Source organism: Ananas comosus, unplaced genomic scaffold (genome assembly GCF_001540865.1).
Source record: "Ananas comosus cultivar F153 unplaced genomic scaffold, ASM154086v1, whole genome shotgun sequence".
Taxonomy (NCBI): Eukaryota; Viridiplantae; Streptophyta; class Magnoliopsida; order Poales; family Bromeliaceae; genus Ananas; species Ananas comosus.
This window is the reverse complement of record NW_017893386.1, coordinates 1-70189: the sequence shown is the minus strand read 5'-3', so window position 1 is coordinate 70189 and position 70189 is coordinate 1. Positions and strand designations below refer to the sequence as shown.

At 37.2% G+C, this 70189-nt stretch overlaps 8 protein-coding genes across 13 annotated transcripts; 6 read left to right on the top strand and 2 right to left on the bottom strand.

Annotated features, from left to right (window-relative positions):
• Positions 1 to 5461: 5461 nt before the first annotated feature.
• Positions 5462 to 7500, top strand: LOC109705856 (UPF0481 protein At3g47200-like). Of its 2 annotated transcripts, XM_020226637.1 has the most exons (2): positions 5462 to 5897; positions 5961 to 7500. In XM_020226637.1, the coding sequence occupies exons 1-2, from the start codon at positions 5515 to 5517 to the stop codon at positions 7171 to 7173; spliced, it is 1596 nt and encodes a 531-aa protein (XP_020082226.1). In that variant the 5' UTR covers positions 5462 to 5514; the 3' UTR covers positions 7174 to 7500. The 2 variants fall into 2 exon arrangements, with proteins under 2 accessions (XP_020082226.1, XP_020082225.1); XM_020226636.1 differs by having other exon boundaries at positions 5464 to 7500.
• Positions 7501 to 20619: 13119 nt separating this feature from the next.
• Positions 20620 to 22581, top strand: LOC109705863 (UPF0481 protein At3g47200-like). The gene has a single exon (XM_020226647.1). It carries the CDS (start codon positions 20696 to 20698, stop codon positions 22280 to 22282), a length of 1587 nt encoding a protein of 528 aa, XP_020082236.1. The 5' UTR covers positions 20620 to 20695; the 3' UTR covers positions 22283 to 22581.
• A 9952-nt stretch (positions 22582 to 32533) lies between these two features.
• On the bottom strand, positions 32534 to 34719 carry LOC109705857 (tropinone reductase homolog At2g29290-like). The gene is made up of 5 exons (XM_020226639.1): positions 34581 to 34719; positions 34213 to 34420; positions 33186 to 33402; positions 32984 to 33090; positions 32534 to 32881 (listed from the first exon to the last, which is right to left on the bottom strand). The coding sequence occupies exons 1-5, from the start codon at positions 34661 to 34663 to the stop codon at positions 32705 to 32707; spliced, it is 792 nt and encodes a 263-aa protein (XP_020082228.1). The 5' UTR covers positions 34664 to 34719; the 3' UTR covers positions 32534 to 32704.
• Positions 34720 to 36904: 2185 nt separating this feature from the next.
• Positions 36905 to 39893, bottom strand: LOC109705858 (tropinone reductase homolog At1g07440-like). 3 transcript variants are annotated; one of them, XM_020226641.1, is made up of 5 exons: positions 39814 to 39893; positions 38833 to 39040; positions 37752 to 37968; positions 37543 to 37642; positions 36905 to 37315 (listed from the first exon to the last, which is right to left on the bottom strand). In XM_020226641.1, the coding sequence occupies exons 1-5, from the start codon at positions 39891 to 39893 to the stop codon at positions 37147 to 37149; spliced, it is 774 nt and encodes a 257-aa protein (XP_020082230.1). In that variant the 3' UTR covers positions 36905 to 37146. The 3 variants fall into 3 exon arrangements, with proteins under 3 accessions (XP_020082230.1, XP_020082229.1, XP_020082231.1); XM_020226640.1 differs by having other exon boundaries at positions 36905 to 37323; positions 37545 to 37642; XM_020226642.1 differs by having other exon boundaries at positions 36905 to 37319; positions 37550 to 37642.
• A 3467-nt stretch (positions 39894 to 43360) lies between these two features.
• Positions 43361 to 48308, top strand: LOC109705859 (D-xylose-proton symporter-like 3, chloroplastic). The gene is given in 16 exon segments (XM_020226643.1): positions 43361 to 43532; positions 43634 to 43743; positions 43841 to 43919; positions 44050 to 44109; positions 44219 to 44285; positions 44484 to 44608; positions 45444 to 45545; positions 45761 to 45934; positions 45936 to 46141; positions 46242 to 46290; positions 46417 to 46479; positions 46775 to 46855; positions 47026 to 47124; positions 47502 to 47588; positions 47590 to 47640; positions 47993 to 48308. Coding segments are annotated over 16 exon segments (1572 nt in total). The 5' UTR covers positions 43361 to 43448; the 3' UTR covers positions 48128 to 48308.
• A 2560-nt stretch (positions 48309 to 50868) lies between these two features.
• On the top strand, positions 50869 to 63264 carry LOC109705861 (pumilio homolog 2-like). Of its 3 annotated transcripts, none has more exons than XR_002214943.1 (11): positions 50869 to 51164; positions 51280 to 51625; positions 56288 to 57183; positions 57339 to 57480; positions 57560 to 57667; positions 58179 to 58391; positions 58767 to 58877; positions 60485 to 60679; positions 61612 to 61786; positions 62531 to 62618; positions 63063 to 63264. XR_002214943.1 is itself a non-coding variant. In XM_020226644.1 (10 exons), exons 2-10 carry the CDS (start codon positions 51332 to 51334, stop codon positions 62560 to 62562), a joined length of 2166 nt encoding a protein of 721 aa, XP_020082233.1. In that variant the 5' UTR covers positions 50869 to 51164; positions 51280 to 51331; the 3' UTR covers positions 62563 to 63024. The 3 variants fall into 3 exon arrangements, 1 of the variants encoding a protein (XP_020082233.1); XR_002214942.1 differs by having other exon boundaries at positions 63060 to 63264; XM_020226644.1 differs by lacking the exon at positions 63063 to 63264 and having other exon boundaries at positions 62531 to 63024.
• A 186-nt stretch (positions 63265 to 63450) lies between these two features.
• Positions 63451 to 67524, top strand: LOC109705862. The gene is made up of 6 exons (XM_020226645.1): positions 63451 to 63670; positions 64140 to 64282; positions 64954 to 65004; positions 65138 to 65359; positions 65741 to 65843; positions 66783 to 67524. The coding sequence occupies exons 1-6, from the start codon at positions 63585 to 63587 to the stop codon at positions 67309 to 67311; spliced, it is 1134 nt and encodes a 377-aa protein (XP_020082234.1). The 5' UTR covers positions 63451 to 63584; the 3' UTR covers positions 67312 to 67524.
• A 652-nt stretch (positions 67525 to 68176) lies between these two features.
• On the top strand, positions 68177 to 70184 carry LOC109705864 (the record flags this gene model as incomplete). Its single annotated transcript, XM_020226648.1, has 6 exons — positions 68177 to 68361; positions 68496 to 68565; positions 69145 to 69301; positions 69739 to 69771; positions 69897 to 69991; positions 70158 to 70184. Coding segments are annotated over exons 1-6 (567 nt in total), but the record flags the coding sequence as incomplete, so codon positions are not given.
• Between the last annotated feature and the right edge of the window lie 5 nt (positions 70185 to 70189).

Sequence of the window (70189 nt, the reverse complement as noted above, 5' to 3'; positions counted from 1 at the left end):
CTTCTAATTGGGTAATTTGCAGAGATTTCAATTTCACCAAGAACCAAACTGAAAGAAAAGGAAAGCCTTGGAGCTCCAAAGCCATGACCATGTTCTCTGATCTCATCAATAGTCTCGCGGTATTGGACTTGCCGTTGTCTAATCAAAAATACACTTGGTCCAACATGCAACAATGCCCCACCTTGGCCAAGCTCGATAGGTTTCTCATCTCGACGGAATGAGACCAATCTTTCCCCTTTAGCAAGGTCAAAGCTTTCCCCAAGGTCACTTCTGACCATAGCCCGATAGTGCTTACAACTGGACTGCCACCGGTCCCACGAAGGTTTCGTTTTGAAAAGGTCTGGCTCACTAGGGAGGACTTTACTTCCAATGTCCCTTTTTGATGGAACGAAACTGCCGGTCAGAATTCAGCCATCCTATCTATCTCGACTAAACTTCGACACTGCAGAGCCCGGATAAAAGAATGGTGCAAGACCCACTTCCACAGTATCACCAAAGTCAAAAATCAATTACAAGCAGAACTCCAAGCTATTGACCAACTAGAGGAAGTGCACGATCTGCCCAAGGAAACCTTGGAGAAGCAGGCAAAACTCAAGTCACACCTCCTACTAATTCTAGAGGAGGAAGAAATCCTATGAAAATCTAGGGCTAAACAGCACTGGCTCAAGGAAGGTGATGGAAACACAAAGTTCTTCCATTCTATTGCCAATGGTCGAAAACGCTCCAACACTATTGTTGCCATCGAGAATGATAACGGCCATCTGATAACCAACGACGAGCTTATAAGATCGCACTTCTACCAATCTTTTAAGCGAATGTTTAGGAACTAAGTAAACGGTCCTTCGTCTTTCGGTGACTGGAGTGGTCTTTACCACTCCAATAGACTACTTGATCCCGACTGCCTGACGGCACCATTTACTCTCGAGGAGGTCAAGACTGCCACCTTTCAACTAGGTAGCGATGAGGTGCCCGGGCCGGACGGCTTTCCACTGCTCTTCTTCCAAACCTTCTGGGATGTGGTCAAGGATGATATCTTCAAGGTCTTCTCTGAGCTCCACGATGGCACACTATTCACAAGCCCGACAGACTATTCCTTCGTGTGCCTCATCCCGAAAAGGAGGGCGCGCGCAAGGCTAAGGACTTTCGACCCATAAGCCTGATCAATGGAATTCAGAAAATTATCTCTAAGGTTTTGGCTAACAGACTAGCTCTTAAGCTACCGTCCATTATCTCCCCAACGCAATCGACCTTCCTCAAAGACAGACTGTTGACAGACTCTTTCGTCACTGCAAGTGAACTCATAAACTGGTGCTCTAAATATGGCAGGAAATGCACATGCATCAAGGTTGACTTCGAGAAAGCTTTCGACAACGTCAGATGGTCTTTCCTAAAATGCATATTGCAATGGCTAGGCTTTAGTGATAAATGGTGGGCGTGGATCGAGCAATGTATCTGCAATGCCAAAGTTGGCATTCTAGTGAACGATGTCCCGACCCCGTGGTTGAAAGCTAGGAAAGGGCTCCGGCAGGGAGACCCCCTCCCTCCGTACCTCTTCTTATTGGTGGCCAACTGTCTAGCCAGACTGACTGATACCGCAAGGGAAAACAACCTGCTACACGGCATTGGACCATCCGATGACTGCCAAACAGTGCTCTTACAATACGCTGACGACACAATCTTCTTCTGCGAACCTAGAAAACGTTTTATGCATAACCTACTGTTTCTCTGGAATATGTTCGAATGGGCCTTCGGCCTTAGGATCAATAAGGAGAAATCGGAACTGTACTACTTGGGCCCAACCCTCGTAAGGCTGCAAGACTCGCGAACATTTTAGGATGCCAAGTCGGACGGTTACCTTTCCGATATCTAGGCCTACCACTCCACAATAAACAACTTCGTAAAGAAGATTGGGCCGTGGTTATCAATCGGGTCGAGGCAAGAATCGAAGGCTGGAAAGCTAAACTTCTCTCATTAGGGGGAAGACTCACGCTCGTTAACTCGGTTCTCACCAACCTACCACTATTCTACTTTTCCATTTTTAAAGCGCCACAATGGGTGCTTAATCGGATAGAGGGCCTAAGAAAAGCCTTCTTCTGGAAGGGGTGCTCCAAGATCACCGGTGGCGCTTACCTCATCAACTGGAAATCTGTTTGCAAAAGCAAAAGAGAAGGTGGACTTAGAATCTTAGACTTAAAATTCATGAATCTGGCCCTCATAACTAAATGGTGGTGGCGTTTCTTTACCAGTTCAGACCTCCTTTGGTGTAATCTCATTAGGTCCCTCTACTACGTTAGGCGAAAGCCACTGCTTGAGGATAGAGCCTTTACCCCCTATTCGCAGTGGTGGAAGAGCGTGCTGTGTTGTCGAGATGTGTTTTCTTGCGGAGTAACCTATGAGCTCGGCGACGGAAGGAATATCAGGATGTGATCTGACATCTGGCTTGGAGAAACCCCTCTTCGTACCCTATTTTCGGTCATCTTCTCGAACATCAAGAATAAGGAAGTCTGGATCTCTCAATGCTGAAATCAAGACGGTTGGAGATGGCGCTTCATCTGTCGTGGTTCCATGGCCGCTCTCTCTACTGAAAGCCGCAGACAGCTATCGATGCTTAAAGACATGGTTCGAAGCAGTTGCCCAAGCGTCAGACCGGACTTGACCAAATGGCGATGGACCTCCAACCGACTTTTTACTGTCAAATTCCTTTACCAGTTCATCACGGACGCTGGCCTGCGTGTGCCGACGAATCAGTACATCTGGAACCTGAAAATACCCGTTAAAATTAAAGTCTTCATTTGACTGCTCCTACGAAAGAGATTACGCACTGCTGACAGATTGCTTATCCGAGGCATGCACGTTGACCAGAACTGTGCTTTCTGCGCAGTACTCACAGAAAGCTGCGACCACCTTTTCAACGACTGTGTTTACTTTCGGTATATTCTCCTAAGTGTGGGAGGGCCGGCCGCAACCGACATCAGCACAGGTGACGCTCGAAGTCTCTGGGCTACATCTACTGAAATCCCTGTTGACTCGTCGAGAAAACAACGCTTGATTCTCCTGGCAGCGACTTGGTGGGTAATCTGGACGGATAGAAACAACTCTGTTTTCAGAGGAAAGCCGCCCAACGTTACCCGGTCTCTTGATAGTGTCAAACTACTGATCAACAATTGGACTACTATGCTTTGATGCCCCTTCTATACTTCCTTCCTATGTTCCAATCCCTCTTGTTATCTTGACTTCTTCTCCTTCTTTATCTTTTCCGCTTTATTTTTAGCTTTTTGCTGCTTTTTCGGAAGCCTAAGCTGCTTCCAACTTATATACTCAGTTTATTTTACTTAATGAATGAAGCAGGTAGCGAGCTACCTATTTCTCAAAAAAAAAAAAGAAAAAAGAAAAAAAAAAGAAAATTCAGCCATTTCAATTAACTCCACTTCGACCAAAACAAATATACCCTTAATTCTGATAAAGTTGTAAGTTATAAGTCTTATTTAAAATCCATTTGTAGGTAGGAAATAAAAAATATTTTGTTTTATTTTTATAAGTTATGAAGTATAGTACAAAATGTATTAGTTTCAATAAGGGCATGTTTGGTTGCCCCTAAGTAAAACAATAAAAGTGATATTTTGGCGAAGTGGGATTAGTTCGGTTGTTTGGATTATAAAAGTAAACATTTAAGTAACTTTTGAAAAGTGAACCCGTGAAGTGGATTATAACTAAAATCTACTTTTTTGACTTCGGCAAAAAAAATTTTGAAGTCGTTGAAAGTAGGCCGCCTAATCCAGGTGACTTACGAACAGCATTCAAAAATATTTTTCCATACCATCTACAAAAAATAAAAAATAAAAAATAAAAAAACCACCGTATCTTAAAGTGCTACTACAGTACTATAATAAATTTATATAGCATATTAATTGCATATATGAGTTAATTAAAACTGATGCATTATTACTGTCAACGCATTACAATATACAAAAATAATATAACTGGAGAATTAAAAGACGCTCTAGTTGGATTGCCTTCCAATCCGTCCCAAAAAAAAAACAAATAAAGGTAAATAAAAAAAAAATTGAGGGACAAATTTTGGGTAGACGAAGCATTTATCCATAAAATAAATCAGCAGGGTCCCATTTCCTTTATCCTAATTACCCTTACTTCTTTTATAAAAAAAAAGCAAATTTGCCAAACGGACTTGTTGAGATGTCTTCCATGCGCCGAGGAGTCAGCTATCGTTTTCAGAATGTAACCATCCTATATTATTAGTTGTCCCATAACAAGGTTCTTATAGGGAGACATTTTTCTTTAATTTTTTTTCTAGACAAAAACTTATAAAATTTTTCTAACTTATAAAATATTTTGAATTGCCTATTTCATCTTTCAAAATTTTAATTTCGCTATTTAATATTGTTAATTTGTTTTGAGTCGATCAACAGCATTTTGATTCTAAAATATGAATACATCGTTAATTCTAACAGATTTAGATAATATATATACTTTATACAATTCTCATAATTATAAATTTATTAAAGTAAATAATGAGGTTAAAATTTTGAAGTTAAAATATTATTTGCTAATTTATATCAAACAGACTGATAGATTAGATAGTAAAATTAAAATTTTTAAAGATCAAATAACTGATTTAAAATGATATAAGCTTTGTATGTTTTTATCAAAATTTTTTTTTATGTGCCAATTACTTATGAGAACTACGATGGCACAATAACGATGTGGTGTTGACTACTACAAATAAGATGAGGAGATAATAGGTGATAGGATGGATATATAGATAAGTGAAATGTGCAAAACGCTCTCAAATCTAAAAATTTTTTAAAAAAATATCAAAATTGTTCTGATTTTTTCTCCACGGAACAAAAAATGGCTGATCACTCTACAACACACATTTATTAAAATAGTACAAATGTAGGTGAACTACCTCTCAAAATCACAATTATTAAAATAGTGCAAATTAATATAGGTATATTTAATTTTTATGCGTGATACAAGATATTCTTCAACTGATTTTAGTCATATCGGATTATTTCTATTATCAAATATTGCTATCACAGAAAAAGCAATCAAGAGCAAAGAAAAAAAATGTAAGTTGAGATGTGAAATCCCACGTCCAAATAGCGGCGGCTCCGGCTGAGTCAAAATGTATAAATCCGGATTTCCAGTCTCCAAGTAATTTTTGTCCGATCCAGCGGAAAAATTTTAGAATACACCGGATAAATTGGTTAAGTCGTGTCTCTAATAAATCAAATAAATTTTTTTTGAATTAATCCATCACATCGTGATTATAAAAAAAATATTTTTATTAAATTTTTTTTTAAAATAAAATTTATGATTAACTTATTATTGCTGATGTAGTGCAAATATGATACAATAAATTTTCTCTGTTCAGGGAGCTATCCGGCTGCAGCTATAAATTAAGCCGGATGAGGAAACCTCTTTCCACCCAATTTTTTTCGGCACCAATAAATTCGCCGGAGTGTGAGAAACTTTGCAATAAAAAAGATAACGATGGAAGGAGTGGAAGGTGAATTAACAATAGATATTCGCGAGCCCCTGCTGAGCTCCGCCCGGGGGAAACTCAGTGTTTTAAGGAAGGAGTCGGTGGCCTCGGATAAGTGCACCATCTTCCGCGCGCCGGCCCTCATCCGGCAGCGCAACAAGCACCTGTACGAGCCCCAAACGGTCGCAATCGGCCCCTACGGCCGCCGCAACAACGATCCCTCCCTCCGGGCGGCGGAGTGGCTTAAATGGCGTTACCTCCAGGAATTCCTCTCTCGCAGGAGCATCATCAGCATCGAGGACCGCTTAGCCGAGATCCTCTCTCGCAGGAGCATCAGCACCAGCGAGGACGGCGTAGCCGAGATCCAGGAGGCAGTCCTCCCTCGCAACTGCAGCACGCGCACCAGCGAGGACGGCGTAGCCGAGATCCAGGAGGAATTCCCTCCTCGCAATTACAGCACCATCGAGGACTACGTAGCCGAGATCCAGGAATTGGTGCCGGAGGTGCAGGGGTGCTACTTCGAGCGGGTCGAGCTCAACCCCGTTGAGTTTGCAGAGATGCTGCTTCTCGACGGGTGCTTCATCCTCGAGTTCCTCATCAAGTGGAAGGTAGGGTTTGGTGACAGCATTTTCACTTCGAAATGGAGCTCGTCGTTGGTTCACGATGATTTGCTCTTGCTTGAGAACCAAATCCCCCTCCGTGTGCTTGACAAGTTGTTCGAACGCCTCAAGTCCACCTTGGGCAGCAGTGTACGTTATTCTCTGATGGAGCTTCTTGTAGACTACCTGACACGCATGAGCGTCGAGAGCCCCGAGGAAGAAACAAAGAGCTCCAAAAAAGGGAAGAAAGCTAATTGCGGCACTTGTTGGCTTGCTTCCCATTTTTGGCTTGCTTCCCATTTTTGGAGCCCCGAGCAAGAAACGAAGAAACCCGAGGAAGAAACAAAAGAGCCCCAGAAATGGGAAGCGGAAAACTTTCATCACTTATTGCATCTCTACTACGAGTGCTATGTCACGGCACCACAAACTCGCTCGAAACTGCGAACTGATCCAAAACCGAGGACGATTCCATCTGCTACCGAGCTCCTGGACGCCGGAGTGACAATTAAGAAGAAGAAGAAGAAGAAGAAGAAGAAGAAGAATGAGAATGAGACTCATGAGAAGCGTCTTAGTGCCTTCTTAGATGTAGCATTTGAGGACGGCGTGCTCGAGATCCCTTTCCTCTCGGTGGAGCCCTCCACCCTAACTCGGTTCTCAAACCTCGTGGCCTTCGAGCAGTGCGGCGGGTGCAAGGGTGATAAGGCTTACATGACGAGCTACGCGATGTTCATGAACTGCCTCATAGACAAGCGGGAGGATGTGGCGGTACTCCACCAGCGCGGAATCCTGGAGAACAATCTGGCGAGCGACGAGGAACTGGCGGTCTTCTTCAACCAGCTCTCCGACTTGGCCTACATGGATTACGATGACCACTACCTCGCCGAACTCTTCCGGGACGTGAGGAAGTACTGCGATTCCCGTTGGCCCAAGTGGAGGGCGAAGCTGGTGAGGGACTATTTCAGCAATCCATGGGCCATCATTTCTTTGATCGCAGCAGCTGTCCTTCTTATTCTCACCATCCTCCAAACCGTCTACACCATCTGCTCTTACTATCATCCTGGGAATTAATTAGTTGTGTCCGACTAAGCTTTAAGTCAGTCCGAACAGACGTTGGATGGATGCCTACAAATTGGTGTGAGGTCCTCACACACCAAGACACCGTGTGGATCGAGTAGTACGTAGTAGCGTGGAAATTAAGTGTGAGCGCGCGCGGATAGTTTTAGTATAGAGTTGGTGTGCCAGTCATTTAATTGCAACTTCGGGTGTGTGTGAGTGTGTTCCAGTGTACCATGAGATAATTTGGATGTGAGTGTGTGCGAGCCTACTAAAATAATAGTTGAATGTGAAGAATTGTGCAAATGTTCTTCGTATGTTAATAAAAGCAATAATTTCGCATGGCTTGCTACAAAGATATTTAGTGATAGATAAATTTCTATAAAAGTTTAAGTGATTAGATTTATTTTTTAAAAAGTTTTATAATTTGTAAGTATATCCATCTAAAACTTCTAATACGTTTATGTTTGTTCCTACCGTTTGATCTCTCGTTAGATTTTTAATGGTGAACATGTGAAATGACCATTTTGCCAATACAAAGTTGTCTCTGTGAAAAATTATTATCCTCAGTTTCTTAATGTGGCTACTTACTTCTATGATATATGGCACTTGTAACCACAATATTATAGTGTGAAAAAGCAAACTTATGTGATTTTGAATTTTTTGAAAGTTTTCATAGTATAAAAATATCATTTTTAATCACAACATTATCAAATTAGGTATGTGAGGAAAAAGTTTAGATTGCAGCAGTCACATTGCTAATATGGTGTCTCTCAACTAATCAAATTTTAACGAAATTGTCTAATAATAGCAAATATATTTAAAGGGACCTTTGCTAATAGACTTTTTACTATTATTCAAAATTTTTCAATTTATTTTTCAATTTCAAGAATAGCCATCTAAAACTCCAATCTCATTAGTGAACTCTAGAGGATAAGGAATATTTGAAGAAATTTTTTCAAATGAACAAAGAGCATTTTGGTCAACCAATAAATTAAGTAGATATTTTTAAAGTTCCAGATTTTATTTAATTTTTAATTACTAATAACTGTCAAATATAGAGTGCAGCGTATGAGATACACGAGTACACCAGGTGCAGACAATAATTTCTCTCTCCAAGAGGGTTTAATTAATTGGATGGATTCAGAATTACTTATATATACTTAGAACAACGATTTTAAGTTGACTCAAAAATTTTCATTCTTTAATTTCCACAGTGCAAGATACAAAACAAAGCTCTCAAAGTTAAGGTGTACTCGAGATAATGGGTGGAATTTTTCTTTTGATTTTCCAAACATATTTTTGGAGTGAGTAGATTGAATTTTGATAAACAGAAAGGATATTTTTGTAAAATTTTAAACTATTTATCTGTAAAAGTGTCCATGTGACATTGTGACGTCTGACATTGTGACGCCTGCTGTGACGATAAAAAGTATTGGTGAAAAGTTTAGGGAGTAATTTTAAATTGACCTACTTTCAAGATGTTGCTTAAAAGTAGGCCAATTTAAATGAGATAAAAAAATATATAGGACTAGTCCAAATTTTATTCTGTTTTAATTTAACTATTCAATCTTCTAAAAGTTTAATTTTAATATACAGCCTTTAATTCATCTGATATAAGTACAAATTTTAGGTCCATTTTGTATTTTAATAAAATTATAGTTATATAAATTATATTAAAAAAAATACTAATTAGACCCATAAAAATAAATAATATTTTAAAAATTTTAAAATGAAAGAGTCATTAAAATTTTCAAATTAAAGGAATTAAAAGGTTGCATAGTAAACTCAAAATTTTAAAGGTTTAGTTGAATCAAAATGTATCATATTTCTGCTCTGCTTTTTTCGTATCTAGCAGATTGGGTCAAATTGCTTTTTTCCCATCATATTTCTGCTCTGCTTTTTTTCTATCTAGCAGTTTTTCAAATTAAATAAATTAAAAGGTTGCATAGTAAACTCAAAATGTATCATATTTCTGCTCTGCTTTTTTTCTCAACTCTTCTCTATCGAGCATTCCTATCTATTTCTGCTCTGCTTTTTTGCTCCCAGTTTGGGTCACGAAGGCCATCGACAAAATTCGCGGAGGCTTCTTTTGGAGAGGAGAGAAGCTCGTGAGCGGGTTTCACTGTCTCGTTAGATGGGAGAACGTGTGTCGCCCAAAGACGCATGGGGGTCTTGGTATCCGAAATATTCGCCACATGAATGCAGCACTCCTAATGAAGGGCCTTTGGAAGTTCTTCAATTCACCTTCACTCCCCTGGGTACAGCTTCTTCGACAGAAACACTCTAAACATCGGCCGCCTCGGACAGACCTCTCTAAACCAGCTGGGGGTTCTCCTGTTTGGAAAGCGATCCTTTCTACAGCGGCACCTTTCACAACCTCTGTCAATCTCTCACTCGGCAATGGCAGGCTAACTTCTATGTGGAATTCCAGATGGCATGGTGAGTTACCCCTGCGAAAACAATTTCCCAACCTGTATTGCATAACGACGCAGAAACAGATCTCCGTCAAATGATGGTTTCGACGTTTTGCCGGAAGTACCTCGCTAGGATTCAGTTCCTCACTTAGCCGGCCGCAGCAGGACGAACTCCACCACCTAGCGGCCCTGGTATCCACTACCTCCTTCAATGCTGAACTGGAAGACTCAGTCATTTGGAGATGGAACTCAAGTGACCATTTCTCAACCGGAAGCGCCTACGATTTCCTCGCCTTTTGCGGAGTATCGGACTGCAGCTTGCCTCACCTTTGGAAGCTAAAAGCGCCACTCAGGATCAAAATCTTTATGTGGCTGGCAGCGAGAAACAGGATTTTGACGGCGGACTTGTTAACCAAACGTGGGTGGCAGGGTCCCTTAATTTGTGTGATGTGCTTGAGCAATGAGGAAAACCAGAATCATTTACTTTTTGGGTGTCCTTACGCGCGAGCTACGTGGAACGCGATACTTTCAGGGTTACAGAACATCACCGCTTTACTGCAGACAGCAGTCGGAGACATTCCCATGAGATGGATGAGTTGCAGGAACGTGTTGTCGGGAGCTGCAAAATCTTGGTTTGACTTATGCTTTGTGGCAGCTTGCTGAGAAATATGGAAAGAGCGAAACTCAAGAATCTTTACTAATCGCCGCACTTCTAGCGAAGAACTGGGCAAGACCGTCACCTGCTTAGTCAAGCTTTGGATGTACTTGTGGAGGAGGTAACCAACCAACAGATCGTGGACGAGTTTGGAAACTTGTGCGATCAACATAGATAGACTAATTTGTTTCTCCCACTCAATCTCTTGTACTCTGCTCGTTCTCCTCTGAACAAGCCTCCCTTTGTCCCCTCTGCTTGTATCCCCCTACCAAACAGGCGAACCCCTGTTTAATCAAAAAAAAAAAAAAGAAAAAGTATCATATTACAAAAGGTTGCATACATATTCACCTGTAAATAAAGATAAAAAAAAGAAATTGTATGGAGATCCCCTCAATGACAAGCCATTTTCAAATGGCTGTGTTACCTTCAAAATTTTCAAGGTGACCCCTTTGCCTTTCAATCTTTTGGATTTAAGTTTAGTTTAAAGAAACTGAGGGTTTTATTAAATTTATTGATGGCTTCAGTGAGTCCACTATCACAGACCACAGCAACCCCAAGGGATAGAGATAGAGAGGAAATAGTGAGAAGAGGGGGGATTTATAGACATAGAGAGAGAGAGAGAGAGAGAGAGAGAGCACTTAAGAAGAATAGTAAGCAAATGTGAGATGGAAAATGGTAAGCTCTTATTTTGATGTTCCAATAAGTTATTCAAATATTATTTTATTTGATATAAATAATTTTCGTATGATTATAAATAAAAGTTTTGATTTTGACTTCTTAAAAAGTATTACAATTCATGATTTAGTATAATGATATATTTTATCTACGAGATGATTCATCTTATTCTAAAAAATGACTTAAATATCGAATATAATATTTTATTCTAAATATTTAAATGCTTTCTTTACTTATCAAATATATATATTTTTTGAGTTTATTAAATAAATATATTAAATAAAATATTTATGGATACTAATTGGACCTGAGTGTCCATCTTACATTGTACCGACTCCAGAATAAGATTGTGATCTTTTCCATTCACATGCATCTTCCTTTTCCGACATTGGGCCCGGAACCACGTGTCCTGGAAAGTGAGGTGTCGCCTTTTCTCTCTGCCTTTTCATGGTGGTCTATGTATCCGTACGACGTTGTCTTCTTTTGTTTTCACTGGGTTGGAACCTTTTCCTTTCATAATTCCTCCAAACCTTTTATCTGTAAGGAGGGGTTTTTCAAATGTACTGATAATGGAAGAACACGTGCATGTCGTAGATTTTTACTATCCTATTGCGAGAAAATGCACATACGTCAACATGAATATCAATTAATTCAGTATTAAGAATGTTTCGAAATGTATCTATAATGAAAAGTGTAACAACATGCATGAGACTCCAATAATGGTGTGGCATAGTCTTAACTGATTGCTTCTTGCAAACTCTATCCTAAATCGGATCTGGCAGATTGTCGGATTTGGAGGCATAGCTTGATTGGCTGTTGAATGTACGATTTGCGTATAGATCTCTTCATCCTCAAGTTGTGTCGAAATCTAATCAAGCTGGGGGAGGAATTAATCTCTCTCTCTCCGAGAGGACTTAATTAATTGGATGGATTCAGAATGACTTATATACTTAGAATAAGGACTTTATATTGACTCAAAATTTTCATTCTTTAATTTCCACAGTGCAAGATACAAAACATAAGCTCTCAAAGTTAAGGTCTACTTGAATTAATCGATGGGATTTTTCTTTTAATTTTGTAAACATATTTAGGGGGTGTCTGGTTCAGACCAAAAAATTTCGGAAAAAAGTTTTCTAGCTCAATAAGTAATTTTCGCTTGTTTCACAATTAGATTTTTTTTTTTAACAAAAAAAAGTGAATACTTTTTGGAGTAACTAGATTGAATATTGATAAATTAATGGACAGGACCTTTTTTAAAAACTTAATTTTTAAACTATTTATTTGTAAAAGTGTTCGTGTGACTTATGTTGTATGCGTGGCGATAAAAAGTATTAGTAAAAAGTTTAGAGAGTATTTTTGGAAAATTTTGAATATCACAAGATAAAAAAATTTAAGGGACATTAATGATATCATAAATAAGAAGAAAATAGATATTTTTTAACTATGACGGTTATTTTGGAAAAAAAAAAAAATCATTAGGGGTATCGGGAACTTCGTGATTATTTAAAAGGACATGCATGATATTATTAAATTTATGAGCATATTAGTGATATTATAGTATGTAAGGAGAATATTCATAAAATTATTTCTTTAAAAAATGCACCAGTGTTTTCCACCTTGTCCATAAAAATCTCTTATCAGCTACCGCTAGATTTTTAGATTGTTAAAAATAAATAAATAAATTTAAGAATGTTAAAGTATTTTAAATGTATCAATTTATAGTAAATTGCATTGAATTTTAAAAAATTATAAATTTAATTTAATAACATATAAATTTTCAATATTGTGATTTAATAATTAAAAGTTAAAATTAGGTAAATTTAGTATTTTTAATTTTTGGTTCTTTAAATTTATACGTTACATAATTTTAATTTATAAAAACTAAATTTAATTTAAAATTATGTACACTTAAATATATGAATTTCTAAATATAAACTTTTTTATATTTAAATTTTTAAATTTACTTAACATATAAGATGATGAGATAATAGATGTTAGGGTGGATTGATGGATGAAATGTAGAAAACGCTCTCAAATCTAAAAAAAATCAAACTATTCGGATTTCTTCTTGATAAAATAAGAAAGAGCTGACTGATGCAACTCACAATTTTTATTTTTATTTTTTTTGAGAGATAGATAGCACGCTACCCGCTTCGTTTATTTCATTTAGAAATAAACTTAGCTGGAAATTAATGTGAATCAATTACGATTCGAACTTAGGTCTCGGGTATCAACCACCAAGTCCTTTGCCACTTGCAACTCACAATTATTAGAATAGTACAAATATAGGTGACCTATCTTTCAAACTCATAATTATTAAAATAATATAGATACATGTATCTCTTTTACGCGTCATACACTATGTTTTTCAACTGGTTTTAACCTTATCAGATTATTTTTATTATCAAATTTTTCTATCACAGAAGAAGCAGCCAAAAGCAAAAAAAAAAAAAAAGATGCCTTATCTACAATCAAAATTTAACCAATTTAGACTAAACACATGGAAAATTTACAACATTATTATGAATGGAGAGATTAGCATGCTATTTTTTTTCTCAAAAAATATATATACGTATATACAACATTATTTTCATATTTTTTATTTACTGTTGTACTTGTAAACCACATCAAACTATATGTGTAAATCAATCAAAAGTCAAAATTTTGAAAGGCTTTTTTTATTTTTTTAACTGTAGGCAATATTTTGAAAGACTTATAGCAGCAAATATATGGACATTATCTAGCACTCTTCAACAACTTTTAATTCAGAAAACTGACCGTTTCTAGCGCGAGTGGCAAAAAGCTGAAGAGTTGATATCTTAGGTTTTAAGTTTGAATCTTAGTTGTTTCACATATTAAGCTTTTTTTTTTAAAAAAAAAGAATCAATAAATTAAGTTGGTAGTATATCTTTCTCTTTTAACCAAAAAAAAAATTAAGTTCTTTCAAAAAAATAAAGTAGTTTGACAATAATAGAATAAACAACTACAATAATATTTGCATTAATTTAGGCACTTACTATGTAATATAGGTTAATTGTTTTAGTCAAAATTACGCTTCACTTGATTAAATAGACGCAGATTCTCCAAAATCTTTTTTTGTTTTATTTGAGAGAAAGATAGCATGTTACCCGTTTCGTTTATTTCATTTAGAAATAAATTTAGCTGAAAATGTGAATCAATTAGGATTCAAATTTGAGACCTCAGATATCAACCATCAAGCTCTTTGTCATTTATGCTAGGGACGATCAGTATTCCGCGAAATCTTACTGCTATTAATTGCCTCCTCTTTAAGAACTAGGCTATAACTTATTGAAGGAGAAATAAAATCAGATTTATTCTCAAGTGCTTCCTTGTAAGATGGAGCTAATTTTAAAAAATATATCTCTAATATTAGATATACATTATCTTCTTGTCAACTCTGTTTAATCAAACTTGGAAATTTCTATTGCCAAATGTGGCTATCAATCACAGAGGGAGCAGCCAAAAGTGAATAAAAAAGATGCATCATTCATGACGGATGCAGCAGGTACGCGCGTAGATTGAATCCCATAAAAACTTTTTCCTAAAAGCCAATCATATTTCTTTTTCTTCTCGCACGTCCTTTTCCGATTCGTAGAGATTTATTCACATTTCTTTGGATCATCAATTATGACGCCGGCACTTAGAGGGGATGCGGAGATAGGACAAATATAAGACGATAAATATTCACCACTATGCGGAATTCACCAACACAATGGTTGAGCAACACTCTTCTCTCATAAGAAATCCACCTAGGAGATAGGAGCAAGAAGAAATCATTCTTCACAAATAAAAGTAGAAACTTCAACTCAACTTGACTTTTTTTCATTATAAAATTATTACATATTTATAAGCTCTCAAATGACCTTTCATCTTCTCTACACATTAATGCACTCTTTAATTTTATAGAAAAATTAAAAGGTACTTTTAGAAATACTAAAAGACACACAAATCTAGACTATCATAACTCATTTTTAAGAAAACGAAAAGACAATTATAGAAAAACAAAGGGATACACTTATTTCAAAACGAACATTTATTAAGTGATTAATGGCTTCATCCATCAACTTCAGGAACGGTGTCATTCTCCCCCGGTTGAAAAGAACTTGTCCTCAAGTTCAGCATGTGGGTTGTCTTCATAATACGGTGAAAGATCTGCAATATTGAAAGTCGCCGAAACATTGTAGTCACCGGGCAACTCAATCTTATAGGCATTCTCTTCAATCCTCTTAAGCACTTTGAATCATAGTTAGTTAATTCGGATTCGGCAAAAATTCGGTACGGGTATAATTCGGATAAAATTCGTCTTTTAATTTTTAAATTCATTGAAAAATACGGTTAAAAATCGGATTCGATAATTATTCGGATACGTGATTTATACGGATATTATACGTCTACCAATTAAAAATTCGGCATCAAAAATTCGGCTATATAATAAATATATAATAATTAATATACTATATATATTATTATTATAATTTTTATATATAGATTAAATATATTCATATATTAATAATAAAAATATATTAATAATACATAAAATTTATATATTTAAAATATTAATAAATAATGAAAAATTTATAAATAAAATATTATATAAATATTTTTATATAAAAATAAAATAATATATAAAAAGAGCGGCGACGACGTGTCGGGCTGGGTTCTACGCCTGGACTGGCCTGTGAGTGAACTGAATCCGCCTCCGCCTCGGATGCGGATCCGGTCTGGAGAAGCTACAGAGAGGAAGTGCGAACCCAAGACCCGAACAGGGCATTTCCATAGTTCACCCCTTGGATGCGGATCCGGTAACGCTACAGTGAGGGAGCGCGAACCCAAAACCCGAACAAGCTTCTTCTTCTTCACAAAACTCGCCGCCGTCATTACTCCTCTTTGCCATGGATCTTCTCTTGTCTTCCTCTGGTTCCTTCACCTTATCCTACTCCTACGCTTCCCACTCAGGTCATGGTAGCACCATGACAATCCCTTCCCCTCAACGCGAGCGGCAACGAGAGCGGCGACGACGCGACCGCGATCGCCGAATTTTTGGGCGAATTATTCGCGAATCGCGACTAATTCGCGAATAATTTTTTTTGATGAAAAAATCGCGATTTTTTTCGTACTTTTCGAAAAAATACGAAAACCACCGTTTAATTCGTATCTTAAAAAATACGCCAATAATTCGCGTATTAATCGCGAATTAACTAACTAAGCTTTGAATGGTCCATCTGCTCTTGGTTTAAGCTTGCCATGTCGTCCTTGTGGAAAGCACTCTTTACGAAGATGCACCCACACTAGATCTCCTTCTTTGAAGGTCGCTGGTTTGCGATGTCTGTTGGCCGCCTTTTGATACTTCTCATTGTGCTTAATGATGCGAGCTCGAACTTGCTCATGCAATTGCTTAATGTGCTTGGCTTGTTCATCAGCATCACTGCTAAAAAATAAGTAGTAGAGAGGGGAGAGAGGTCAAGCGGGCTAATGGGATTGCGACCATAAACTACCTGGAATGGACTTGCACCGGTTGTTTGACTAGATGAACGGTTGTAGGCAAATTCAGCTTGCGGCAAAACTAGATCCCATTGCCGAATATTCTTGCCTACCAAACTTCGTAGAAGATTATCCAAGCTTCGGTTGACAACCTCCGTTTGACCATCGGTTTGGAGATGATGAGAAGAGCTAAATTGGAGGGTAATGCCCAACTTTCTCCATAAAGTACGCCAAAAATGACTAACAAATTTTGGATCTCTGTCAGAAGTGATCGTTTTTGGAATGTCATGGTGCTTAACGATCTCCCGGAAGTAGAGGTCAGCGATGTGAGTAGCATCCATCGTCTTCGTGCATGGAACGAAATGTGCCATTTTGGAGAATCGATCAACGACCACCATAATAGAGTCCTTGTGCCGTTGAGTCCGCGGTAGACCCAAAACGAAGTCAAGACTCACATCCTCCCATGGCGCATTAGGAACTGGCAATGGAGTGTAGAGGCCAGTATTTTGAACATGGCTCTTAGCAATATAACAAGTTTTGCATCTTGCAATATAGTTAGAAATATTTTTATATAGGTGTGGCCAATAAAAATGCTCTTGTAACAGGGCTACCGTCTTGTCTCTTCCAAAGTGACCGCTAAGTCCTCCTTCATGGGCTTCTTTAATAATGAAATAACATAGAGAACATTGAGGAATACATAAAAGATTGCCTTTGAAAAGATAGCCATCGTGCAGAATAAATTTATTGTGAGATCCATTTGAACAATTAATCTTTCCATACCTTGCCAAAATACGAATCATCCTCGTAGAGCTCCTTGAGCACCTCGAAGCCTAGAACTTGCACTTGCATGGCTGAAAGTAAAGTATGTCTTCGGCTCAAGGCATCTGCCACTTGGTTTTGCTTACCCGCCTTGTGTTTAATGTGAAAAGTATAAGCTTGTAAAAATTCTATCCATTTAGCATGCCTTCTATTGAGTTTGTGTTGGCCATGAATATACTTTAAGGCCTCATGATCAGAAAAGAGAATAAACTCCTTAGAAATAAGATAGTGGCGCCAATGCTCCAAAGCTCGAACGATAGCATAAAACTCTTTGTCATAGGTAGAATAATTTTATCAGGAATTATTCAACTTTTCACTGAAGAAAGCAAGAGGTTTACCTTCTTGGCTAAGTACCGCACCGATTCCCACATTTGAGGCATCGCACTCCACTTCGAACACTTTGTCAAAGTCGGGGATTGTAAGGAGGGGAGCTTCTATCATCCTTGTTTTCAGAAGCTCAAAACTCTTCTTTGCATTATTCGTCCATTTGAAAGATCCTCCTTTCAAGCAATCAGTGATGGGGGTTATGATAGTGCTAAACCCTTTGATGAAGCGCCGGTAGAAAGAAGCAAGGCCATGAAAGCTTCGAATGTCCTGAAGTGAAGTAGGTTCGGGCCACGAAACAATGGCCTCAACCTTCGCTGGATCCATCTTGATACCTTCGGCCGAGACAACATAGCCCAAAAAGACTAGGCTATTTGTCACAAAGTTGCATTTCTTTAAATTGGCGTATAGCTTTTGCTCCCGTAGAATTTGGAATACTTGTCGAAGATGTGTTATATGCTCCTCAATGCTTTTACTGTAGATCAAAATATCGTCAAAGTAAACAACAAGAAACTTACCAATAAAGGGTTTGAATACATGATTCATGAGTCGCATAAAAGTGCTTGGAGCATTTGAAAAGCCAAATGGCATGACCATCCATTCGTAGAGACCGTCACGCGTCTTGAAAGCCGTTTTCCATTCATCACGAGGGCGCATACGGATTTGATGATAGCCACTTCTTAGATCAATTTTTGAGAAGACTGAGGCACCATGAAGTTGGTCAAGAAGATCGTCGAGACGTGGAATAGAAAAGCGGTACTTAATAGTGATTTTGTTAACCGCTCTACTATCCACACACATGCGCCAAGATTTATCCTTCTTTGGCACTAGTAGCGTCGACACTGCACAGGGGCCCATACTTTCTCATGCTAAGTCCTTTCGAATAAGATCTTCAACTTGTCGTTGTAGCTCTTCATTCTCCTTCGGATTCATTCGATATGCTGCCTTATTGGGGATAGCGGCGCTCGCCACAAGATCAATGCAATGTTGGATCTCCCGCATAGGTGGAAGACCAGGTGGAATCTCCTCCGGAATTACATCTTTAAACTCATGAATAAGGGGTACGATGATAGGAGGTATCGTATTCTCTATTTTATTTTCCTCTACAAGGAGTAAAGCATAGGCCTCGGAGGATTTTGACAACTCCTTAAGAAATAATGATTTAGAACATAAGATTTTATCCTCTTCTGTAGAAAATTTGGATAAATACTCAGGTTTGGAAGGGCCTAGTGTGATTTTAGTGCCATCCTTAGTGAAGGAATAAGTATTCTTAAAACCATCATGTATGACTTTTCTATCAAACTGCCATGGACGTCCAAGAAGTAAGTGACATGCATCCATAGGGATGACATCACACCACACTTCATCCTTATAATTTTTACCAATAGAGAAGTCAACTAAGTATCTTTTCTCCACTTTCAGATCATTTTCTTTCTTAAGCCAAGAGAGTTTATATGGTTGGGGATGTTTCTCTATAGGAAGCTGTAGCTTCTCTACCATAGTAGTAGAAACTACATTTTCACAACTACCCTCATCTATAATAACATTACATACCTTGCCATGGGAAGTGCACCGTGTGTGAAAAATATTGTTGCGAAGCCAATCATCTTCCTTGACAGGTGTAGCGCTTAAGGCTCATCGAATGACAAGAGCCTCTCCTCCATCACCATAAGTGACTTCATCTTCCCCTTCCACTTCTTCATCATACACGGGTGATGTAGTTTCAAGACATTCCTCTTCATCAGGTATCTCGTCCAACAGAGTAACAATTCTTCTATTTGGGCATTCGAAGGCAATGTGTCCGAAGCCTTGACATTTGTAGCACCGTCGCGGGTTGGAATTCGAAGAACTAGGATAATTAGAAGTACTCACCGCATCTTGCTTCAGATGAGACTTTTGGGATATGGACTTAGAAGTTTGAGAAGTACTCCCCCGGTTGGGAGTGTTCTCACGGGCTATGGATCGATTACCACTGGCACTTGATGCTCGACGCACCTCCTTTCCCTTGAGCTATCTCTCCGCTTTAATCGCAAGCTTGTAGACGTCGTTGTATGTCCAATAAGGCTGAAGGTCGACGATGTCGAAAATCTCACGACGAAGCCCACCGAGGTAACGAGCGATGGTTTGCTCCTCCGGTTCGTAAATACCGCACCGCATCATAAGATGATCAAACTCCTCCGAGTATTCCTCAACAGAGCGATTCTCTTGTTTCAAGCGGTGAAACTTGAGAAACGCATCTTGCATATAGAACCTAAATGTCCTATCCACAAGAGCGAAGAAAAAGATGCCTTATCTACAACGAAAATTTAATCATTTAAATTGAAACAAGTGGCAAATTTAGAACCTAAAAAGAACTCGTGCCGAATGACTTGTTGAGAGGTCTTCTTCTGCATGCCATTGAGTCAACAATCGTCTTAATGACAAATAATTATGCAGACTTTTGATCTTTAGATAAAAAATAATTTTTATATAAATCCACCAATGACCAACCGTCTCTAGTGTAAGTGACAACAGATTTGGTGGTTGGTAACTAAAGTTTTAAGTTTGAAACCTAATTGCTTCACAATTTGGTATGAGTTTATTTTCAAAAAAATAAATGAAATGGGTAATATATCACCTTTTTCTCAAAAAAAAAAAAGAAGAAAAAGATTAGCATTAAAAATTAAATAAATTTATCTAACATAAAATAATTAAGAATTTTAAAAATTTTAAAATTAAGAGTTTGAAAATTAATTCGATACTAAGTTATGAAACTAAAAATTTATCTAAAAAACTATTTAATTTTTTTTTTTGTGATTTTTAAATATATATTAAATTTTTACTCGAGATGTGAAATCTAACGCCCAAATCGCGATATATTCCACGGGCTCAAATATACACTTTGAATTTCAAATCTACGGGAGACCTAAGTTGCTTCTATCTCTGTACGCTCAATTCATTTTACTTAATAAATGAAACAGATAGCTTTCTATTTATTTCTCAAAAAAAAAAAAAAATCCAAGTCTCCTAATAATTTCTGTCCCAATCCAGGGAGCTCTTCTGCGTCTGCGGTTATAAATAAGCCGAGGGAGGAAAACTCTTCCCACCTATTTTTTGTGCACCAATTAATTCGTGAGCGTTTGAGAAACTCTGCAATAAGTTGACGATGGAAGGATTGGAAGAAGCGAGAATAGATATTCCCCAGTCCCTGGTACTGGCCAGGCATATACAACGCCCCTCAAGCGATGAGCTGACGGCCGCGGATAAGAAGTTCACGTTCTTCCGCGTCCCGGCCCTCATCCGGGAGCGCAACAAGGAGCTGTACGAGCCCCGAATGGTCGCCATCGGCCCCTACGGTTGCCGTGACGAGCCCTCCCTTCGGGAGACGGAGTGGCTTAAACAACGTTACCTCCAGTCATTCCGCTCTCGCAGCGGCGACAGCCGCATCAATTACTACAAAGCCAAGATCAGGGAGTTGGAGCCAAAGGCGCGGCGGTGCTACTTCGAACCTGTCAAGCTCAACGCCAAGAAGTTCGTGGAGATCCTGCTTCTCGACGGGTGCTTCATCCTAGAGTTCCTCATCAAGTGGTACCAAGGGAACAAGGACGACTTGTTCGCTGCGGATTGGAGCTTGCCGCTCATTCGCGACGATTTGCTCTTGCTCGAGAACCAAATCCCCCTCTTCGTGCTCGACGAGTTGTTCGAACTCGTCACGCCCACCTTGGACAGCGAGATACCTTCAACTCTGATGGAGCTTCTTGTAAAGTTCCTCGAGAGCATAAACCTCGAGAGCCCGGAGGAAGATATAGAGAGCACAGACAAGGAAGTGCAAGGCAATCACGATCACCCCCTACGTGTGCCCCGCGAAGCCAAAGATTTTGGTCACTTGTTGCATCTCTACTACCACTGCTATGTCACGAAACCACAAACTAACCCGACGGGCAGGACCATCCGCGGTACTATTCTCAAATGGTTATGGCCGTGTAGGATCTTCGCCCTGCTCCCCTCTTGTATCACCTTGCTGCTTTCTTGTATCCGATTGAAGAATTGCAGGTCACAGGAGCCGGCTAAGAAAAGATTTCCAAGGACGATTCCATCCGCTACCGAGCTCGTGGAGGCCGGAGTGACAATTAAGAAGAAGACGACGAAGAAGAAGAAGGACAGGAAGAAGGAGGAGGAGGAGGAGAAGAAGAAGGAGAAGAAGGAGGAGGAGGAGAATCAGAATCAGAGTCAGAATCAGAATCAGAGGCGTCTTAGTGCCTTCCTAGATGTAGCATTTCACAATGGCGTGCTCGAGATCCCTTTCCTTTCTGTGGAGCCCTCCACCCTACCTCGGTTCTCGAACCTCGTGGCCTTCGAGCAGTGCAGCAGGTGCAAGCCGAAGGAGGCTTACATGACGAGCTACGCGGTGTTCATGGACTGCCTCATCAACACGCGGGAAGATGTGGCGATACTCCACAAGCTCGGAATCCTGGAGAACAATCTGGCGAGCGACGAGGACCTGGCGGCCTTCTTCAACCAGCTCGCCGACTGCGCCACCCTGGATCCCGAGAACCACTACCTCGTCGAACTGTTCCGGGGCGTGAGGAAGTACTGCAGTTCGCCTTGGCCCTCGTGGAGGGCGAAGCTGGTGAGGGACTATTTCAGCAATCCATGGGCCATCCTTTCTTTGTTCGCAGCAGCTGTCCTTCTTATTCTCACCATCCTCCAAACTGTCTACACTATCTACCCTTACTATCATCCTGGGAATTAGTTGTGTCCAATTTAGCTTAAGTCACTCCGAGCAGACACTGGATGCCTACAAATTGGTGTGAGGTCCTCACACTAAGCCGCAGTGTTAAGCAATAGTAGCATATATAGAGAGTTCAGAGTATGGAGAGATTTAGAGGAGGGTTGGTGTGCCAGTCACTTGCAACTTCAGGTGTGTATGTGTGTGTGCCGGTCTATCATAAAATAATGTGGGCATGAGTGTGTGCGAGTCTACTATAAAATAATTGTTGTATGTGATCGAGGTAATATTGTATAAGTGTTCTTAATTTGTAAGGTAATAAAAGCGTTAATTTCGTACAGCTTGGTATAAAGATATTCAGTGACAGATAAATTTCTCTAAAATATATGTTATATTGGATTTAGATTTATAGTTATCTAAATTGAAGTTAAATTCTAGCCTAATTAGAATAAAATGTAATTTAAATTAATTTGGGCTATATGAATTATAAATAGGAGTTTAATTCTAATTCAATTAGAATTAGACTTGTGTTTATGGCCTATATATATATGTATTATATATATATATATATATATATTGCTATGGCTAAATTAATGAAGCCATGAAGCGATGCCTTATTAAGCTCTAATTAAGCCATGCAGGTGAGAGACAGCAGAGCCTCTCAACTGGAACTCTAATTAAAAGGGGCAAGCATAATTGAGGCAAGCTGTGCGCGCTTGAGCAACGCAAGAGATGATTCTTGTGTCCGTAATCCGTATATGCGTGGTAACACCGGCGTGGTGTGCATTGGTGAGAGCCGAGCGATTTTGAAGTTGCTTGTATGGACGGGGATTGTGGCGTTTTCAATCTAATTAGAATTTTGCTCTTTTTAAAGACTATATTTTTGTGCTCCACCTTCCACATTATTTGCTTCGTCTTAAACCATGGATGTAGGCGGGTGATCGAACTATATAAATCTCAATGTGCTCTTTTTTTTTTCTTTTTCTACATTAAATATTTTTCTAAATTTATTTTTCGCTGTTTTGATTTTAATAAACTGGTATCAAAGCCTTTTCTATTCACTTGAGGATTAAGATAACGATGAAGTTCGAAATTCAAAACTTTGACAGGCCAACAGTTTTGCATTATAGCAAGCCAAGATGCGTGCTATACTAATATAGTAAGGATTACAGAAGGCACTGTTGGAAAAAGAAAAAATGCCCGATTCATTAACATCGGAGCAGAAGGAGGAGATTGATGACAAAACTCTTACGGTAATATAATTATATTTATCCAATGAGGTGACACTATTGGGAAAAGAAAAGATGCCTGATTCATTAACGCCGGAGCAGAAGAACGAGATTGATGCCAAATCTTTTATGGCAATATAATTATATTTATCCAATAAGGTATTGCATGAGGTATTGGATGAAAAGACCGTTATAGGATTGTGGCTTAAATTGGAGTCTTTATACATAAAAAAATCTCTCACCAACAAATTATATTTGAAGTAACGTCTCTTCATATTACGCATAATAAAAGATACATCTATTAAGTTGCATTTAGATGAATTTAATTTTATTGTTATGAATCTTCGCTCGATAAGTGCCAAAATAAAGGAAGAGGATGAAACTCTTTTATTATTATGTTCTTTATCCTCCTCTTATAAAAATTTTCGTGATAACTTCTTATTTGAACAAGATACTCCATGTCTCGATATGCAGATAAGCACGAGACAGGTGGTGCTTCAGCAGAAAGTTTGGTCGCTAGAGGGAGGTCTCGAGAGAAGGGTTTTAGTAACAAAAGTACATATAGATCAAAGTCAAAATATAAAAATCTGATTTGCGGTTGTAAGAAGAAAGATCACATAAAAACTAATTGCTTTAAGTTAAAAAATAAAATTAGCGAAAGAATAACAGCGAAAAGAATCAAGATAAAAAAAGAATTAATATTCGAGCAAAAGCAAGTGTTGTGGTAGGAGGAATTTAGATGGCAATAATCTTGTCTTTGTTATATTTGGTTTAGATTTGTAGTTATCTAAATTGGAGTTAAATCCTAATCTATTTAGAATTGGATATAATTTAGATTTAATTTGGCATAAATGAATTATAATTAGGAATGTAATTCTAATATAATTAGAATTAGACTCTAGTTAGGAGACATGTATTATATATACATACTACGGCCAAGTTAATAACGCCGCGACCCAATTAAGAGCCATGCAAAATTAATTCTTGGTGGTGTGGTCTGTGCTTTAATTAGAGGCAAGGTCTAATGATGCCGCAATGTTAATTAGACCCAAGTCTAATTAATTAAACCAAGCTATTCATGTTCCGTACGGTGAGGATCCACGGCGACTCTAATTAACGCCACTTTGGAGTCCGTACGGGTTAAGAGAAGTCCTTCTTTCTGAGTTGATTGTTGTGGCGTTTTCGGATCTAATTAAGCTTTGGTCTTTCGAGATATCTTTTTTGTACTCCGCCTTTTCGATATTAATAAAGTATTTTCTCCGTCTTCACCCGTGGACGTAGGCCGTTGGCCGAACCACGTAAATATCGGTGTGCTCTTTCCTCTTTTCTTTTCTTTTCGTTTCCTGCATTAAATTATTTTCTAGATCTATTTTTTGCCGTTCCAATTTTAACAAACTAGTATTAGAGACTTTCTATTCCCTTTGAGGATTAAGATGACGACGAAGTTCGAGATTCAGAAATTTGACAGGACAAACAGTTTCGCATTATGGCAAGTTAAGATGCGTGCTGTATTGACGCAGTAAGGATTGCAGAAGGCACTGTTTGGGAAAAGAAAAGATGCCCGATTCGTTAACAGCAGAGCAGAAGGAGGAGATTGATGATAAAGCTCTTACGGCAATACAATTATGTTTATCCGATGAGGTATTGCGCGAGGTCTTGAATGAAAAGACCGCTGCAGGGCTTTGGCTTAAATTGGAGTCTCTCTATATGACGAAGTCTCTCACCAACAAGTTATATTTGAAGCAACGTCTCTTCATGTTGCGCATGGCGGAAGGTACCTCTATTAAGTCGCATTTAGATGAATTTAATTCTATTATTATGGATCTCCGCTCGATAGATGTTAAAATCGAGGAGGAAGATGAAGCCATTTTATTATTATGTTCTCTACCGCCCTCTTATAAGAATTTTCGTGAGACTTTCTTGTTTGGACGAGATACTCTATGTCTCGATGATGTTAAATCCTCTTTACTTTCAAAAGAGAGAATTGACATGCAGATAAGCAACGAGACAGGTGGAGCTTCAGGACAAGGTTTGGTCGCTAGAGGGAGGTCTCGGGAGAAGGGTTCCGGTAATAGAGGTACATCTAGATCAAAGTCAAAGCACAGAAATCTGATTTGTGGTTATTGTAAGAAGAAGGGTCACATAAAAGCTGATTGTTTCAAGTTGAAAAATAAAGAGCAGCGGAAGAATAACGGTGATAAAAATCAAAGTCAGAAAAATATCAATGCTGAAGCAGAAGCAAGTGTTGCAGCAGGAGAATCAGATAAAAATGATATCGTCTTTACAGTTACGGATAAGACACGCAGACAGGATGAGTGGCTTATGGACTCCGCATGTTCTTTTCATATCTGTACACATAGAGAATGGTTCTCGACGTACATGCCTATTAAAGGTGGAGATGTATTGATGGGAAATCACTCTAAGTGCACAGTTATTGGAATTGGCACTATTCGGGTACGAATGTTCGATGGAGTAGTGAGGACTATATCTGAGGTTCGGCATGTTCCGGATATGAGAAAAAATCTGATCTCATTGGGTACACTTGATACTAAAGGCTTTAAGTATTCTTCAGCTGATGGATTAATGAAGGTCGCTAAAGGGAATCTTGTAGTGATGAAGGCCAAATTGTCCGACATGTTATATGTTCTACAGGGTTCCACTGTGACAGGTTCAGCAGCAGTGACTTCTTCTTCTAAGTCAGATTCGGATAGCACCAGATTATGGCATATGCGACTGGGCCATATGAGTGAATATGGTATGATGAAGTTGGACGAGAGAGGTTTACTTGGTAGTCAGAGTTTAGAAAAGTTGGACTTCTGCGAGCATTGTGTTCTTGGCAAACAAAAGAGAGTCAGCTTTAAGGCCGCAGTTCACCGAACAAAAGGTACTCTGGACTACATCCATTCTGATCTTTGGGGACCTTCTCGTACTCCTACTCATGGTGGTGCTAGATATATATTGACTTTTATTGACGACTATTCTCGTAAAGTGTGGGCGTTCTTTCTGAAAAGTAAGGATGAGGTGTTCAATTATTTCAAGCAGTGGAAGGTCGTGATTGAAAAGCAAACTGAAAAGAAGATCAAGAGATTAAGGACCGACAACGGTTTGGAATTCTGTTCGTCAGAGTTTGAAGAATTCTGCAAAAAGGAAGGGATCGTTCGACATAAAACAGTTAGGCATACTCCACAGCAGAACGGGGTGGCCGAACGGATGAATAGAACTCTTTTGGAGAGGGCCCGTTCTATGCTCTCTAATGCTGGCTTAGCTAAGAGTTTCTCGGCAGAGGCGATCTCTACGGCATGCTATCTAGTGAATCGATCTCCACATTCAGCACTTGATTGCAAAACTCCGGAGGAGGTATGGTCTGGTAGCCCTTCTGATTATTCTAATTTGCGAATATTTGGTTGTCCTGCTTATGTTCATGTTAATGAAGGCAAGTTAGAACCTAGGGCTAAAAAGTGCATTTTTATTGGTTATGCATCGGGGGTTAAGGGATATAGATTGTGGTATCCTGAATCGTCTAAATTAATTATTAGTAGGGATGTCACATTTGATGAATCTGCTATGTTATATCCTAACCGTAATTCTTCTAATGAGACCCCGAGTGCTAGCAAGCAGGTGGAGGTAGAGACCGATGGTATAGTTCAGTCACAGGATTCTTCTCAGTCAGAACAAGTTCAGTCGACAGACATCTCAGTAACTGAAACCCCACAAGTTGAGAGGCAGAGCATTGCTACAGGCAGAGCGAGGAGACAGATTAAACCACCGCAGAGATATGGTTATGAAGATATGGTTGCGTACGCTCTTTCAGTGGCACAAGATACAGAAGAAGAAGGTGAACCTTCCACATATAATCAAGCTATTTCGGGTGCCAGTTCTGCAGAGTGGTTGATGGCGATGAATGAGGAGATGGAGTCTCTCCATAAGAATCGCACATGGGAGTTGGTAAAACCGCCTACAGGCAAGAAAATTGTCGGCTGTAAGTGGGTCTTCAAGAAAAAGGACGGAATCCCTGGCGTGGAAGATACAAGGTATAAAGCTCGTTTAGTTGCTAAGGGCTACAGTCAGGTAGAAGGTGTGGACTTTAATGATATTTTCTCACCCGTCGTAAAGCATACTTCTATTCGTATTCTTTTATCGTTAGTAGCCATGAATGACCTGTATCTTGAGCAGCTTGATGTTAAGACAGCTTTTCTGCATGGAGAACTTGAGGAGCAAATTTATATGAAACAGCCGGAGGGATTCATTGTTGAAGGGAAGGAGGACCATGTTTGCCTGTTAAAGAAATCGCTTTATGGCTTAAAACAGTCTCCTCGACAATGGTATAAGCGGTTCGACTCCTTCATGACAGGTCACGGATATTCCAGAAGCAAACGTGACAGTTGCGTATATTTTAGAAAGCTTGATAAGGGATCTTTCATATATTTGTTGCTCTATGTCGATGATATGTTAATTGCTTCCAGCGACATAGTTGAGATAAATAAATTGAAGGCTTTACTTAAGGGTGAGTTTGGGATGAAAGATCTAGGTGCTGCTAAGAAAATCCTTGGTATGGAAATTAAGAGGGACAATAAGTCAGGACTACTGCATTTGACACAGGAGAAATATATAGAGAAGATTTTAAAGCGTTTTGGGATGACAGACGCAAAACCAGTGAGCACTCCTTTTGCGGCGCATTTCAGACTTTCCGCCGAGTTATCACCGCAGTCTGATGATGAGCGGGAGTACATGTCACATGTTCCCTATTCCAGTGCTGTCGGGAGCATAATGTACGCCATGGTTTGCACACGGCCGGACATCTCCTACGCAGTGAGCATGGTTAGCAGGTATATGACCAATCCTGGTAAGGCTCATTGGCAGGCTGTTAAGTGGATTTTGAGATACTTACGAGGTACCACTAACACTTGTTTAGAGTTTGGGAGGTGTAAGGATAGTGTGGTTGGATATGTTGATTCGGACTTTGCAGGTGATTTGGATAGGAGGAGATCACTTTCAGGTTATGTATTCTCTATTGGCGGATGTGCAGTTAGTTGGAAAGCTTCACTACAACCTATTGTCGCCTTGTCTACGACGGAGGCGGAATATATTGCTATGACAGAGGGTGTGAAGGAAGCTATGTGGCTAAGAGGCTTATTTGGAGAGCTTTCTTCTTATTGGGATCCGACGGTTGTTTATTCGGACAGTCAAAGTGCTATTCATTTGTCTAAAGATCAAATGTTTCATGAGAGGACAAAGCACATCGATGTAAAGTTTCACTTTGTTCGGGATGTGATTGGGAAACGCACGTTGACAGTTAAGAAAATTGGTACTGAGGACAATCCGGCGGATATGCTTACTAAGTCCCTTACTATTGCCAAGTTCAAACATTGTTTGGACTTGGTGGCAGTTGGCAGCACTTGAGACCCTATGGGGCGTTTGGAGAAGACGGAACACAGAGCGTTAAGGAGCATTAAGGCGAATTAAATTCAAGGTGAAGTTTTGTGGCGATCTCGACATAGCGGCAGCTAAACTACAAATTAAACCAAGGTGGAGATTGTTATATTTGGTTTAGATTTGTAGTTATCTAAATTGAGGATAAATCCTAATCTAATTGGGATTAGATATTATTTAGATTTAATTTGGCATATATGGATTATAATTAGGAGTGTAATTCTAATCTAATTAGAATTAGACTCTAATTAGGAGACATGTATTATATATACATGCTACGGCCAAGTTAATGAAGCCGCGACCCAATTAAGAGCCATGCAAAATTAATTCAGTTGTTAGTGGTCCATGCTCTAATTAGAGGCAAGCTCTAATGATGCCGCATTGTTAATTAGACTCAAGTCTAATTAATTAAGTCAACATTCTGGTGAAGGAGCCGCGGCCCGTTACATGCTAATTAATTAAGGTGAAGGAGTCGCGGCCTGCACATGCTAATTAATTAAGGCGACAGGCATATTGTTGCTATTCCGAGGCATCAAAAAAGGAGCCGCACATCATCTATGGTGAGCCGAGCTATCTTATTTGGAGTCGCTTGTAGGATGCGGATTTCGGCGTTTTCGATCTAATTAAATTTTGGTTCTTTGAGAGATCTTCTTTGTACTCCGCCTTTTTGACATTAATAAATTATTTGCTCCGTCTTCGCCCGTGGACGTAGGCCGTTGGCCGAACCACGTAAATATCGGTGTGTTCTTTCCGCTTATCTTTTCTTTTCTTGCATTAAATTATTTTCTGGATCTATTTTTCGCCGTTCCGCATTTTAAAACAAGTTGAGCATATTGAGATGAAAAATAGCTGGTATTCAGTCGTTTAATAACCGAGCCACGAATAATGAGCTAGCTTGCCAAACACATGTAAACATTATAGCTCTATTACCTGAATGAAAGTTAAAAAAAAAAAATTAGAATCTTAATCTAATAATTAAATTTTATAAAATATAGGTCTCTTTACAATTTTGGTTGGCGCTATATTATTAAATAGTAGAAATTTTGTTATAGTATATATATATATATACTAATATATATATTATTATATTATATATAATATATATTACTAGTATAATAATATATATTTATTAGAGTCGGCTACTATACTCTTATAAGTATGATCGCCCTTGTACTCATAAGTTGTTTTCGATGATAGAGCTTCCAAATCGACGATCCACACTGTTAAACATTATCTAGAGCATTTAAAACTTCTAGAAATTAATTTTCATAATTTTTTGACATCATTTGCCTTACGATCAAAAACTCACAAAATTGACAATTTTTAACAACCGTTATGGGATACTTGCTAGTTTAACGGTGTAAATGAATCGGAATTGGTTGAAATTTTGATAGAAAATTCTATTCACTACCTAGATAAAGATCAATAACTCCGATCTTAAATTGAAGGATCCGATCATCCATTTTTAGGACGTCGTTCGATTTTGATAGTTCATTTTATGCCCGCTTGATGGACTTTATTATGATTTCGAAAAATTACGAAATTTATTTTCTAAAAGTTTCAAATACTCTAGATCATATTTAACGAAGTGGATCGTCGATTCGGAAGCTCCATCATCGAAAACAACTTATGAGTACGAAGGGCCCAATACTCATAAGAGTATAGTAGCCCTACTCTCTCTCTCTCTCTCTCTCTCTCTCTCATCTTCTCTCTTCTGTATAGCTCTATAGAGCTAAGCTGGTATACTATCGGTAGCACGGAGGCCTCCGTGCTACCAAGTTGTTTTCAGTGATGCGGCTTCCAAATCGACGATCGGTTCCGTTAGACTTGATCTACACTATTCAAAGTATTTGGAAACTAAATTTCATACTTTTTTCGGCATCAATTACCTATCAAAACGAGTAGTCTAAAAATTAACGACTGAAAATAAAAATTTCATAAAAAGTGATGATAAAAGACTTGAATTTAAGATCAGAGATACTGATCTTACTCTAAGTAGTGAAAAAAATTTTCTATAAAAATTTCATCAAATTTGGATTGTTTTACACCGTTAAATTCACAAAAGCATCAAATCTACCATTAAAATTATCAATTTTGAGACCTTTTGATCACTAGCCAAATAATGTCGAAAAATTATGAAATTTAGTTTCCAAATACTTTTAAATAGTGTAGATCAAGTCTAACGGAGCCGATCGTCGATTTGAAAGCCGCATCATTGAAAACAACTTAGTAGCACGGAGGCCTCCGTGCTACCGATAGTATACCAGCCTAGCTCTCTCTCTCTCTCTCTCTAAGACGCTGAGTCCTCTCTCTCCTAACTATATATATATATAGGAGAGAGGAGAGAGAGAGAGAAGAGGCTATATTATTATATATATAATATAGTAGTAGTATATAATATAGCTCTCTCAAGCTCGAAGCGGTCCCAGGCCCAGTCTCATCTCTCTCTCCTAAATAATATAGTATAGAGAGAGAGAGAGAGAGAGAAGTGGCGGTAGCGATGCTTATGGAAGTACGGAGCGCTCCGTGCTTCCACTTTGTTTTCGATGTTCGGACTTTCGAATCGACGATCGGCTCCATTAGACTTGATCTAGGGTATTTGAAGTATTTAGAAAATAAATTTTGCGATTTTTCGATATCATTTGCCTAGTGATCGAAGTGGCTCAAAATCAACGACTGAAAATAAAAATCTTACAAAATATGATAATATGACGTTAAAATTTTAGATCAAACTTATTGATCTTGTTTTATATGGTATAAAGAATTTTCTATCAAAATTTCATGTGATTTGGATATTTCTACACCGTTAAACTTGCAACCGGCTCATCACGGCCATTAAAATTATTGATTTTGAGGCCCTTCGATCACTAGGCAAATGATATCGAAAAATCACAAAATTTATTTTCTAGGTATTTCAAATACTCTAGATCAACTCTAACGGAGCCGATCGTCGATTCGAAAGTCCGAATATCGAAAACAACTTGAAAGCACGGAGGGCTCCGTGCTTCCATAAGCATACCAGCCCACTGTATATATATATTTTCAAGTTCTTTCAAATATATCTATAAAATTAAATTATGTTAGCAAACTGTTAGGAACAGCTGTTATTTCTGTAAAATTATTATTTTGCCTTTTCAAATATATTTTTTTGCCGTCATCAACTTTTTTTATTTGCAGTCCTTAAGTTAGGGGCAAAAGAAGTATTTTGACTTTTTATTCTTTCAAATATATCCTTCTACCGCCATTAATATTTCGTATTTGTTCTTAAGTTAGGAACAAAAAAAGTATTTTGACTTCTTTTTAATTTTGGTAGAAATTTAATCTTAATTTAATCCAAAAAAACTTAACGAGAACTGTCAGCAGAGTTATTTTTAAATAACAGAAAAATATATGAGCAATATATTTTAAATTAAAAAAAAATATATATATAAGATATTTCGAAATTTTTGAAAAGTATATATAAGTAATTATTTCAATATTTATTTATCGACAGTTAAATCTTGTGAGAACTTACAATTATAAACTCAATCAAAACGCACTATGAAAGTTTAAGTGGATCATCATATCACAAATAGCAATTTATTCGAGAATGTAACCAGCACCAAACAATACATGTTATACAACACACCTGTAAAATACAAGCACACCACACATTTGAAATGAACCTAAACGCAACACATCCAATTCCATAACTATGCTTAGAGCTTCTACATATCTGAAGCTTAGTTCCAAGTTTCAACACCTAAATAAAAGTTTCTGCAGCTTCTACAAACCTGTAGGGAGGACACTAGGAAGCACCGTTGATTGTGCGGCCGCCGTCGACGCAGATGACTTGGCCGGTGGTGTACGACGCGGCCGGCATGCAAAGAAAAGCCACCATTGCAGCCACCTCCTCCGGCTCGCCGATTCGTGCGAGCGGAGCCCGAGCAGCTTCTTTTGCTGTGAGCTCCTCATTGTCAAGCAGCTGTAAGCATAACAAAAAGGAGAATCATCTTAGCGAGTAACATAACATGTAAGTTATTACTATTATTAATTTGTATAAAAGAACAAGGTCCGAAAACGTAACTGGTTTCATGAGTGGAGTTTTGATTGGCCCTGGAGCGACGCAGTTTACGCGTATGTCGTCGACCGCCCACTCGCAGGCCAGATTCTTCGTGACTTGATTCATGGCACCTGATCGGGAAGGAAAAGCACAGAGACAATAACAACATTTCGAATATCAAACTATCAAAATTTATTTAAACATGATTTGAATTCAAAATTTGTACCTTTTGTGGCGGCGTAAATGGTGAGAGCAGGGAACCCTATAACTCCTGCAATGGAGGATACAAAGACAATATTACCCCTCCCTGATGCCTTAAGGAGGGGGTGGGCTAATTGGCTTAAATGGAAAGCAGATTCAAAGTTTGTGGCCATCAAAAAAGAGTAGTCCTCAGCTGTGTACTCTGTAGTTGGCTTAGTATGGGCTGTCCCTGTGTTGTTAACCTAAAAAAAAGAACCAAAACAAATTTGAATTAATGGGATCCTATAATTGTTAAAAATTAGAAGGGTATTTGAAGACAAATAACAGCTATTGAGTTGTTGAAAATGTCTTGATTTATGTATCATATTTCTCCTTATATATATAGTTGAACATGGACTTTTGATGGAAGAAAACCTTTGTATAGGTCCCTAGTGTATGGCTCGATTTCACTTTGCTTCCTAATGTTTTCCGCCCGTAGTAACATTTTCATTAATTTTCTCGTAATAACTTTTGTATAGAATAACCAGTACAGAGAAGACATGAAGACTGGTATTCGAAATCCTAAGTTCGAGATCTTGTTGTTTTATATTTACAGCTAGATCAGCATGGCTCAAATAGTTCAAATAGGAGACTCTGCTTTTGAAGCCTAAAAGCTATTTTTGACTAGCTACCTACTTGCTAGCTTTTACCTATCAAGCTGAGAGAAGCCTAAAAGCTAGATTAGCACGGCTCAAATAGTGTCGCTAAAAACTCCAAGCATCAAATTTGATGCTTCTTCTTCTCAAACCGAGAGAAGTTGTTTTAGAAGCAAGCGAAAAAGGCTAATATAAATCTAAGTTTCTTCTAATTTATAATTTTTTTTATTTCCAATTCCACCAATATTATTATTGTTATCTGTTTTCAGTGTTCTGTAAAATTTATACGTCTATTAGTAGATGCAATTGGTGAAATGATTAGAAACTACATATCATTAATTAACTTCTTCATAAATCAATCTATAGTCTTTCAGTATTACGTAAAATATACACATGAGATAGTTTTATATCGCTTACAAGGATGTTGAGCTTTCCATGGAAAATGGATTGAACCCTCTCCATCAGCTTCTCTCTTTCGCTTCTTGAAGAGACATCACACACTGATCCAGTGACTTTCAGTTTCATCTCATCCCATCTCTTCAAGCAATTTTGGAGATCTACTTCGTTTCTACCACATACATGTACTGTCGCACCAAATCCTGCTAACTCTTCAACAACGGCATGCCTGAATAAAATTTTCAATTCAGAACAAATAAACAAAATGTAAATTAACCTATAGCATACAAATAAAGTTACTTATGTGATCTAATTAAGTGCTGGTTTAGAACTTCGAAAAAAAGAAAAGATATGAACAGTGAGAATTGATGTGAATTGTAGTATTATACCCAATCCCTTTGGTGCCTCCCGTGACCAGAGCCGTTGCTCCAGCAAGAGACCATCTCTCTCCTCTCTTACTACAATCCATCATCTCTCTCTCTCTCTCTCTCTCTCTCTCTCTCTCTCTCTCTCTTCTCTCTAGGTAGCTCTATCTCTTTTGAAAAGCGCTTTTTCTCACAATAAAGCAGGGCTTCTTAGAAAAGCACGAATTAATGGACGGCCACATATCCTCTCGCTGCTCTCTTATAAACACATACGAACAAGAGAGACGTAACTCACCGTCACTAAAACTCACTAAAACAAGTGGCAAAAGATTTGATAGTTAGTATATGAGGTTTCAAGTTCGAATCCTAATTGATTCATATTTTCAGCTAAGTTTATTTCTAAATAAAATAAACAAAGCAGATAGCATGCTACCTATCTCTCTCTCAAAAAAAAAAAAAAAGAACAAGAGAGACGTAAGCGACTATCCTTAGCGCAAGTGATAAAGAATTTGATGGTTGATACTTGACATTTCAAGTTCAAATCCAACAAGAAAGGTGTTAAAACTCTACCAGCAATATCAAATTTTTTTTTTGTTTTTTTTTTTCCAAAATTTAATTTCTATTTAATTAAGATTAACAAATTCAAATTCACTGCGAACACCCTTAAACTATGTGCCGTTTCAAAATAGGCTCTTGACTATATAATTTTTCAGCCGGCACACGAACAACTTTTCTTCTATTTAAATTGTTATACTTTATAAATTAGAAATATAATTAAATTTAACACTACTATTAACTACTGGTTCTAGTTATTTTATTTTTATTCAATTAAAGTAATTAAAATTATTAAATTTAACAAAGTTAATAGTAATTTAATATTTATTTTTCATGGGCACTTACGTGTGGAATGCACGAAGTCTTCTTGAGGCCTCAGCTATCTCTATATTTTGTAGGTTAAATTTATTTATTTAATAAATGAAATTAATAGATAATATACTATTTTTTATTAAAAAAATTAAAATATGAAAGAATGTCATGCGAAAAAATAAATTAATTGGATCCAACGGTGGAGATCGATCCTGCTTCTCCATAGATGATGCAATAACGATGGTCAAATGTTTTTTTTTTTTTTTAGAGAGAGATAGTTTGTATGCTACTTGTTTCGTTTATTTTATTTAGAAATAAACTTAGTTTAAAATGTGAATTAATTGGGATTCGTACTCGAAATCTCGGGTATCAACTATCAAATCTTTTACCACTTGCAATAGAGACGGTCCGTAATGATGGTTAACTGTTTTTTTTTTTTTGAGAGAGATAAATAACATGCTACCCGCTTCGTTTATTTTATTTAGAAATAAACTTAGCTGGAAATATGAATCAACTAGTATTCAAATTTGGATCTCAGATACGAACTACATACCTCATTTTTTGTCATTTGTTTTAGAAACGGTCGGCAATGATGGTCAAATGTTATGCTGAACTTCTACATAGTATATGCTAGGGCAGCAAGAGAAAAATGTACTTTGACAGTTTTTGAGTGACTGATTTGATCACAACAATCACTTTATTTATGACTTTTTCACACAACAATACGTAGTCACATCGATCCCATGTTATATATTTTATTATTATTTATGTGATTATGAGGCAATTGCTTACGTATCTTTTAAAATTTTCAAAATTTTTTATTTATCACATATAAAAAGTTAATATAAAATATATATATATATACTTTTTTATCCCATAGGGATCTGTGTTGACTCACCCCTATAGCTTAGTTTATTTTTTTAATAAATGAAGCGGCTCGTGTGTTAACTATTTCGCCAATTTTTTTTTTTTTTAATCTTTTTAAGTTCTTTCAAATATATCTGTAAAATTAGATTATGTTAGTAAACGATTAAGAACAGCCGTTATTTTTATAAAATTACTATTTTGGTCTTTCAAATATATATTTTTTTTGTCATTATTAATTTTTTTTATTTGTTTTTAAGTTAGGGACAAAAAAAAGGTATTTTGACCTTTTGTTCTTATAAATATATTCTTCTAATGTCACTAATATTTCGTATTTGTTTTTGAGTTAGGAACAAAAAAGGTATTTTGATTTTTTTTTAATTTTTGGTAGAAATTTAATCCTAATTTAATTCGAAAAGACTTAACGAGTATTAACAGCAGAATTATTTTTAAATAACAAAAAAATATTCGAGCGATATGTTTTAAATTAAAAAATAAAATATATAAAATATTTCAAAATTTTTGAAAAGTATATAATTAATTATTTCAATATTTATTTGTCAATAGTTAAATCTTGTGCGAACTTACTATTATAAATTCAATCAAAACGCACTATGAAAGTTTAAGTGGATCATCATATCACAAATAGCAATTTATTCGAGAATGTAACCAAGCACCAAACAATATGTGTAACAACACTTTGTAAAATACACGCACACCACACATTTGAAATGAACCTAAACGCAACACATCCAATTCCATAACTATGCTTAGAGCTTCTACATATCTGAAGCTTAGTTCCAAGTTTCAACACCTAAATAAAAGTTTCTGCAGCTTCATAAACCTGCTAGGGAGGACACTAGGAAGCACCGTTGATTGTGCGGCCGCCGTCGACGCAGATGACTTGGCCGGTGATGTACGACGCGGCAGGCATGCAAAGAAAAGCCACCGTCGAAGCCACCTCCTCCGGCTTGCCGATTCGCCCGAGCGGAATCCGAACAAATTCTCTGGCCATGAGCTCCTCATTTCTAGGTAGCTATTGAAGGATAACAATTAACAAGAAGAGAAGCAATTAATTCGCTAATATTCACTCGCACATTAGTAGAACTGTTCAGTAATTGGAGAATCGTTTGTTCTCCAATCCAATAAAAATTATAAGAGTTATATATCTGTTGAATATAAATGTTAAAAATATATTAAAAAATAATTATTATTTTATAAAAATTTAAAATAACATCAGAGCAGCACCGATTACACGATATGAGTTTTGATTGGTCCTGGAGCTACGCAATTTACGCGTATATTGTCGCCTGCCCATTCGCAAGCCAGATTTTTTGTGACTTGATTCATCGCTCCTGATCAGAGGAAAACCAACAAGAGACAACAACAACATTTCAAACATCAAGCATATCAAAATTTAGTTAAACAAAATTTTTTTTTTCAAATTCACATGTTTCTATCTACCTTTAGTTGCTGCATAGATGGAGAAAGAAGGGAACCCTACGATCCCTGCAATGGAGGATATAAAGACAATATTGCCCTTCCCTGATGCCTTAAGAAGGGGGTGAGCTAATTGGCTCAGATGGAAAGCAGATTCAAAATTTGTGGCCATGGTAACAGAGTAGTCCTCTGCTGTGTGCTCTGTTGTTGACTTCATGCGGATTATTCCTGCATTATTAACCTGCAAGTCAAACACGAGTCAGGTTACTGTACTTTTATAAGTATATATAAGTCTCTTTATACTCATAAATTTTTGGATATTAGATCTACCTCTTTGATTATTTCCATCCGTTAAATCATACTATTCAACCAACCACCCACTCAACCCTAAAGGACCACTATTATTCTAACTGGGGACCACTATCATCTTAACCGCACATATCTTTATCTAATGGTCAAAAATTTATGAGTACAAAGAAACTTATACTCATAAAAGTATAGTAGCCTAGCCAGCGAAACACACAAACATGGATTAATGGATCTCTTAATTGTTAATTTTAGTAGCTATTTCTTAAAAAAAAAAAAGGGTGTTGGAAAGTAAATTAATAACAGCTATTGAGTTCTTGGAAAACACAGTAATTTATGCACCATTTGTCTCTTTATGCTTAAGACGCAGAACCTTAAATAATTTTTTTTAAGAGAATGATAGCACCGTATCTGTTTAATTCATTTAGTATAAGAAAGAGTTGAGGCAACGCATGCAGCTTCAGAAAACATAAAAAACAATTAGAACAAAAAAGGACTAAAAAAAAGAAAAAAGAAGGATAAATTATACCCTTCACTCAAACCAAGTCACTAGGAGCTGCAAAACTCAGCTCATTCCCTATCCACATCATATAAACTTAAATAACTTTTGATGGAATGTTGTAATACTAGGAAAAACTTTAGATAACTTCCTACCATTTTGTTCATGTTTTTTTAGAAATAAATTTTTCTAAAAATGTGAAATAATTAGAGTTCGAATTGGGACATCGGGTATCAATTATTAAGTCCTTTGCTATTTACGCTAGGAATGTTGGGTAATAAATAGTTATATATTACTTACAAGTATGTTGAGCTTTCCTTGGAAAATGGATTGAACACTCTCCATCAGCTTCTCTCTTTCGCTCCTAGAAGAGACATCGCATGCTGATCCAGTGACTTTCAAATTCATCTTTTCCCATTTCTTCAAGCAATTCTGGAGGTCTGCTTCATTCCTAGCACATGTATGTACCGTTGCACCAAATCCTGCTAACTCTTCGACAATGGCGTGTCTAGATAAAATTTTCAATTCAAAGCAAATATATAAAACTTAAATTAGCCAAGAATAGATAAATAATATTAATTACGGATTTTAAGTGCATGTCAGAGTCTAATAGAAATTCAGGCAAGATAGTTAATCACACCAAATAAATTTCCTCCATATAAAATGCAACCTCTTTTTCTTTTTTTCTTTTTTTCTTTTTTTTTTTTTCTCTTTTTGTGATTTGCATTCACATCGAAGTCCAAGTGGATCTAGGTCTTTTTGCCCCGTGACATGTTTATACCTTATTCCCCACAAAATTTCAGACCAACCTCTCTTTTATAATTTTTTTTTAAGAGAAAGATAATATGCTGTCCGTTTCGTTTATTTTTTTAAAAAATAAACTTAGTTGACCGTCTCTCGTGCAAGTGGCAAAGAGCCGATTCGTTGGTATCCAAAGGTCTCAAATTTAAAACCTAGTTGTTTTATATTTCTAACTGAATTTATTTCTTAAAAAATAAACAAAACGAATAGTATGATACCTTCCTTTCTCAAAAAAAAATCCCCACTCCTTTATATACCTTAATCTCCACAAAATTTTAGATCCACTTCTCTTAAACAGGAAAATAAATGCAGTTTGTGATAAAGTAACATAAAAATGTTCTAAAACGTAAACTAGTTAATAAAAAAAAATTCATTAATCATGTGCTTTTTTCAAGGTGACAAAAAAGAAAAGAAAAGAAAAGAAAAGAAAAGAACAAGCAAGAATTAATATGAATTATTATTATTATTATACTACTATACCCAATTCCTTTGGTGCCTCCTGTGACCAGAGCCGTTGTTCCAGCTAAAGTCCATCTCTCTCCTCTATTACTACAACCCATCCCCTCTCTCTCTCTAGATCTTGCTGTCGGATCGTTGACGCTAATCATTAATCCCAAAAGCTCGAGCTGTTAGAAATACGCAACCAATTCACTTAAAGCGTACAGAAACAGCACCCACGGGTTTCGATTGTGACTCAGCCCACCTGGCCTCATGCCATTTCGAACATGACTCGGCCCAACCCAGCCTTACGCCATTTCGAACATGACTCGGCTCACATGGCCTCCCGCCACATGGCAGGATACTGGCCCATTTAAGCCAACACTTGCTTTTCTCAGAAGCATGCACTTTTACCTACAAACTCCTTTTCTTTTTCTTTTTCCTTTTTTTCCTTTCTTTCTTTCTCTCCTGTGCTAGCTTTTATAAGTAGAAGTTCACATGCAGTTTTGTATTACAACCACGCTTGAATTAGTGGGGCTTCTTCAAAACGCACCACTCTAAGCAACAGCTACGGCCGTTTATTCCCTACCCACTCTCTGCTAAACACGTACATACATGCATGCATGAGCTGCGTTCTAAAAAAACTTCATATTTATTGAGAACCCCCATTGGTTCTTTCACTATAATAATTTTTTTTTGTATTTTTTTTTAAATTTAAATTGTAGTGTCCTGTTTAATGTAAAAAAATGTTGTTAATTATGTTTTACATTAAATATAACATAATCTTTATTATGATCGGCTAAAAATAATGAAGTTCAAAAAAAGAATTGAAAAAAATTATGTCAAACAAAAAGAATGTAGTTGAGAGGTCATTTCAAAAAGGACCACGGTTGAGAGGGACTTCAAGCAATTTTACCTTTGAATGATTGTTTTGTTTGTATTATATATAATTTGGATTTTAATAACCTTCCAAAAATAATAAAATTATTTTAAAGAAAAAATAATAATAATTTTATTTGTTTCCATCTAAATACTTTGCGGTTGTTCCAATGCAACGTTTGGCTTTATCATCTCCATATATGGCCTACATGGCCGTACCTATTGATCACTTGATAATAAATAAAAATAAATCAAATTTTCGAATCGACGATCGGCTCCGTTAGACTTAATCTAGCGCATTTGAAGTTTCTAAAAAATAATTTTTATAATTTTTTGATATCATTTACCTAGTGATCGAAAGAATTCAAAATCCATAATTTTTAATGATTGATATCTGCCGTTTTCAAGTTTAACGGTGTAGAAGTATTCAAATCAGATGAAATTTTGATACAAAATTTTTTATACTATCTACAACAAGATCAATATTTCTGATAAAAAATTTTAGTGCTATATCATCACTTTTTAGAATTTTTATTTTCAGCCGTTAAAAATTATTGATTTTGAATCCATTCGATTGCTAAGTAAATGATATCGAAAAATCGCAAAAATTATTTTCTAGAAATTTCAAATACGCTAGATCAAGTTTAACGGAACCGATCGTCGATTTGAAAACTCCATCATCGAAAACGGCTCAGGAGCACGGAGGCCTTCCTGCTCCTGAGCACACAGCAACCCTGCTCTAAAAGCACTTTTCAAATAATATTTATATCGAATAATATTAGTATATTTTATACAATATCCAAACGGATTCGAAATTATCATTTTTATCTATCATTAATTCATATTAAAAGAGTCCTAAAAAATTAGTTGATGTGTAGAACTGTAATTAGAGTGATTTATATTTAAATGGAAAGCTTGTGATTTCCCGGAGTTTATGGTTTCTATGACGAGAAATAAACTTCGAAGTGATTGTTAACAAATTTTGAATAAATCAGGAAGAAGAAATATGTAAAAATTATAAAGTGATATTCAGTGGAGAGCTTCTCATTTTATTTAAATTTTGTGTGCAGTGTTTAAATAGTTATTTTTTACGTTTTAAAATTTAGGTTTTTGAATATACTCAAGCCAAAAAAAAAAAAAATTCAGGCCCAAATTGGTATTACTTATGGGCCGAGGAAACCCAAATTCCGTGGCGTAAATTCATATTACAATTTAAATTTGAAGCTCCTCAAAATGTCAAGGCCCATGGGCTTTATAGGCCGTTGAATAATAATTATAATAGTAGCATTCACATAGTTGATTTTAATATTAATAAATATTTTATTAAATCTGATAATTATTTACTGACTTAAGTTAACGAGATTCACTGAATCTGATCAGTAGTCACAGAAATGGTATCACTTTATTGGTACTCCATAATATAATTAGCAAGAAACTTAATATTCATGGCGTTCTATCATTTATTAACAATTTATGAATCACTATAAAATTTAAAATTTAATTAAATGTTTAACAAAGTAAAAAAAAAAAAAGTGTAGAAACAGAGAACACCAAGTAAACTACAATTAAGAGAATTAATTAAGATTTAAAAAGTTATTTTCATTACTCACTGGACAAAGATTACAAAATTCGCTGTATATTATAAATATTAATTTTACTAATAAACCATGTGTCTTTTTTCAGAAATTTTTGGCTTTTTATGCAAAAATCAATTAAAACCTGCCAAAAATTAGGTAGTTTGCCACAGTAACAATTATGCTCTTACTATTCCTTGGACTTAGTCTACCACGTCATCTTTGGACCGATCCTTTAAAGTGCACACAGGAGAAGAATTGCCTACTAACTGTGGCATTGTCTTACCGACCGTCCTAGAGCATGTGGTAAACGGCTTGGTGATTGATACCCGAGGTCCCAAGTTCGAATTTTAGTTGATTCACATTTCTAGCTAAGTTTATTTCTAAATGAAATAAACGAAGCGGGTAGCGTGCAACTAGTAGGAGGTTTCCCTTGAAAAAAAAAAAAAATTATGTAAAATTTTTTATATAAAATAAGATAACTGTCGAAATTTTTAAATTGATATAAAATTATATGAACAGTAAATTTCATGATAAAAGACATTTCTAGAGAAAATCATGCTTAATGGAAATATATATTATTCAGATAGTTTTTCATTATTGTTAGAGTTTTAAAAAATTTAAATTTTTTTATACTAATTTAAAAGTTAAAATAAATTGATGATAAATACTGAAATATGAAAGAATAATTCTGATGAAAATATCGTTGCATATATGTCATTCTTACCATGTATAAATTATCGAGTAAATAATATTTTGTAAATTGTAATAATTTTTTATATTTTGAATTTTAAAAGGCCGAGGCCTCAAATCTACTAATTCACGAGGACAGTGCGGTTCACGGAATGACGTGGCGCAACCGGTTCAGCGCAGGCTACAATATCCGTGCCCTGGTGTATGGAGCTCGTCCGCACAAATTTCTCTCCGTGCACTGGAGTCAACAAACGTGACTTTTTTTTTATTTTAATACAATTTTATAAATAAATATAAAAAAGAGGAAGAGAGAGAGAGTGAACAAAAAAACAAAACAAAAAAGCTTAAACCAATGGCGAGCCTTCGTCTCCTCCTCCCCTCCTCGCCCTCTCCCTCTCCCTCAAAACGCCACCGACCCTCCGTCTCTCTCTTCCCTCTCCCAACCTTTTCCTTCCTACCGCTCGCCGCCGCCATTTCCGCCACCTCCCTCCGCCGCCGCCGCCGACGACGACGACGACGAAGACGGCGAAAATGGAGTCCTCCTCTTTCCAAATTTCCCAAGCTGCCCCTCTCCTCCCCTCCTCCTCCTCCTCCTCCTCCGCTCCTCGCCTCCGGGTACCCTAATCTCTAATCTCCAGTTCCATTACTCGATTCTCCGAGACTCTCTTTCTCGCGCGCGCGCGCGCGCTCATCTCTTTTTGATTCCTGAAGCTTAGGTTCGATCTCAAGCGCAAGGCGAATACTCGTCGCATTCTCCTCCTCCTGATACCGCTGGAGATGCCGCGGATCGGCAGGAGAGCTTCAATTGGCCCTCCGTGCTTCTCCCGTAAGATTTGTGTGTGTGTGGATGTGGTATTGAGTGTCGGATTATGATCATCGGAACGATTTTGTAAAGTTTCTTTTGGATGGCTAATTTTGTTCAGGTTTTTGTTCCCGGCGTTGGGGGGACTCCTTTTTGGGTACGATATTGGGGCCACATCCGGTGCTTCCATCTCTTTGCAGGTGAGTTTATTCATCATCGTCGTCGTCGTCATCAGCACCACCATTTTCTTTGTCCTCTTCATCATCGTCGTCGTCGATCGCCTTCATGGAGGAGCTTCTACTCATTGCGATGTCCAATTTTGCTTTTCAGTCTGCTGATCTGAGTGGTACCAATTGGTTCAATCTCTCGGCCGTACAGCTTGGTCTTGTGGTAATTCTTCGGATTCATTGTATTTTTTCCCCCTGAATTATTAGTCCTTGTTCGATCTCAAATGAGCTCAATTGTTGATCTGCTACAGTTCTATTTGTGCTCAATTTAGGTGAGCGGTTCCCTGTATGGAGCTCTTGCTGGCTCTATCATTGCTTATCCCATTGCTGATTTTCTAGGTACTATATCTAAATTCCTTTTGGGCTTCTTTTTTTTTTTGTTTTTTGTTGGGGGATAATTCATAAAAACTCCTGGAAAGTTTTAAAATGGCGGTTTTTTCCCCAAAAGTTTTAATTTTTGAATTTATCCCTCTGAAGTTTAAAGTGGCAGATTTGCTGCCTCAGAGTTTTAACTTTAATTCCTTGGACTTGCTGTAGGAAGAAGAATGGAGCTGATAGCAGCTTCTGCACTATACATTACCGGTGGCTTGATCACTGGATATGCCCCTAACCTCGCAGTTCTCATTATAGGTCGGCTTATTTATGGCATTGGTATTGGTTTGGTGAGTAGCACTGACAAGATCTTTTATCTTTGTGTGTTCATTTTTTTCTCGACGCAGTTGAACCAAATGTAGAGAATACAACCTAAATCATTTTGTGTGAAGAAGCAGCTGCAGTTTTTCTTGAAAAGATCCCGAAGGCTAACAGCGTCCTTTGGCTAGAAATTTCAAACTCTTTGTTTACCAAGTTCTTTGCTGCTGCTTCTTGAGTAGAGGTCTTTCAGAAGATGGCTGCTACAGCCTACAATTAAAAGCTTGGTTGTTTGAACTGGAGCTTCTGTAGTTCTATTAAAGTACGGAGCTGCTGATACCTTTTAGAGAAATAGAGTATTGTTTAAAGAAGTAAGGACAAGATCTTCATTAAGATCCCTGAACAATAGTAAGATAAGGCAGAAGCTAAATTTCTATAGCGAGCATATGCTTTTTGACCTAGAAGCTCATATCAGCTTTTCACCAAAGGAAAATCTACAAAATTTCATTTGCTTGCCTGGCTTCTAACACTCGGATAGAGAATCTGTTTGAAAAAATCAGGCCAAACAGAACTAGCTTGCTGTACAGTCTACATCCTAAACTATCAATTAGGCGCAATCTTCTTGAGCATAATTCTTTTTCTTACTTGTTGAACTACCTAGAATATAACATGTAGGGCTTAAGCACTAGAACTCTTATCTCATTTTAATCAACGGAACTGTCACCAAGGAGGCCTTAAAAGAAAATTACTGTTTTCGGCTTCTATGTGACTTTTGACATTGAACTGCATCTCATGAAGAAACCAAGATTACTAAGTTTTATCCAATAGATCTCTTTCTCAGTTATACTGATCATTATTCTATTATAGGCGATGCATGGTGCTCCTCTTTATATTGCAGAGACCTCCCCATCGCAAATACGTGGAACCTTGATTTCTCTGAAGGAGCTTTTCATCGTACTCGGAATTCTGGTAAGTATGATACCCATGTTAATAGTGTTTCCCTTTTTCCATCATTGGAATTACTGTGATTCCCTTGATACTATTTACCGACCTGATGTGTTATACAATATGACTTGCCTGTTTCTAATTTATGTATAACTACTGCGGCTACCCAGGCGACACCCTATCAGTTTGAATGTTCAATGTTATGTTATAATCTAATAGACATTTCATTGTTCTTGCAGTTGGGTTACCTTGTGGGAAGTGCTCAGATTAATGTTATTGGAGGGTGGCGTTACATGTATAGTTTTAGTGCCCCTATTGCAGTTATAATGGGGTTAGGGATGTGGGTTTTGCCACCTTCTCCAAGATGGTTACTTTTTAGAGCAGTTCAAGGCAAAGGACCTTTGGCGGAATATAAAGGAAAGGGCCATTAATGCTTTGGCAAAATTAAGGGGCCGTCCAGCTGGTGATAAGATATCAGAGAGAGAGATAGACGATACCTTAGTCTCTCTCAAGTCTGCTTATGCTGAACAAGAACAGGAGGGAAGTTTCTGGGAGGTGTTCGAAGGTGCTAGTTTAAAGGCCTTCATCATCGGTGGAGGGTTAGTTCTCTTTCAGCAGGTGTTAACTTTTTTGCCCGTAAACATGCATTAACAATTTATTTGGTATGGTGATTATAAATAAGCTTCTTGTAGCTAAGTGAATTGAACTTATTTCTGACAGATTAACAGGTCAACCTAGCGTTTTGTACTATGCGGCCTCAATACTTCAGGTACTTCAATAATTTTTTTTTTTTTTTATGATACTAATTTCCCGGTGTTTTGCTATGAAATGGGTTATCTTCTTATATTCTCTCTCATTTTGTTCTTCCTCCTAATATACATATCGAGTTTTACAGAGTGCTGGATTTTCAGCTGCATCTGACGCTGCGAGGGTTGCAGTTGTGATCGGGCTATTCAAGGTACCCTTGATATATTAGCTATTTGTCATTTGAGCCTCTTTTTTTCTGAAACCTGATTCATATATAACTACTACACTCATTTGCGGTTTGATGACAAATTAGCACTTTGACTCATCCTTCACCTCGAATTGAAGTCCAAAATTTTTATAATCAAATTGCATCAAAGTTGATGAGCTTGTTATAAAATTACCAGGTTTTTCTTGTTTTAGTATTCTGTTATTAAATTACATGTTACCTCTATAATGCTATTTTAAAATATGTTATCTAGGTCATAATTATTCTGTTCTTGCTGCAGTTGGTTATGACAGGGATAGCTGTTCTAAAGGTTGACAGCCTCGGAAGGCGCCCACTGTTGATAGGAGGCGTTGGTGGAATTGTGTGTATTTCTTCTATTACATCCTTATTTGAAAAACATTACTAATGGTTCTAAGAACTAGGAAAATATTAATGATGATGAGTACTCTTGAGTCTATCTGCTTACTTTGTTATCAAAGTGTGTTGTGATGGTCAAAGGGATTGAGTTCTTATACTTCGTGAGTGGTGCAGGTGGTGTCATTGTTCCTCCTTGCAGCTTACTACAAGATTCTTGCTGGTTTTCCACTGGTTGCAGTCGGTGCTCTACTCCTTTATGTTGGGTCCTACCAGGTCTCTCTCTCTCTCTCTCTCTCTCTCTCTCTCTCTCTCTCAGATAACATATTAGTTTAGGAATTACTGTTCATGTGAATAGTATTGGATATCATCTGCTTTGTTCACTGATGTCTATTTTGATTTCTGAATGTGTCTCACTGTCTTGTTATAGAAGTATCATTGAGGCAGTTGATAAATGGTATTAGTACTATTCCACATACAACTCCTTTTTAACTACAATAACAGAGTGGAACATTTTACTTATGGAACCTTCGATATATTTATTCTTATCTTTAAGCTATCATCAAAATTGAATTAAGTGTACTCTCAACTCCCCTAATAAAATGCACTTAACTAATGATGATTAATGTTGATTATATTTTCCCTAATTACAGGTATCATTTGGTCCAATAAGTTGGCTGATGGTGTCTGAGATTTTTCCACTCCGTACAAGAGGCCGTGGAATCAGTCTCGCAGTCCTTCGTCAATTTCGGATCAAATGCTTTAGTAACCTTTGCTTTCTCACCATTGAAGGTATTCCCGCTCAAAAACATTTATTGCTTAATGATCAATACATGCGAGTGTTTGATGCAATTCCTGTTTAATTCTCCATTTTTATAGAATCATTCGTCCAACAGAGGCACCATGATAATATGTATTGTAGTGTCTATTAGATGTATATCCCTCCAGAATCTTTATTACATAAATGGCCTTATTAGTCGTTCTTGAAAAGATGCAAAATCTCAACTTACAAGATCGATACTCTACAGTATTTACTCTCCAGGAAGCAAGTTACCCATCTTTACTATGATTTCTTGTATAAAGTTTCGAATCATCCTGGAGTGAATCTACAAGCGCTTTACCGGCAAGCACTTTTCTTTTGCAGGAGCTACTGGGCCCGGATAACATTTTCCTCCTCTTCGGGGGCATTGCATTGCTCTCACTGTTATTCGTCCTCTTCAAGGTTCCCGAGACAAAAGGATTGAGTTTGGAGGAAATCGAATCAAAGATACTAAAATGAAGGAATTTGATCAATCCCACATCTTTGTTTGTTGTTTGTCCTTTTTCTCCAAATCAAGCATCATTTTTCCTGCAGTCGATGAACGTCTGATGTGTTATATGTAAAGTGTTTTCACTTTTCGCGTTGGATATTGTTATTTTATAACTACCGAAAGTTTAAAAATGTGATCAGCTTCCCTGAACGTAGAACATCTTGATATAGGTATCTTAACTTCACAAAGTTTACTTTCGCATCCTTACACTTCATTTCTTGCAAAACATTTTGTCGAGTGACAGAATGAAATATTTTTTTAATAGACATTTTGAACCTAATGTGGGCTCGAACACACACTGCTTATCTAACAAATAAATATAATAAACAATGAACACAAGATGTTATTTGTAACCAGTAGTTTTGTTGATTGGTTGGGACTTTCTTCTGGATCGTTGCCTAAACGAATTACTATTTTCTCATAAAAAAAAAGGTTTCATTTTGGACGAACTTTTACTATCTGTAATCAAATACAGTGAGGGTAACATGTACAAATTAAGTTGTGAATTCAATGCTTCTCATTTGTTTAAACTAAAAATTTTCAAACCAAACATTGCGTGAAAGAATTATCAATTGTTATATACTAACTGGCAAAAATCTTTTAGCGCCGGTTTCAACATTTTCACAATATCCAAGCGTGAAAGTCGGTGGTGCGGCACTTATCTTTGCCGAATTTGGACTCCCTATGAGACTTGCAAAGTATTCCATGCACCCAGTGCATTCGTATAGCGATGCACCGCTCATCTATTAACCATTATTTAGTTTGAAGTGAAGCAGGTAGCTTGCTACCTAATTCTCAAAAAAAACAATTATTTACTTTAATCATCGCTGATTTAAATTCTCAAACGAGCCAAACAACTAGGATTTCCAGTACTAGTAGTCACGAATAAGGAGTGGAAGGATGAGATTTCGAGTTTAAGTTTCATTGCAAGCTTTAGGGTCACAAAACTTATGTTTCTCATTATCGAAAAACAAATACAAAAAAACCTTTCCAATAATTATAGTCACAACTATAGACGTTTTTAGTATAAGTGACAAAGAACTTGATAATTAGTACTCGAGGTCTCAAGTTTGAAGCTTTATTGTTTTATATTTTCGGCTGAATTTATTTTGAAAAAAAATGAAGCCAATAATATACTATCTTTTTTTCAAAATAGATGAGCAGTGCATAATCGAACTAATACAGTAGATGCATGTAAAAATTTCTCTCTCTAAAGAGGAAGGGTTAGTGTATGGAAACTCAATGTACTCACCTGTTTTTATTTAAATAATTTAGCCACTAAAATTTTACATATATTTAAGTTTTAGTTCCTGATTTATAAAAAATTCTGAATTACTTTATAGCATGACCAATTTACTCCTTTTATGACAAAATTCATTCTTTATAAAAATTTTAAAGTCAAATTTTGCAAGGCAAATGAAAGTTTAGGGACTAAAATGTGTAAAAAAGGGATTAAATCACAATATTGGACTAGCACAGGGGCTTAGCCCATAGTTGGAATAGTCAAGCTCCCCAAACGCGTGAGCCTGCCACTGCAAAATCTTCCTGAGCTGCCACGTGTCACACCTGCACAAATCCGTTGGGTGGTGGGGCCCACTTCAAGCTCTCTATGACGCAGTAATTATTAATAATTATTAATAATAATAAACACAAAAGGGGGGCTCGAAATTCCTTCCCCGCACGCCCCCTCTCCTTCGAAGATACACAAATCTCCTCCCTTCTCATCAACAATCTCCCGCGCAAAACGCCAAACCCTCTCGCACCCGTCCGATCTCCATCGGACGGTCGAGGTTGAATTCCTTGCCTCGTGCTCGTCGCCCCTTTGTCGCTCTTTCCTCGCTGTTGCATGCGCGTGGTGTATTACTTTATCTCGTGCACCGCTCCCCTATAGTAATACTCTTTTTTTATATATCTAGGAGCCTTTTGTATAATATGGAACAAATAAATTAATGTATTTAATTATAGAACTAGGCTGGAATACTATTAATAGCACCAAGCTCTTGGTGATATTAGATTTTCGGCTCTTTGATGAAAAAATATACGGTAAGAATGATATGGGCCTTTTAGGATTGAACGTGTTATTAGTTGAATAGTAAAATCTAACGACTGAAAATAGTCAAGAATTAAATGTAACGGCGGGAAACTCGATAGCACCAAACGTTTGGTGCTATCAATAGTATTCCAGCCGGACCCTTAAATTATATACTTTCTTTATAATTTACGTGCAGAACTTACTTGAATTATAGTGTATCTTGATACGACAATCCAAAATTTTAAAATTTTGATTTTAATATTTCACCTTTTAATTTATCTAATTTAAGCCATTTGACAATTCTTTTAATATAAAATTTAAACTAATTACTTATTTTTACAAGTTTAATAATTGCATGAATTACGAAAAATATACTAACTAAATTTATAAAAAAAATCGATGGATTCAAAATTTAAAATTAAAGAATTTTTGACGGGCTCAAATCAAATAAGTTAAAAGGTGGGGTGGCAAAATAAAAATTTTTAAAAATTAGATAGTTAAAAAATCAAAATCGGTGACACCCGAGGTAAGTTACGTACATATTTATCTAAAATTGACTACCTATTGCATGTGGTGCATTGGACATAGCGATACACCCGGTGCAGATACTAATTTCAAGCCTCTCTCTCTCTTTCTCTCTTCCCTTCTCACTCTATACTTCGTCTCTTCTTCCACTCTTCTTCTTCACACTACTACTGCTACCTCTCTCTCTCTCTCTCTCTCTCTCTCTCCGTTCGCCATTAAGAGAGCTCTCTTCCTCGTCGCAAATGGGGGAATGATAATCGTCGATCGCGTCAAAAAAAGGCGCCTCCTCGCTCCGATCTCTCTCGCGGCGATGAGAATTTGAGCTCGTTCGATCCGCTCGGCGTTTAAAGGTTTCGAAATTACCAATCGCTGAGCTCAGTATTCGAGCTCAACTTTTGAGCTTACTTCGATTTGGGAACTTGTTTAGTCGCTACTTCAATTTCGGAAAGGTTCGATTTTACTGAAGAAAACCTGTTTAATCAAGAGTTTCCGGTGCTCCGAGCGTATAATTCTACTAAATTTCGGTCTAATTCGATCTATAATTTCCCCAATTTTCCGACGCAGGTTGATTTAGGGTTCGTAAATTTCTAGGGTTTCAGTGTTCAATAAGAGCACAATGTCGATGCCCAACGCATGCCTGAGCGGCTCCGCCTCGCCGACGGTGAACGTGGGGCCCGCCGCCGCCGCCACGCGGCGGTCTCTGGGGGTGATTGGGGATAGGAGGCCCACGTTGGGCCAACGGGGCCCCACCGAGGTGCCCACGGAGAGGCCCATCGAGGGGCCCACGGGGAGGCCCATCGAAGGGCCCACGGGGAGGAGGTCGAGGTTGGGGGTGATTGGAGATGGGAGGAGGCCGAAGAACAGTGCAGAGGAGGTGGAGAGGTTGCAGAGCTCTACTGATATTTTGCAGGTAATTTTTTTAGTGGAATTAATTAATAATTATTTGTTGGTGTTATAATACAAATTACAATGTATGGATGGATAGTCCCTGTAGTTATCCAAGATATTGCGGCTTAGTCCCTGTGTCATTTATTTTTTTGCTTTTAAATTTGTATTGGAGGCTCAGAACTACTGCATAGGAGAGAATTTCCAAATTGAAAAGGAGTGTTCCTCTATTTGATAAGAAGAAGAAGAAGACGAAGAAGAAGAAGAATAACAAGGGCTCAGCATCATATAATTGCTTCACTTTTATATGCTATTAATATGATCACAGTGGTCGAAGCTTTCCATATAACTATATAAGATTAGTACTAGAACTATTTGACAAAAAAAGGTATGTACTTAATATTTCATTACCTAGCAATATCAGGGAGGTTCTTTTTGCACCCTGATTCTTCACATGACCCTGTAACAAGTTGTTTCTGATTTTCTGTTGCGGGTCCTGATCGACTCCAACGATCTGATTGACTACTTGAGGGTCATAGAAAAGTAAGGCTACATTAATATTCTGATTGTTGGAGATCAATTTGTGACAGAAGGATGAGAAGATAATCTTTGTGGAATACAAGAAAACATTGAGCTGCATGTGAATTGGGGCGTCGGAACAGAGATTTCTGTTATTTACAATACTATTTGTAAACCATGTAGCTCCATTTGACGCGTGGAATAGATAGTATGTGCTATTTACAATATTATTTCTAAACCATGTAGCTCCTTTTGACGCGTGGAATAGATAGTACGTGCCTATATCCATAGTCATGCTGATTGGCAATTTTTGTTGCATTGATGGCGCCGTGCCAGTACGGAATTTGGTGATTTTTAGATGCATGACAACACATGAGAAGGGCTTTTGGGACGCAGTTACCTCAAAGGCAAGTTCAGTGTATCCTTTTTTGGGCATACTTGATGCCAGTGTTTCTAGGGTTGTTATAGAAAGTGTTTTGCAATGGTCGATAGATGAGTTATCTATCATCTCATGATCTCATCATAGTCTTCCTGGATTGAACTTTGGAAATTGAGAATAACACAAGGGGAAGGAAAGGTGGTATGAAAAGCGCATCTAGCCAATGAGAGCTTTAAAAGAAGCTATTGTTCTTAACTCTCTTATGAGCCTCTTCTTTTAATTTTTGGGGCCTTCATTTAGGTTGAAGATCCCACAACTTTTTTTGCGGTTGAAAGAGAAACTTCTTCCTCTGTTTGAAGACAATGAAGAGATGATGGAGAAGAATGATATCAGGAAAGAGAATGTGCTCTCAATGGTGAAGGATATGAAAAATATTTCCATACATGAGGCAATAGTAAATTTACCAAACTTGAAATTGCCTACAAAGCATCAAAAAGCAAACTAGCGTACACTAGACTCGATTCCAATTTGCTTGTTGCCAAGAAATAGCAAAATGGCTAGAAATACAAGTCCAGCAGGCCCCTTTTCGTAGATTAGCTGGGTGGTGTCAAATTGTACTCTGTCTCATGCTATCACTTAATTGGCGATTAATCTCCTATTACCAGTTTATAATGTTGGAAGTTCTTTAGGAGAGTTTTGTTTTGTCAGGATTCATTTTTCTAATCAACTTTGTAAAGATTCCTTGCACCGATTTGGTTGATTCTAGTTAAAAAACAATTCTAGAATATTAGAAAAAAAAATACATTTCATGATTACATTATTAAGACCTTATTGAAAACTTTGAGTGGCACACCTCATGCCATTCAGGCACTGGCTCAGTATTTTCATGCATGTACATGATGATGGTATGCATAGGTGTTAACATAGAAGAAAGAAAAATACAAAGTATTTTAGGTGGGACGTGCTATGCTACATTCCAGCATAGAAGTTATCATGGCACTCTCCTATAATGTGCCTACAAGCCATTAGCACATAAGTGCTTCGTTCCTACTGACACAGATGATTTGGTAATCCTTCTTTTGGATTTTTTTATGTGTTACATTGATTACTAAGAAGTTTCTTCATTCAGACTTTTTATGTATTCTATTGATTACGAAGAGCACGAATTTTTTATGCATACTCGACCGGCATAGATTGATCGGATCTCCCACTCCAACCAATCAAACCTTTCGAGGCTGACTCCTTTGCATAGTCAATTTGCCTATGACAACTTATTCATCCGTGCATGACTAAGTGCTTTTTCCTATCATTATGACTCATGCATGATGTTACAAATATGTTTAGTAATTTGACTTTAAATTCTCTAGGAAAATTTGATTCTATCAAGTTGTCTATTATCAAACATAAGGATTCTTGTGCCAGTCAGCAAGGTCTGGCACAACTGGCGCCTGGCATCCGTGCCACTTATGTTGATAAGCCCATGCCACTCGTGTTGACATATAAAATAGTGTATGCTGAGTCGTGCAAGTGTGTCATGCCATGCTGATGGCACACCCCAGTACCCAGTGCCAGTGGCACGACAATTCTTGCTCAAACATCTTCCTATTATAGAGGCAAGAATACTCTCTTATTTCTTCTCTAACACTATACATTGGAACGTTTGCTCATGAATTATGATCGAAGAAAGATGAGAGGGTCACTATTAAGAACCAAAATCCTAAGAGAAAATCCAACTCTACACGATTCTAAATGAATTATCGTGTGCTCCAATATCCTCACAGAAATCTATTTTGTGATAGGCAGACTATTAGCATAACATTGACGGTGGATATTTTGTGGTTGGTCCCTTGCATTATATCACATGCCTTTATTTTTAAGAATCCTATTAACATCCTTGTAACCTACACATGTGGTGAGACTTCTTACGTACTTTTGTTTATTGAATATGATAATTGCATGCATTCGTGGTCTTCATTAAGGTTAATATAGTTATTCAAGAATCATTATGGTTTGTTGATTTTATTCATTTATTGGCCCTAAAAATTAAGTACGTCAGACATAAACACCAAAGATGATGAAGAGAAAAGTGAAGAAAGCAAGGAACACAATTTCATTCACATTGGACAGCTTTGATTGCTAAGTCTAATGACAAAGATAGAGGAAATATTTTGCGGCAATCACTAGTTGTGTATGAAAATAGGTAGATTCTATGAAATTTTAGCCCCCATATACACCGATGCTCTAATAGTTGTGTACGAAAATAGGTAGATTCTAAGAAACTTTAGTCCCTATATACACCGATGCTCTCATATCATTGATCATAACGAAAAGGGGTATAGATGTCTCTAATAACAAATCTTAATAGGTTAAAGAAAAGCTCACAAATATCGCGATGGTCCGTATTGCGGGGCCTCCAACTTCTAACCCTTGAAGAGCATTGGCCCAAGCCATTTGCTACCATCATAGACCTCTAAAAAGCTTCCCCTTCAACTTTTTCTCCAAATATGTAATGCTGCAATGTGGAGCAGGATGGATCCACTATCTCAAGACAAATCCAAACATAAAATAAAATTCTTACACCAGTATGATTGACATTGTCTTTTTCTGGTTCTCTGTCTTCATAAGGAAACTAGGAAGCTATCTTAATGTCTCAATGTGATGGCACAATGACGTCATTAGGTTGAACTGTCTATGGACCAGTTGAAGTGTTTGACGAACTTGAGTGTTCTCAAGGTAATCATGTTATAAACTAAACAAGATGTATAATTTGTCTTTCAACAGCCAGTAATAAAGATTGCTTCTTATCACGATCTGCATTGGACCTAGATATTATAGAGTACTACAGATATATTGTTGACACTATTCTAAGATATGACACATGGACCTGTGTCACCATATTTGCGCCTGCATATGCAGATTCAGTCACTCTAGCGTCCTGCACAGACCATAACCCTATGTAGCTTGCACGGCATGTAATAAACACAGGTGTAAGCTGCTTACTATCATGCATTTGAACTATATACATGTAGATTTAGTATGCCATGCCTCAGTTTGTCGTAATTTGTATATATAGGTTGTTGTCCGAGCTGCATAAGTTGGTTATATTATTTGCTTTACCTCTCTTCTCTCTCTGCAGATTTAATTTAGGTCAATTGCTTGCACCAAAATTTGCCAAAGTACCACTCTTATTGGAGAAATGAAGTAATCTCTTATTTAAGTACTAAAACAGGAAGATGTAGAAATTTTTCTCAGTTTTATATAAATGACAAGAGTGTCTCATTGGCAAAACAGGCAGTAAATCATGTCAGAAGACATGGGATATAATTTATGCCTCAAAACAGCAGCATTCACTCATCATTACTACAATTGTTAATTTTTTTACTTCAATGCTCAATTGTAATTTGCATTTCCATTCATGTGTCTCTGTGTCTGTACTTCTTTTTTTGGAATTAATATTGTGTTATAAATATTTAGTATCTAAGAGGTTGTACTTGAAATCAAGATCAGTTTTAATTTGCTTTCCTATTAAAGCCTTTATCAAATACTCTAGTCGTTATTCCAACCGTTGGCTCACCATTCGCTATTCTTTTTGCATGCATAATAAATAACAAGTAGTGAGCCTACGTACAGAAATTGCGACTGCTTGAAGCTTCAGTGTTCATTTGCTGCGCTAAAAGTATCTCCAATTTATTTGCCTTTTCTTGAATTTGCCTTTTAACTTGATGCTGCATTGTACTCTGTATAATTTCCATTACTGACACACCATTTTTTTTTCAAACATCATTTCAGACTATAACTGAACCACCATGTCACACTTCATCTGTTTGGGTACCTGGTCATCATTACTTAGCAGGTTTTACAATTAGTACCCCTGAGAAGAATGTAATTAGTTCACCATCCTCCAATAACGCCTCCTCAAGTGATGCTAAATCTGATGAGTTTTTAGCTTCCTTATCTGGCATTAACTCATCGGCTTCCGGTGTATTACATGGTGAGAAAATTCCTCAACTGAAGCTTCAAGGAAAAAATGCCTCCTCAAGTAATGCTAAATCTGATGAATTTTTAGCTTCTTTATCTGGCATTAACTTGTCGACTTTTGGTGTATTAAATGGTAAGAAAATTCCCCAAGTAAAGCTTCAAGGAAAAATAAATGATGATCACAATTTTGTTTGTGACTCAAAAGATGGGCAAAACCATACCAAGAAACATTCTTTATTGGAGAACTTTGACTCAAAAGATTCAGGAGATCTAAGACAATCTTTCCGTAATGGTCCCCGAAATTTGTCTGTTTTGTATGACGATGCAGCTGTTCCAACTTCTATTGCATCTTTTAGTTTCCGTATGTTCGAAGGCATTTTTACTCCACCAACCTTAAATGCAAGAGAACTAGAATATCTTAATCGGCTCCGGTATCAATCCAAAGCCGACCCACTTTTGATATTGTACTTGAAGGCAGTCGACTGCATAGCACAAGCTGAAGCATGTTGTAGTAATCCTTCACTCCAAATTGCTTCTCGGGGAAGCACTTCTTGCAAAGTAGTTGGGGCCAAGGGACTGCAAAAGCAGTATGAGAGGCCACTTTCAAAAAACCCAGAGTATGTTCCACCACTTCTAGAGGAATTCAAGAACAACAGAAACAGAATATTTCATCTCTCTGATATTTTCGGTCATATTGTTGTGTTCAGGTACATGAAAATTGCGAGTCTGAAGTACTTTCCTTTTAATGCTGTTATTTTTGCTATTTGTGGTATAAAACCAAGATCAGTACACCGGAGGCATTTATAAACTTTCTTATTTTATGCCGTTTACATTCTTACTAATATTGTGTTTTAACGTGCAGTGTTGACCAGCTAGGCAGCCGTTTTATTCAGCAGAAGCTCGACACAGCAAGTGCTGAAGAAAGAGATTGTGTATTTGAAGAAGTCTTGCCTCATGCTTTCTCTCTGATGAATGATGCATTTGGAAATTATGTGGTCCAGAAGGTTTGGCCTCTCTCTCTATGTGCGCATGTGTTTAGCATGAACTACCAGATTATGTTTTCTCTTTGTTTCCTTGCATCAGTTCTTTGACTATGGAAATCCAGCTCAAATAAAGGAGTTAACTAGCCTTATACATGGAAATGTGTTGCGTCTCAGCTTCAACACATATGGCTGCCGAGTGGTTCAGACGGTAATTCTGCATCTGATCTTTGAACTATACAAAATTTAGATGCATCAAAAAGCACAATATCATCTATTTGCTGTTAAAGCACAGAATGATATCTTGCAATGAAGAAATTGCAGAAAACCTCCATAAATATCGCGATACTCCATTGGATCCCTGAAATTCTAGAACCTACATTTTTCTATTTTTCCATTTACTTACAGCAAACTGATAGTATCACTTATTGGAACACTTGTGGGTGGTAATGGGTTGCAACATTCCAAGGGCAAAGTGAAAACTATGATATTCTATGGGGTTTTCTTCAGTTTAGCACTTACTAATTCATGGGCCTCAGGCCTCTTGCATTTTTCTATCCCATTATTACATCGAGATACCTTAGAAGAATCTAGTATATATACATATCTTCTGCTAATAACGTTTGTATAGTTTTCTCTTAGTTCTACTCGCATAATCATATATTTGGTGGATTGGAATATTTTGATGCAAATCACCATACACTGAGTAAATACTGCAACAGGCACTTGATGTTGTCGATCTGGAAGTGAAATTAAAATTGGCTATGGAACTCGATGGCCATGTCATGGAATGTGTAAATGACCAAAATGGAAGCCATGTCGTTCAGAAATGTGTTGAGTGCTTGCCACATCATATGATTCAGTTTATTATCTCATGTTTCTACGATAAAGTTGTTCCGATGTGCATTGATCAATATGGATGCCATGTCATTAAGGTCCTTCACCCTTTTCCCTGCCATTTATGCTCCATGTTAGGATATTTTTTAAGCACAAATATTTTTGGGGCTTTTACTAGTACAAACCTGCAAATTATCCATTTATGCAAGTATCCCTGTAAAATCTGAATTTTCATATATGTTCCTCAAGTATGCAGTTTCTTATAAAAATACCCTTAAATTGGGGGAAATCTGTTTTTGCAGTAATAAACATTTTTTAGTACTAATAACGTTTCGAAGAGTAATAAAGGTTTGTTTTATAAGGCATACCGACATTTCAGATTTTGCAGGGATGAGATAACTTTTATTGGAGTAGAAGCAAATGTCCCAATATTTTTTCTCATGGAGGTCGACATCGTACTTTTGTTGATTCAGAAAATACTGGAATACTGTGATGATCTTAAAACTCAGCAAATCTTGATGAGAGAAATTTTGAAGTCTGTTTGTCTATTGGCGAACCACCAGTATGGAAATTATGTTGTTCAGGTGTGTAAGAGTTTTCTTTTTTTTTCTTTGGTTTCTTATGAATATAGGACTACTTGTGATTCACCTATACTAATCTTTTTGTCAGCTATTTACAATTTCATTTCATGACCACTTTAATTCAACGCTTTTCCTTGTGTCAGAATAAAGCACATTGAATGATATAGATTGAATGTGCTTAGAACTTTCATAATTCAAAATTTCAAACCCTCAAAAATAATGCCAAAAATCTGTAGCTTTTGCTTTTGCCATCATGAGAAGCTGTTGGAGTATATCTAAGTGAAAAATCTGTTAGTCCTTGATAGAAAAGCTCAATGCAAATAGCACTATACAGAAGCTCCAGCTAGTCCTTAGAGGCCGATAATAAGTTCTCTTATTATACGATCTTATTTTTTTGGAGCTAATGCAGTCGTACTTTAGCTGTTGCTAATTAAAAATATGCTCCGTAAAGTTTGACCTTCGATTCAATTTCATTTTCATTAGTTTCAATTGCAACAATTTCGTCCTCAAGTTTGTCCTACATAATAATTTTGGTGAATTTCTAAAAAAGGTTGCATATTGCCATCATTAGGCTTTTGCTTTATTCAAATTGAAACTTTGGGTTTGGGGATGATACAGATATCAGGCTTAAATATTTATTTAGGGACCAAATATTAGAAATGAAATTATAAGCCACCGTTTGGTTCAGTTCGGGATTAAGGAGAGGAATAACCCCTTAACCCCGAAGTTATTCCCAAACACCCAATTTGGGGGGTCCCACCCCGTCCCACGAGGAATTAGGGGTGATTAACTTAATCCACCTATGTTTGAATTTTTTATGAAATATAAATTTTATTTTTAAATTTAAAATTTTAAAAAATATATATTTATTTAAAATATATTATTTTTAAAATTTTTTAATTTATTTTTAAGAATTATTATTTTTATAATTATTTAATTTTATTGATATTTATATTTGTAATTTTATTTTTTATTTGAGATTTAATATAATTTTATTGTTGAATTTGATTTGAATTTTAAATTTTAAATTTTAAAGTTTTAATATATTTTAATTCTTTTTAAATTTTAATTGCATTGTATATGTAACATTTGAAATTTTAAATTGAGATTTAAAAAATAAAATTTTAAATTTTATTTTAAATTTTAATTTATTTTTTTAAGTTATTTAAAATTTAATGTTAAATTTAAATTTCTAATATAAAATGTGGCAAATTTATTTTTATTTACTATATAGACCCACTATTCTTCTTATCCCACCTACTCCAACCAAACACTATTTTATCTATACCTGGACTAAATTCAATTCTCAAGCAAACATAAAATTACTCTAACCCCACCTTAACCCTGAACTTAACCCTATTTCTGGAATAACTAGTTCTTACTTAACCCCGAACCAAACGGAGCCTAAGGATAAAATTGAAATCCAGAACAAACTTAACAGGGATTAAATTAAATGAAACCATGAGGATGAAATTGAAATTGGGTCAAACTTCTGGGCCTAATTTGTTGTTATCCTTTTTAGTTCTTAGCCAAAATGTTCTGCGAGGTTGTTACGATATACATGACAGAACTTTGTACATATTCAGATTCTAATATATATTTTTTCACAGTATGTTTTGGAGAATGGAAATCGAGACGTGCAATCTTTCATCATCAGGAAATTAGCTGGGCAGATAGTTGAGATGAGCAAAGAGAAGTTCGCTTCAAATGTCATCGAGAAATGCTTACTTTGTAGTGGGCCTGAGGACCGCCAAATTCTGATAAATGTGATTCTAGGCACCACTGATGCGAATGAGCCTCTTAAGGTCGGTGCTTTCATCTTTAGACACATTTTCTAACACTACTATCATTATATTGTTATATATGCGCCCTCAGTGGCTAGTAAGAGTGTAAGTGGCCTGGAGCAGATTATTGACAAGATGACTATGATTACCTTTTATTTGACTTTATTTACTGTTGAGGTAATGTATCCCTGAGAAATGCTTTTATAGACATAAAAGTTCTGATCCCAAATTTTTTTGACTAATATGTCTTTGCTGTTTTTTCTTAGATTTATGCTGTACATGTATCAAAAATTAACTAAGATGACTGCAACATATTTACAACAATGTGTGCCTATTTTTAGTTATCTAATATATGCAGTTGAAATTGGTAATAGAGCGTTAAAATTGCTGCTTAATTGTAGTTCTATGACAAGATGCCTTCTAAATAAGCATGTTGAAATTTTCACTGAAATATAATCTGTTGGTATATTTACAGAAAGCATATGATACCTTAGAGAAAGTTCTTGGTGTGATTGAATTTTTTGAGAGTTCTTAGACACAACATAGAATGTTATATTCAATTAAAACTCATATGAACCCAAGAGTCCTGCATGTCCTTTATTACTCATGTGCTTTTTGCATTTGGGTGTAATTAATTTTTCCAGGCTAACTGAAATACTGCAGAACTATACCTTCATACTGATGAATCCTATATTCTGTTCTCTCTGTATCAGTTTCCTACATCTGAAGCTCGTACTACTTATTAATTTTAGACAAATGAGAAAGTGCAAACGCATTAAGAAGTCTGAGTTATTGTTTCAGAAAGCTGAAAAATAGCTTGATTGCGATTTGATGAGAACTTCTCCATTGATTTTGAAAATATGAATCTAGTGTATGTTCACAATAAATAGATTATTATGTAAAACTATAGAGCATTTTAATTGAACTCATACTTTTGTTAATGTCGTTCGCAGGAAATGATGACGGACCAGTTTGGTAACTATGTTGTGCAGAAAGTTTTAGAGACGTGCAATGATCAGCAACGCGAGCTGATCCTCTCACGAATAAAAGCCCACTTAAATGCACTTAAGGAACTTACTTATGGAAAGCATATAGTCTCCCGTGTAGAGGAACTCATCGCAACTGGGGGTAAGCTGTACTTGTCATCTATATGTTCTTCATATTTGGTAATTTAGCCATCATCTTCTAAGCAAGGAAAGGAAAAGCTACTGTTATATTCCAAAATTTGTTTCAATGGTACTTAAAATATAAAACTGCTTTAGAGCGGGCCACCACAGGCGTCTTTGGCCTGTATGCAATTTCCCCATGATTAAAACACCAGACTACTGGGATATGCTTCCAGAAAAAAAAGAAATTTGTTATATCATATGGTGTCAAAGCAGTATATCCTTAGCTCGGATCTTTCGAGGCTCCTTGTTTCATGTAATTTTCTCTCCTTTATCATGTGGTTCGCTGGTAGTCAACATCTAGTCAGATGGAGGGGCAATGTTGACTGTAAATGATTAAAACGCTATTCTTTATTAGCGTAAGTTTTTGGAAAAAAATTGTAACTTCACACAACCTGGCTTTTAGAGCAACTTCTTTACTATGAAGAATAGCAACTGGGCGTTCGGAAAACACAAACTGTAGCAGAAAGCTGATGAGCTATTGAGCATCCAAAGAAAAAAGAGTTTGGAATCATCTGCTTCTGTTATAATAATAATCTATTGTTGAAGTTTTCAATGAAAAAGATGTTACAACTTTTTTAAGCAGTTATACTCGAACAACACTTCCACATAAAGTGGGTGGAGTAGGCCCTTGGTCTATATTTCTCAGTAAAGAACTAGATGGAAAATCGTACATATGATTCCTATTTCGATGTATGATTTGCAGAAAGGAGACGTGGGGCGTCAAATGCTTCTTAGATGGCATCAAAGTGGAAGTGTACAGCTGACGAAGGCTTCTCCCTTGATTACGGCTGGTAAAAGCTATTTGGAAATAAGCTTGTTTAAACTTGTACATAATGTGGTTCTTAATTTGTAGCAAATTATGCAAACTAAGGCGTCTTAAGGCTGTAAAGTGATGGTAAGAACTATGAAAATATGAGCGACTGAATAGTACTGTATTTTCGTGCTAATTGATCCAGTTATTTCTCCAGTTTCAGTTTGTTTCTACCATGCTGCAGTTGTTCAGATTTGGATCAAATGTATTTGATATTTCAAACCTAGTCTCAGTACTTCTTCAGTCGGAAACTTTTTCAGTTCGACTATGTTTTCTTCGTTTGTGCATTTTAGTTTTAGCAAACAGATCAGCTTCAAATTTTGCTGCAGCAAGAAGCAGAAATGATTAAGCTTTCTAAGTATGAGCTCCAATGTAGGGCTTTTGAATTTGCTAATTTAAAAAGTTACTGCTATGAATTCAGTAGGTTGCATATCGAGGCCATGCGGAACCAACTCGGTTTCAAACGAAGTCGGCTGCGAAGCACTCTCTGTTGCAAACCGTGTCCAAAGTCGGTGACGAGATACTTCAGTTCGCCGACTTCAATTTGAAGAGATGGACGGACAGGATCAACCGCACGTCATTCAGGGAATTTGTATACAGCTGATGGATTACCAACCGTTTGATCCCCATCACAGGGCCGATAACTCTCGCCGTTATTCTCTCTCTCGCTTACTGCATTCTTTGGAAAGCGACGGCGTTGATCCGATCTGGCGCGGCCTGATCCGTCCGATCTTCATCAGACGTAATCAACGGAAAGAGCTATCTCGAACCCGCTCGATCTCTCTCGGTCTCTCCGATTATCTAGAGAACCCTAATCCCCACTGCTTCATTAGTTTATTTTACCGCGCGATTCTCTGTTTCCTTCGAAATCGCAATTAGGGTTTCGCAGTGCTCCTCCATTGATTCGTATATCGTTCGATCCCCTCTTCTTAGCGTGTAGAAGCCAATGGCGAACGACGGATTGGATTGGGAGGGTTTGCTCAAGTGGAGCCTCGCTCACTCTGATGGAACCAAGCCCTCGCGCAATCTCAGGTACTTCACTGAATTCTTTTCCTGTTGAAGTCCTTTTATTTTTGGTTATATTTTAGATCTTAATCTCTTTACCTCTTCGTGTGCTCTCCATGGGGTTCAATGCGGCTTAGAATTGGTACTCCTATTAGATTTTTCTTTTTGCCCTAGGGGTTTTGATGTTAGAGAAGTTTTGGATCCATGTTGTTTGAAGGCATAGGAGAAGTTTGGATTTTGGTGTTGTTTGCGATGAATTGCTGATAGAATGAATTAATAACGGACTTTTGGGGGATTGATTACAAAGTTAGTCACTCAAGTTTGATTAAAATTAGAATTTTGATCTTGGTTTTGTTCGCGAAGTTTATGTTAGTGAAGCCTAATAATGCATTAGATGATATTGCTATAATTGTAACTATGAGGATGAAATTGAATTGCAAGTCAAGCATTGTACTTTACCTTTTTATTAATTTCTTTTACTCATTTGCTTTTTTAGTGAGGAGGAAAGGAAGTGGTTTATGGAAGCGATGCAGGCGCAGACAGTGGATGTCGTGAAGAGGATGAAGGAGATCACACTTGTCATGAAGACTCCTGAGGATGTTCTTCAGGCGCAGGGTGTTACTCCAGAAAATATTGAAGGTAACCTTTTCTTTCCGTAGAGTTTGACCATTTAATTCTTGTTATTGAACTTTGCCCCTGTCATTCGAACAATTGGGTTGAAGCAGGTTGCTTTTAGAGTTGTAGGATATTGGAGATATTGTTTTTAGGCTGACAGATACTAAATAGAGCAGCTGTATTAATTAGATTAGTTTTCTTCCAATTGCTCCAAGTGGCTGAATGTCGTCTCTTACTTTCTTCTTTTCTTTGGTAGACTTCTCTTGTGTTTTTCTTCATATTTTTTCAACATAGTTGGATTGTCCATAGTGATGTACATAGTACTCGCACTCACATTTCAAATCCTATATCTGCATAGATTGCAAACAATCTTCTGTTTCTTGCCTCTTTAATTAGATTAAATATGAGTTAAATGTAACTGAACAAGACATTAGTATCTTCATCTGATTTTTAACTCCAGGCCACAAGCTGTCTGTGCTTGCATTTTAGGAGAGAGCATGTTTTTGAGCACCATGGGAATACTTGCGTACAAGATATGATAGTTTAATTATGTTGGACTTTGAGGATATACAAGATATAGATGTGCAGCTTTCTTTGGAGTATTACATTGTTATGCGCTTATGCAACATAAGCTTCCTGTTGTACCTTTTTTTCCTGTCGTTTTTTTTTATCTATGTTTTTTGGGTACTCCGCAGATATGTTGGATGAGCTACAAGAGCATGTGGAATCCATTGACATGGCTAATGGTGAGTTGACTTACATTCTTCTGTTACTTGGTTATTGTCGGTTGTTATGTTCTAAATTGAGGTTCAATTCGAAATTTAGTCCTTTGAGGCTATAATACATCCTTCACCAAAATTGTAACTTGTAATTCAACAGATTTACACTCAATTGGTGGTTTAGTTCCTCTTCTCGGTTACTTGAAAAACTCTCATGATAGAATCCGGTCGAAGGCAGCAGAAGTTGTGACTACGATTGTTCAGAACAACCCAAAGAGTCAACAGCTTGTGATGGAAGCTAACGGGTTCGAACCACTGATGGCAAATTTTGCCTCAGACCCTGATGTAACTGTGAGGACAAAAGCCCTTGGGGCAATATCATGTAAGTAACTATCCTTATATTATTAAAATATTCAGTAGGTGAAAGAAAGTTATTGCTTGCGCTTGGTTACTTGCACTCGGTTCACCATATCTGTCATGAACAGCTCAATGACTATCTGGCCTCCGTCCTGTCTCATATTTTAATCCCCACTGTTCAGTGGATTGCAACCTTTTCTGACTTGAAATTATTTTCTTTTGGATGGTGGAATGGAAGTTTGAGACCGAATAGGGGGAGGATCACAAGGTGGTGCACAGCTGATTTCGTGCAACTAGTGCAGGCAGCTATTTGTCATTCACTATTTAGTGTGTATTGTGGACTATCTTTACTTCATTAGATTTTTGAAATATTTATTGAAATCGAATTTTCTCTTGCAATATTCAGCATTGATTCGAGGTAACAAGCCGGGAATTGCTGCTTTTCGCTTGGCAAATGGTTATGCAGCATTAAAGGACGCGCTCGGTTCAGAAGATGTTAGATTTCAAAGGTACGTCTTTCTCTCTTCCACTTTGGAAGCCGAATTATATCCTAGATTTTGGAATAGCTTCTCTACTCAAAATGCATTATGCTAGGCTCTTCTCTTGGCAAACAAAAAGCTTGAACTTTTTCCTATAGTAAGAAGCTAAAGTGATTTTCTGGGCTGCGAAAACAAAAGCTCCAACTTGAAGCTTTTGATCCTACTCTATAGCTCTCGGGATGGGGATTTAAATATAAAATCTATATGTGCTTTTTCAAACAGCTCTAGTCAAACAACACTACTGCATAACCTTTGGCTTGGCCAAGTGAAGTAATATGATGACCGGTCCAACAGCTTTTGTCACTTCTCTACTATGTTTTTATTGTATGTATCAGTCTACTAATATGATGATACAATAGATGGCTAACTTGCGTTGTTTGTAGCTAATGTTTGCTTTAGCCCTTGGAATCGCTGAACTTTTAAGTTTTGTTTCATGTTGTCCTTCTTGCTAGGTTGCATAGCTCAATCAATTGATTACCTCCCAAGTTTATTATATATCGCCATTAATTTGTTGTGCAGCTAGGATTATAATGAAAAAGAAGTCGAACCCTTTTAAATATTGGGAAAATAAGACATTGCAGTGGATTAAAGGTTCACATTTTATGCAACAACAAACAGCGTAGAAAACCTTGGAACCAAAATGATTAAGATAAATGACGAAGACCAACAATCTTGTAGTTAGCACTAATGAAGCTTCATACTTTCTTATACAAGAAATTCTACGTGTGCATCAGAATGTACCCTAGAATATTGTGGTAGAGTTTGTTTTATATGTGTGACATCTTACGAGTGGTTTAGTGCATGGCCGATCCATCAACAATAATTTGGGTTTATTCTGAAGTAGCCTTTCCCATTTTCGACTTTTTATCTTTGCACTTGTGCTAAAAACCATGTTAATTTATATATCAGGAAGGCTCTCAATCTGATCCAATACCTTCTACGCGAGAACAGTTCAGACCACAAACTCATCACTGAACTAGGGTTTCCCCGACTTATGATACACCTCGCATCGAGTGATGATCCGGCTGTCCGAGAAGCCTCCTTGAGGGGGCTTCTGGAGCTGGCTAGGGATGCAAAATCAGGTGGTAGCGAAAGCACATTTCCTGAAGCTGATGAAGAGAAGCTGAGACAGGTCCTCGAGGGCCGTATTGCGGGGATCGGTGAGATGGCCCGCGATGACCTAGAAGCAGCCCGCGAGGAGAGGCAGCTTGTTGACTCCCTTTGGAATGCATGCTATAATGAGCCGTCTTCTCTTCGAGCGAAGGGCCTTCTCGTTCTTCCTGGAGAAGACGCTTCCCAACCCCCACCGGATGTTGCGGGGAAGCTTTTCGAACCGGCAATGCGCGCATTGGCAGCAGCTTCGAGCTCCACAGATGAGAAGCAGCAGAAGCCATTACTTCTTGGCCCTGCTAATAATGGTGGGAACTCTGGCTCCTAGAACTATATCCATCAGTGGGAGAAAAGGAGATTGCTGTGAGGCAAATCAGTTGTATCTATATGGATAAATATGGTAGTTAGGTGCAGTTCCACTTTTTACTAATATTGTACTTTGAACTGTGTTGTGCCCTGTTTGAAGTTTCTCGAGCTCTCCCTACCCTTCTCAAATAAGAGTGGTCGGGGGAAGTTAAAAATGAGTTTTTGGTCTACGAAAGCATCTTCGAGTAGCAAATATTGTGACTAAATTTCTTATTCGGCAATTTCTAACTATAGGTAAGATCCTTCACCTTACCTTTTTAGAAAATCCGTGAAACAGCTAATTTTTTTTACATACGAATGCTTAGGTATAATTTCAGCAAGCAGGTGATCTGCTGATGGATGACAAAATTTCAGCCTTTTTTTTTTTTTTCGTCAAATTGTTTGGAGTCTAGTCATAAGCTACTGCAGCCGGCTGTTGGGTGTTCCATTTTGAAATGGATGTCGTGATGTTAAACACTCTGTTGTCGCGCCGGAGTTCGATCCTTTAAAAGTTTGGTACTTCAAATTTGATAAGTACAGATTTTTTTTTGTTCTGTTAAATTTTATTTAGGGATGTGTATGTTTGATTGTTGGATTATTACAGGGAAGAGTTTCTAGAGTTTCTCCTGATGAGAAACTAGTGAAAAAGAAACTTATCATAGATGCTACGCTTTTATGCGCTCCACGCTCTGTGTCATCGAAGGACAAGATAATTTGGTCATATAAGATAGAGCAAAATGTTGCTTCTAGAGCACACTACAGTACTACACCACATAACAACCACATTTCACTCGCTCGCGTGGCTCATCCATTGCGAGGATGAGCCGCTCCGAATTATAACGAACGATATGAATGGCGCCTCCCCCTCCTTCCTCTCCGTTCCCCATCCCCACCACCACCGCCACCACCACTCCCCTCCTTACCCTAACCCTACTACTACCGCCTCGCGCGCCCGGCCTCCTTCTGTCCCCGCCTACCTCCCCAGATTCCTCGGCCGCCCCCTTGTCTTCTCGCGCCGGGGAACACTAGCGTGGTGGGGCGCGAGGCGGTGACGACGGTGAGAGAGTGCCGGCCGGACGGACAGGAGGGGCGGCGCCGCTCGCAGCGCGCGGTCAGACCCGCGGCGCGTCCGGAGACTCCGTACGAGGGTTGGGTGTGTCCCCTCAGCGAGTCTCAGCAAGAGATAGAGCGCTTATCGAAATTCGCCCTCAAATACCTCCTGATTGTCAACAAGGAGGTAAACCTCTAGTTTTTTTTTTTAAGCCCATAATAGATGCAACGCCCTCCTGCAGTTTGAATGCTTGTTTATTCATTGTTGGGATGAGGCATTTGCAGGTTTGAATGCTGTATTTACTTGGATCGAGGGCCTAGTTTTGATTGGTGCCCTTAGAATTTGTGAAATTTATGCATTCCACAGTACTTTGGGGCATAATTTTATAAACAATCAAGAGTGTAACACTATCCCTTTACCTGGACTACAGTGCAAAATTACTCTTTTTAAGGCAGAGAAATATTTCCCATGAAGTATTTATTATAGAGGAAAGCCAAAAAGAGACAATACGTTAATAAAAAAAGGATGTAACACATCAAGTTTTGGGCATAATTTTATAAACACAACTAAGATGTAACACATCCTTACTCTACTACAGTTGCACTACTTTTACAAGTCTACAGTTTTGCATTTAATTGGGTTCTCTATTTTTATTTTTATTCTTTTACTTTCGATCTTATGGAGATAATACGTTACTAAAAAGATGTTCTCTTGGTTGTTATACTTGTTTGCTTTTGTTCATTGCTTCTGTTCGTTTTTCCATAGCCAAATGCTCAAGAAAAATTCATGCGAATCAAGCACGCATATAATACTCTAACAAATTCGGGATCACGATCCAAGTTCGCAAATAATGGCGCGGATTTTTCAAGAAACGCTGAAAAGAACAAATCAAGTGTGCTGGAGGAGGAATTCTACGGACTTGGTACAGATCTTGCCTTTCTGAAATTTTATATTTGAAGTTAAAAAAGCGGTTTACTTATTTATCTCTACAAAAGTATTGATTTACCTATCCCCATTTGCACAAGTTGGTGTTCCGCATATTTTTTATGACAAAACTCGTTATCTTAACTTAGAGAGTCATCCAACGCATGTTATTTCAAAATATTTTTCATAGAGAGGCTTTTTCTGTGAGTATTTGAAGGCCGCGTATGAAAATTCAGAATCTGCAGGAATGTATTCGAACATAGAGAAAGTAATGATGTTATTATATGATAGTTTATATAGTAGGTGACTACTTCAACCTTTTCTGTGATTTTGTCATCAAGCAATGAAAGTTTAATTACTAACTAATCTAATTTGTCGGATAAATCATTCACGAAGCACCTTTTAAAGTCCTTATATAACCCATTTATTCTGCAGGTAATTTTTTGAGGGATATTCAGATATCAATAGGTAGCATTGGCTCTCCTGAGGGAAACTATAAGGCCAACAGCTTTTTTCTCCATAATCTTAAGTCCGCGAGGCTCCTTTTTTTTTTTTTTTAATGTATTGAAGCAATAAAATGTTTGATGTTTCAGCGGACTTCTTTCGAGATCTACAAGCAGAATTTCAGAACTGGGAAGCGGACATAAATTCACAAGAGAAACCCAAAAGCCTGTGGGAAGAGTTGGCTGTAAGTTAGTAATTTTGTTAAAAGTATTATTTGCTTAATCAGAAAACTTGTGTTAATTTTTCTTTTTACCTAACTAATTTGGGCGAAAAAAACACTAGCTAAATTACAGGAAACCTTATATTACCTCTTAAGCTTTGATCTGCAATATCTATTTTCTTTGCTGTAGGCCAATGGGGTAGATAAAGTGTGGGATTTAAA

Bases quoted from the DNA above. Each gene is read 5' to 3' on its own strand.
- LOC109705858 (XM_020226640.1), bottom strand. From the start codon at position 39,893: ATGGGTTGTAGTAATAGAGGAGAGAGATGGACTTTAGCTGGAACAACG. The intron at 39,041-39,813 runs GTATAGTAGTAT...AATTTTATCTAG, and splicing joins GGAGGCACCAAAGGAATTGG to ACACGCCATTGTCGAAGAGT. The intron at 37,969-38,832 runs GTAAGTAATATA...TTTGACTTGCAG, and splicing joins AAGGAAAGCTCAACATACTT to GTTAATAATGCAGGAATAAT.
- LOC109705861 (XM_020226644.1), top strand. From the start codon at position 51,332: ATGTCGATGCCCAACGCATGCCTGAGCGGCTCCGCCTCGCCGACGGTG. The intron at 51,626-56,287 runs GTAATTTTTTTA...ACATCATTTCAG, and splicing joins GCTCTACTGATATTTTGCAG to ACTATAACTGAACCACCATG. The intron at 57,668-58,178 runs GTAATTCTGCAT...ATACTGCAACAG, and splicing joins GCTGCCGAGTGGTTCAGACG to GCACTTGATGTTGTCGATCT.
- LOC109705856 (XM_020226636.1), top strand. From the start codon at position 5,515: ATGGAAGGAGTGGAAGGTGAATTAACAATAGATATTCGCGAGCCCCTG.
- LOC109705862 (XM_020226645.1), top strand. From the start codon at position 63,585: ATGGCGAACGACGGATTGGATTGGGAGGGTTTGCTCAAGTGGAGCCTC. The intron at 65,005-65,137 runs GTGAGTTGACTT...GTAATTCAACAG, and splicing joins ATCCATTGACATGGCTAATG to ATTTACACTCAATTGGTGGT. The intron at 65,360-65,740 runs GTAAGTAACTAT...TGCAATATTCAG, and splicing joins AGCCCTTGGGGCAATATCAT to CATTGATTCGAGGTAACAAG.
- LOC109705857 (XM_020226639.1), bottom strand. From the start codon at position 34,663: ATGATGGATTGTAGTAAGAGAGGAGAGAGATGGTCTCTTGCTGGAGCA. The intron at 33,403-34,212 runs GTAAGCGATATA...TCTTTTTTTTAG, and splicing joins ATGGAAAGCTCAACATCCTT to GTTAACAACACAGGGACAGC. The intron at 32,882-32,983 runs GTTACGTTTTCG...TTATGCTTACAG, and splicing joins AAACTCCACTCATGAAACCA to CTGCTTGACAATGAGGAGCT.
- LOC109705863 (XM_020226647.1), top strand. From the start codon at position 20,696: ATGGAAGGATTGGAAGAAGCGAGAATAGATATTCCCCAGTCCCTGGTA.